The sequence below is a fragment of the Gracilinanus agilis genome, chromosome 6 (genome assembly GCF_016433145.1).
Source record: "Gracilinanus agilis isolate LMUSP501 chromosome 6, AgileGrace, whole genome shotgun sequence".
NCBI classification, from domain to species: domain Eukaryota; kingdom Metazoa; phylum Chordata; class Mammalia; order Didelphimorphia; family Didelphidae; genus Gracilinanus; species Gracilinanus agilis.
In genome coordinates this window covers 296,063,848-296,135,149 of record NC_058135.1, presented here as the reverse complement: position 1 = coordinate 296,135,149, position 71,302 = coordinate 296,063,848, and the positions used below count along the sequence as shown (strand labels likewise).

Below are 71,302 nucleotides of genomic sequence, written 5' to 3'. Positions count from 1 at the left end.
GGCAGAGAGGGACAACTTGGTAGTGCAGTGGAAACGGTGCTGACCTAGGAATCAGCAAGACCCAAGTTCAAATTCTGCCTCAGACACTGACTAGCTGTGTGACCTTGGACAAGCCGCTCAATCTCTCTCTTGGCCTCAGTTTCCCCAACTTTAAAATGGGCACAATAATAGCAGCCACCTCCCAGAGTTTTTGTGGGAATCAAATGAAGTCATCTTTTCAGTGTTCTTTGTAAAGATCAAAATGCTGTCTACCGATTAGCTGTTATCAGGAAAGGCGTCTCCAAGTGCAAAGCAAGCTATATGAGGACAAAGACTCACAACCGAGCATGTGTGCGCTCACACACACACACACACACACACACACACACGCCCCGAGGAACACGGGTCTCTTTGGCCCCTCCCCTTCACAATGATTCTCATGCCCACCACCAATAAAGTCTAGAGATGGGAAAAGGCAGCAAAAGCTCCCCTCGCAGCAGGGTAGAAGGAAGACAGATGGACGGCTGGCCAGAAGGGGCCCGAGGCGTCTAGCAGAGGCAAAGGCAGCCATTTGGGAAGAGAAGGAAGAGAAGAGGCGCACTGCGGGGCTCGGGAGGGCTGCAAGCCGACGTCTCTTCTCACCAGCAGCTTCCAGGTGTCGCGGGGCTTTCGGCCCGGTCGTGGGGCTGCACCTCCCCACTGGCGTCGGGTCCTGTCCTCTGCCTGGGAGATCCGGCTGAGAGCTCAGATGAGGGCAGCTTCTCCAGCCTCTAAATTCTCTGCCATCACATGATGCTAGGCTGGGTCGACACCGGAGCCTGCGAATTCTTAGGAAGAGGAATTCCCAAGAGGCCTCTTGGTGGGGATGTTGTTAGGATGTTTGTTCTTGAGCATATTGCCCAGAAGTATCTGACAAAAGGGCAATTATCCAGGCTGGGGGAAAACAAGACGAGCCTCCTTCCTGATGAGCTGTGAAAAGAAAAATACACCCCAGCAAGCAAGCAGTGGTCCCGTCAGGCTACGTTCCTAGAGCTACTTCATTGCACGGAGCAAGAACTTCAAATGTTTCACTGAAGTCCCAACATTCCAAGGCAAGGCCAGCCTTTTTTTTTTTTTTAAGCCCTTCACTTCTGTGTATTGGCTCCAAGGCAGAAGAGTGGTCAGGGTGGGCCATGGGGATCAAGTGACTTGCCCAGGGTCACCCAGCTGGGAAGTGTCTGAGGCCAGATTTGAACCCAGGACCTCCCGTCTCTAGGCCTGACTCTCCTTCCACTGAGCTACCCAGCTGCCCCCAGGCCAGCCTTCTTGATAGAACGGGGTTCTAGGACGACCCTGCTCCCCCAAATATCCACCTTATCTCACTGACACAGAACCTGGAATTCTAGCACCAAAAATGCACTTCTTTGGGTGCAAACGTTGCTTCTCTAGGATCTTATTTTAAAATTCAGATCAGAAGGGAAGGCTTCCTCTGATGGGTGAGAGTGCTTGGGACCCCCAAATAGTTGGCTCTTCACTGTTTTCAGGATACATAAATTCCTCAGTGAAGACCCTTCCTTGATTCTGCTCCCCTACACGGACACAGGTCACAGGCTTTCTCTGCTTTAATAAAAGGGCTTCTTGAGTTTATGTAGTTAAGAAAATTCCTCTCCTGATGGCCAGCCTCTGGCAATTGGAGAAGCATTTCTGAAATCTCGATTTTGTGCCAGGCGTTGTGAGGTGCTAGTCTACGAAGGCAGAAATGCCCTCAGAGAACTTGGCCTCCACGGAGAGAATCGGATATGCACGTGGGGAATGTATGCCAAGAGGAGACACAGAGAGGGAAGAGAGACCTTCAGGGAAGCTGAGTCTTGACTGAAGCTCCCAGAGGAGGAGACGAAGAGGCAGAAGGTGGAGAATCTCATGTCCAGGGAACCCCTTGTGGGGGAGGTTGGCTTTCCTCAATTGATCAGTTAATGGATGAGTATTTATTAGACGCCTTACTATAGATTGGGCATGGGCACCGTGTTAGGTGTTGTGGATACAAAGAACAAGGATGAAATGATCCCCGCGTTGCCTCTCCTGCCACAGGGAAAAAGCAACAGATCTTGACTGGACAGGCCTGGGGATCAGAGTCCAAGAGACAGTTAACTCCTTCCCTCTGGGAGCCATCTCATGAGCCTCCAGAAGCTTGCTGAAGGGGCTACACCTTCCTGACACAGGAAAATGGGAAAGAATTCTAGAAGGGTTGGATGGAGCTCAGTATTTTTGGGTATTTTTTCTTTTTCTTTTTTTCAGGTCCATGTAGAAATACTTTCTTTTTTTTTTTTAATTTGGAAAATTTCATTCAATTATTTAATTTAGAATATTTTTACATCGTTACAAGATTCATGTTCTTTCCCTCCCCTCCTCCCACTCCCTCCCGTAGCCAACACGCAATTCCACTGGGTTTTACATGTGTCATTGATCAAGACCTATTTCCATATTGTTGATATTTGTACTAGGGTGATCGCTTAGAGTCTACATTCCCAGTCACATCCCCATTGACCCATGTGATCAAGCAGGTGTTTTTCTTCTGTGTTTCTGCTCCCACAGTTCTTCCTCTGGATGTGGATACATTCTTTCTCATAAGTCCCTCAGGATTATCCTGGGTCACTGCATTGCTGCTAGTAGAAAAGTTACATTCGATTGTGCTACAAGGTATCCCTCTCTGTGTACAATGTTCTCCTGGTTCTGCTCCTTTCACTCTGCATCAGTTCCTGAAGGTCCTTCCAGTTCACATGGAATTCCTCCAGTTCATGTCCTTTGAGCATAATAGTTTTCCCTCACCAACAGATACCACAATTTGTTCAATCATTCCCCAATCGAGGGACACCCCCTCATTTTCCAATTTTTTTTTTTGCCATCATAAAGAGTGTGGCTATAAATATTTTTGTACAAGTCTTTTTCCTTATGATCTCTTTGGGGTATAAACCCAGCAGTATAAACCCTCTGTTTGGCCTTCAAAGCCCTTCATACCCCCACCGCCTGCCCCCACCTCCCCTCCCCAGCCTTCTTGTATCTAACTTCTGCCCACAAATTTTGAGATCCAGGGGCACTGGCCTTTTTGCTTCCTGGGGAAAGACACTTCATCTCCTAACTCTGGGCATTTTGCCTGATCATCCTCCAAGTCTAGAATTCTCTTCCTCCTCAGATCTGTCACCAGGCTCCCCTGATTCCTTCAGATCCCAACAAAGTCTTCACCTCCTACAAGAAGCCTTCTGCAGGCCCCTTTAATTTCCTGAGGTCAGCTTGAACCCATCCTGCCTCTATCCTGTTCAGATTGCACGTAGGAGTTTGTGTGTTGCCTCCTCCAGGGGAAAGAGTGTCTTTGGGCTTCTTTTGTACCCCTTGTGCTCAGCACAGGGTCTAGTACATAGTAGATACTGTATAATTGGAATTTGGGAGATGACATTTAAAAGTATATATATATATTTTTTCTATGGACACGTGTGAACTATCAAACTACATTTCCCATGGTCCAACGGGTTTCTGGTTCTTTGGGCGTGGGGACGCCTGTGTCACCACACATAGGACAGTTTAAATGGGAGGAGAATCCGAAAGGAAGTTCTCTCTCTGAGCTAGCAGGCATGGGAAGGTACAAAAGGTAAAAAGGCGGAGGCAGTTTGAATTCTTACCGGTGCGTGGTCTAATGATTTTACCAGCATGGCCATGGCTTAAATTAAAATACTAATTTCTATACTTATGTCAGTCTTTATTATTTTTAATCTTAACAACACTTAATGAATTTTTAGTGTCTGACTCTCTGTAAATGCATGGAAATGCTCATTGGTTGACTGATTAACAGGTGGTAAAACAGAGCCTTCAAAGATGTGACTACCTTTGTGCAAAGAATCTGGGAAGCTCTGGGGGAATCCCTTTTCGAGTGAGTTTAAGCCACAGAAGATGGCTCGGGCCACCAGGGTGGACTGCTTATTTGTGACTGAAGGACAGTCCTGCCCACTTTCAATTCCCCTCATACCCATTTGATGAGGTTTAACTGTTTCCATCCTCAAAGGACAGGGATTCTTCTTATGGAGGATGTTGAAGAAAAGTTAGCCTGGCTCAGTGGATAAAGAGCCAGGCCTAGGGATGGGAAGTCCTGGGTTCCAATCTGGTCTCAGACACTTCTTAGCTGGGTGACCCTGGGCAAGTCACTTGGCCCACTTGCCTAGCCCTTACCACTCTTCTGCCTTGAAACAAATACTTAGCATCAATTCTAGACAGAAAGTAATTTTCTTTTCTTTTCTTTGTTTCTTTCTTTGTTTTCTTATTTCTCTCTCCCTTCCTTTCTTTTCTCTCTCTCTCTCTTTTTTTCTTTTTTTTTTTTTTAAGAGAAGGCAGCCTGAGCTTTGAGGGCAGTTATAACCGAAAGCAAAGGTCAGCTGTGGCATGAGCCATGGTAGTTTTCCTGGTGTAAGGACTGAGAATGATAGCTCACTATTATTCAGCTTTAGGGTCTGCGGTGTGTTATGGATGTTCTCTCGGTTCATTTATTGCTGGAGATGAGGAGCCCCCACCCCCACCTCTTCTCCCCAGTGGTTGGTTTAGGGTTAGGCAGGTCTACTGCTTGGTCCATGTCCACACACACGCGTGCAAACACACACAAATCCATGTGTTGTGCTTTCAGCGTTGGATGTGCATATGTGGGGGCAGAACCGTAAATTCGAGCAGGATGCAGAGGAGTCTTTCAGGCCAGGCAGGATCCCTGCTCAAGCAGGCCCAACGAGTGTGTGCAGTCATTCAGGCCTGAGGTCCGAGGGGTCATCGGGTCCAGGGTGTGGTGTTTGAGGCGAGGGGAGATACTTCATGAAGATGCCTAAGGAGAAAGATCAGGAGTCACACGAGGGCTTCCAGGAATTGTTTGGCATCCCCAGGCAGTGACACCCCTATTTTTGTTGAACATTCTACAGCCAGCAACTTACACCATCCTGACCCATGGATGGACAGAGCCCTGGGGCTGGTCCCTGAAGAGCAGAGCCAGGTTCTGGGCCTCAGGCCCTGGGGCTGGCAGTCTCCAGGAGACCTCGTGCCCTCATCTCTCCAGACACCACTCAGATCCACGAAGTGAACCTTACAAAGGCTGGCTCCTGAGCAGGGGTGGCTGGGCCATTTCTCTGGAAAACAGAGGGTGGAGTTGGAACTAAAGGGCCAAGCAGAGAAGGGAACTGGGGAGCTAGGGGTGGGGTTTTCTTGCATTGCCAGACAGCTGCAAGTTTGGGAGGACCAGAGAAGAGACCTCGAGGGCCAGAAGGCAGCCATGAGGAGGCTGGGCCTGAGGGTTAGGATCAGCAGCAACAGCCATGATCAGTCACAATGGTGACAATGGCTCAGAGCTGCCTGGGCAGTCTTTCCCTTCCTAGCTAGCTTCCCTTACCCAGGATCTTAACTCACTGATGACAGGACCCCCTCACTGTCATTTTATCTGGGTGAATGGGAAGTAAGGATAAGAATCCGAAGGCTCACGGGCCCTTGGATTGGCCCCTTCTGGGCTCCTCAGTGCCATTTGTCAGGTGGAAGGAGGTGGGTTGTCCAGGTGACAAGAACTGGGAGACTGGCCTTCGGCCCTCTAGTTTCCTCTCTCCCTCCTACCTCTCTACAAGCCATTCGCAAGTCCTCTCAGAACTGGTCAGGTCAAGGAGACTCCCAGGAGAGTCTTTATCCCATAACCACAGCTTTTCCTCTCTTAACCCTGGCTTCTGTGTAAAGCAGTGATTCCCAAAGTGGGCGCCAGCGCCCCCTGGTGGGTGCTGCAGCGATCCAGAGAGGCGGTGATGGCCACAGGTGCATCGATCTTTCCTATTCATTGCTATTAAAATTAAAAAAAAAAATAATTTCCAGGGGGCTAAGGAATATTTTTTCTGGAAAGGGGGCGGCAGGCCAAAAAAGTCTGGGAACCCCTGGTGTAAAGGATCATGGCCTGGGGCTGACTGTGTGTAGCTGAAGAGGAGCTGGGCATCTGTTCGTATTTGGATCAGGGGTAAAGGCAGGCATTGGAGGGAGCTGTGCAGTCTTCAGCACGGACAAGCCATTGGCCAGTTGTCGGATCCTTGTGCAGTCCCAGAGCCGTGTGTGGAGGATGGACGGGGGCCGGTGGCCATGCCCTTTAAGATGGATGAAAGCCCCATTGGCTCCCCAGTGGTGGTTGGGTTTGGACTTGTCCTTCCTGTGCTGAAATGTGTGGCTCCGGCTGCTCCAGGTTCTGAGAGGGGTAGCCCACTGTTCACCGTGCGTGCTCGGCCGTATCCCCCGACCTGTCTTGTGTAGGCTCTGGCTATATAAGTCATAGAACAGCCAGAAAGCTGATTGGACTCTTCAGAGAGAACCCTGGAAGGAGTCTGAGTGGTGATGACGTGTCCACTAGACCTGTCTTCAGAGCTTCCTCTCTGTTCCTCCATGGAACTGTAAGAATATAGTTAGGGATAGCATGGATTTCTAGGCTTAGTTGAAGAAGGGAATTTTGAGAGAAGCCCTGGGAAAGGATTCTGGGTAGAAAGGAATTGTGGGTCCACAACTGGAAATAACTAAACTCCACTTCCTTCTTGGATTTTTTTTTTTAACCCTTAACTTCTGTGTATTGGCTCTTAGGTGGAAGAGTGGTAAGGGTGGGCAATGGAGGTCAAGTGACTTGCCCAGGGTCACACGGTCCTTCTTGGATTTTGACTGTGTTATTTAGAATTACTGGGGTTCTATCTAGAAGTATTAAGCCTCAAGATATGTAGATATATGACAAACTTCCTGTGGACATGTGGGGGACTTTGAAACTACATTTTCCATGATCCGATGGGTTTCCAGTTTTGAGCGTGACAACGGGAACCAACGTAGAGCATGACTTAAAATTAGGGGTGGAGCCTGGGCTCGGGCTCTTCCTACAAAGCAGCCAAAGGAGATGGAAGGTATAGACTGGCGGGGAGTTTGAAGAGATCTTAGCTAGGCACGTGGTCCAATTTTATTCTACCAACATGGGCCCAAATAAAATATTAGTTTTCCTCATAATATCAGCCTTCATCATTTTTAAAAATAACATGACCAAGCTGGAGGGAGGTTTTGTCTCTGCCTACAGTTCCCATCAAGCTGAAGGAGGACTTTTGCTCTAAGAGATTCTCCCTGGAAAGTCAGGATTTTCATGGAGAAAATCTTTGACATCCAGGTAGAGGGTTTGCTTGGAGGAAACTAATGTCCCTGAGAGCAGTCTTCACCCGGCAGTGATCCATCTACCAGAATTCCTCTTGGTTAAGGTCATTCAAAGCTTTCCACCTATAATTTTGAGTTACTTAGTACAGCAGCCCAACCCAGAGGTTTTCCCCCTTTCTTCCCAATTCATTATTGGTATTAAGTTAGATTAAGTCAGATAACACTGGGGAGGTTTCTTAGACAGCAGAGGGAGGATTCAGCAGGGCCTATAGAAGAAAATGAAGGCTCTCCTTCCCCAGGAGACTTAGAAAGTGGGGTGGAGTTAGTTCGGATAGATCGAGGGTCGCACCTACCACTTCCTTTTATTCTTTATTTTTTTTAAACCCTTGTACTTTGGTGTATTCTCATAGGTGGAAGATTGGTAAGGGTGGGCAATGGGGGTCAAGTGACTTGTCCAGGGTCACACAGCTGGGAAGTGGCTGAGGCTGGGTTTGAACCTAGGACCTCCTGTCTCTAGGCCTGGCTCTCACTCCACTGAGCTACCCAGCTGCCCCCTTTTATTCTTTTTTTAAAAATAAATTTCACTTTTCATAAATCAAGAGATTGGTGCTTCGCTGGTGGGGGGTGGGGGGGTGGTCCCTAGGTGGGCTGTAACACCTAACATCCCTCTCGGACTCTCCCATAATCTAGAACGTTGCTCTCTAATGGGTGTCTTGGGTTAGCGCAAGGGAGGGAAGGCTGGTCAGGAGTCAGAGTAACTCTGTATGGACTGGTAGGAGTGAGGGAGCTGGTTACGACACTGGGATCCATTGATGATGAAAGTGAAGCAGAGGCAAAGCATCACTGTAGTAAGCGAAGTGGACTGAAGGCATGTGAAGCCATTTACAAGGGCTGAAGAGGTTCTCCCTGATGGACTGAGAGGAGGATGTAAAAAGCAGCGAGCTCACTGGCAGGCCCCAGTCCTTGGCTGCCTCCATTAGCTCGTGGGCCCTGAGGTCCGGGATTGGCTTCTCCCTTTCTTTGTCCCCCTCCGCCCCAGGGAGGTACAGTGTCTCCGGCACGGTACATGCTTCATAGATGCTGGCTGACTGAGGAGTGTGAAGAATAGCACGACACAGGCTGCCTGCAGGGACAGGAGGACCAGCGGTCTGGTCACATGCATCCCCGATGGGTGCACCTTTCTGCTTCTGCACTCGGTGGATGGGCTTGTTTTTCTCCCTCAAGCTGTGTGTGAAGGGAGGATGTGCCTTGAGTTTATGGGCCAAGGGTCAGAGCTCCTGTTCCAGCCGCGTCATCTCTGGAAAGCCATTCTCTGGCTGGCTTATGCCTCACATGTTGGACCCTCCATTCTCTTTTTTTTTATTATTATTTTTTTATTTTTTATTTTTTAAACCCTTAACTTTTTTTTTTTTTAAACCCTTAACATCTGTGTATTGACTTATAGGTGGAAGAGTAGTAAGGGTGGGCCATGGGGGTCAAGTGACTTGCCCAGGGTCACCCAGCTGGGAAGTGTCCGAGGCCAGATTTGAACCCAGGACCTCCCGTCTCTAGGCCTGACTCTCCATCCACTGAGCTACCCAGCTGCCCCCCCTCTGTTCCCCTTGAGGACGCCCTAGATGTGAGCCAGACCTAAGATGGCAGTCATTTTCCCCAGGGGCACTGAGTTGGGGGTTTGATGAAGCAAAAGAACTTGCCATTTCCCTTTGGACCAGCCCCATTCCCAGGCCTGAGCTTTCAGAGCTGAGGGATCCCCTTGATGGGGAGAGGGAGTGCGGGGGTTCCAGCTGTGGGGGTGCAGCGCCGTGGCTGTGGTCAGCTAAGTAGAAGTGGGCGACACGCCAATGGAAGAAAAGATAACTTGAGGGGGGAACCTGGAGAGGGTGAAGGAACAGAGGAACCGAGAGAGGCTCCTGCGTGACTGGACTCTTCCAGGAAAGCAGGGATGCCCAGGGGCGGAGGTGACAGTGCGGAGGGCATTGCAGGCCTGGGAGCTAACCAGAGTCGAGGAGAAGGCTGGAAGAGTGAGACGGGCCAGGCAGGCTGGCACGGCTCTTCTGGAGAATGCGGAGAGTGGGAGCCTGGGAGGATGCTCAGGGGCCAGGGTGGCCTGGAGGGTTTCCCCTTTGATCCTAGAGATGAGAGGGAGCCACAGGGGGCCCCGCAGCCCAGGAAAGCTGTCATTGGACTCCCTCTTCAGGGGAATCACTTTGGCTCTCTTGTGGAGTGGGGAGAGAGCTGACCCGGGGAGGCCAGTCAGGAGGTTATCGCAACAGCTAAAGGAGGGGTGATGAGGGCTGGCCCAGGGCAGAGGCTGTGTGAGTGAGGGAGACGCTCAAGAGACATAATAAATAAGGACAGAAACATGAGATCCTGCCGCTGGCCTCGCTGGCCTCGCTGGCCTCGCTGACCTCGCTGGCCTCGCTGGCCTCGCTGGCCTCGGTCCTAAAGTCCAACATTGTCTCTGATCTTATCCTGGTTATTACGTGGGGCAAAGAACTGAACTTCTCAGTGCCTCAGTTTCCTTGTCTGGAAGACGAGGGGGGCTGGATTAGAGGACCTCTAAGATTCCTTCTAGCCGTCCCTGTAAGAAACGGATCCCCAGAGCTGGCCTTCTGGGCGAAGGGCCTTTGGTTTCTCAGGGCCAAACTACGGTCTTCACAGTCAGGCCTCTGAGGAGCCTCCAGCCTGCCGTGTAAAGCCGACGCTGTCCTTCCCCTGGGAAGCTGCCGGGGGCCCTGCCAGCTCTTCCAGCTGGACTCTAGCTGGAAGTTCCCCTGCACCGAATAGGAGGACAGGCCGATTCCCGAGCACCGGTTTCTGGTAAGAGGCAGAAAAGGTGTCGTTCCCTCCCTCTAAGGACCGCCATGTGTCCGGGGTGGAGGGGATCGAGAACCTGGAACCATTCGGCCTGGGACCCTGCACGGTGAGGCTCTGATAGCTTCGAGGGAGCGCTGGCAGGTGCTGCTGTTAGAACCCCGGAGCAAGATGTGTGGGCCCGGCACCAGGCCGCCTCACACATTCCTTCATTCATTCATTCATTCATTCATTCTCAGTTCAATGAGTATTAACTATATATAGTAGGGAAACAGATCACTCGTTCTTTTAAGAAAAAATCACCTTATCTTCTGTCTTAGAATCAATCCTAAGCGTTGGCTCCAAGGCAGAAGAACAGTGAGGGCCAGGCAATGGGGGTCAGGGGACTTGGCCAGGGTCACGCAGCTAGAAAGTGTCTGAGGCCGGCTTCCTATTTCTAGGCCTGGCTCTCCATTCTCGGAACACTTAGCTGCTCCTATGACTGACTCGTAAGAGCCTGGCACGGATCCAGCATCAGCACCGTTCTCAGCTCTGCGGGGGCCGTTTCCCCCCTGGACTACGGGCCTGTTTCTCAGCATGTGGAGGCGTGTTCGGTATACCTATGTAGATGCATACATGCACACACGGGTATACGTGTTGCATCGTCATGTAGCTTTCTGGGGCTACGAGCTCTCGGGGGATCCCGGATGGGGCTGCAGGCCCCCCCTCGGGGCTCCCCAACCCCACGGGACCCTTCTTCCAGGGGAGGCTGTTGGCGTCCTCTTCCCTCGGAGGGCGCAGTAAGTGCCAGCGCGGCGTGGCAGTGTACCGAGTCAGTGGTGACGGGCACACACAGGAGAAGGGCTCAATTCTCTTTAATAAATAAACAGATTAATAAATAAATAAGCTTCCCCTTGTAGGGAGCAGCCGAGCGGCCACGCCGTGACCCTGGGCCTCCCCCACCCTCTGGGGTCTTGTCCCAGGAAGGCCCCGAATGACATCAGAGCCTTGGGAGCCGGGTCGATCCAGAGGCTACAGGCAGGAGGAGGAAGCGGCCAGTTTCTGCTCTCCCTCCCGCTCTTCCCATTAGCGATGAAGTCATTCCGAAGCCCTCAGCCGGCTTCCAGAGCAAGAGAACAAGAATGACTAATAAACGTGCCTAAGAAGCTCTGCAGACACAGGCAGGGCGGCTGAGTGCAGGGAGGGAGGCGCCGGGGGCCATCTGCTGCCCGGAGCGGGCGGCGCCCCCGTTGTCAGGAGGGCCTGGCTGGGCCGCCAGAGGAGGGTGAGCAGCAAGGGCGGCTCGTGCGTGGCCCGAATGCAGAAATTCGGGAGGCTTAACGTGGAGGAGAGACCGAGAGGGCGCCCGAAGGCCGCCAGGGCAGGAGCTCCCGGGCACGTTTCAGAAGGGGGCGTCCTGAGGACCCACTTGGCAGAGCCCACCCGGCGGGAGCGAGATGCTAGAATGGCTAAGCAAAGCCGGGATCCGGGAACAACTGGGCAGGGAGAGACGGAGTCAACAGCCGCCCGGTTACGGAGGCGTCCGCGATGCCGAGCAGCCTTATTTCTGTCTCTGGTGGCTTTGCTGAAGGATAAGCAGACACGCAGCCAGTTCGTGGCCATGAGGACTGGTCGAACGGCCGGACTGGCAAGGCGGTCACTGTCAGCAGCACTGGAACTCGGACCTTGGCCGGAGGTCTCTAGGCGAGTGCCTCTACGGCACCTGGTCCTTTTGCCCGCGACGAGAGTCCCAGACAGAGTTTAATCTCTCTGGCCGGAGGTCCCCGGTTCCACCTTGGGTGGGCCGCCTCTCCTGTGGTCTCATGCCGGGAATCCCATGCCCTGGCTCGGTCACAGATCTTCCTGCCATCTGTCAGTGGCGTCAGAGGGAGGGAAATGGTGGCTGTGGAGGGGTGGGCGGAGGGGATGGAGAGCCCAGGGACGCCACCCGCTGACGGAAGTGATAACCTTAGCTGGCCCTAGGCAGGTGGAGGCCGGGCCGCCTTCCTCTGGGGCCTGAGGCCCGTCTATCCGGGAAGCTCTGGCCGCTTTCCTCAGTCCCACACGGTGTATGTCCCCTCGAGGACGGAGCCTCTGGCCTGCTCTCTTCCCTCCAAGCCTCGGCCCTTGTATTAAAAAGCTGTTGGGGGAAGAATCAGTCTGTTCTGCTTGGCCCCACCAGGCAGAATTAGGCAGCCCTGCACGGTGGCTAGAGTGCTAAAAGAGGTGGTCAGAGCTCAGACACTCCCAGTGTGACCCTGGCACACAGCAAGCACTTGCTAGCGCCTTGTTGATTGTTCACTGGCTTTCGAAGCCTCAGTTTCCTTTTTTTTTAACTCCTCACCTTCCATCTTGGAGTCAATACTGTGCATTGGCTCCAAGGCAGAAGAGTGGTCAGGGTGGGCCATGGGGGTCAAGTGACTTGCCCAGGGTCCCACGGCTGGGAAGTGTCTGAAGCCGAATTTGAACCCAGGACCTCCCATCTCTAGGCCTGGCTCTCCATCCACTGAGCTGCCCAGCTGCCCCCTCTGTTTCCTTTAAGGCTACCTTGGGTCGCTTCTGGCTCTACAGTTCTGATCCGAGAGTCAGGTTCCACCTGGATGTAAGGAAGTCCCAAGCAGCAGCCCGCAGGAGGCAGCGCCCTGTAGCCTCCTCACGTGGACGCACGGGCGGCCGGCCCTGTGGATGGGAGGCGGGAGGAGGCTCTTTGGAAGTGGGGCAGACCCGGGATGCCAGCATCCTTCTGCCGTGCCATCTCGAGTCTCTGTTCCTCCCCTCGGAACCTTTGGGCTTTGGACGGGACACGGCCGAGGCTCCATCCCTCACCGGGCATCGCTCGCCCTCCTCCTCCGGGGCCAAGATTGCTTCGTGAGCCCCAAGGCGGGCGGCCAGTTCTCTGCTCCTCAGCGAGAGGCTCCTGACCTGGAATACCCAAATCCCATGCACTGGCCGCGGCCGTCTGAGCTGTAGCCTTACTTGCCCGGGCCAGGGGCAGAGGGACTGAGGGAGAGAAACCGGCCTTCTGGATCGGAGGGCCCGTGGAGCGGGAGAGCAGACAGACTTTGGGGTCTCCACAGGTAGTTGCCAGGAACTCGCTGGGAAGGGGGGAAGTCGAGCGGGTTAGAGGGCCCCTCCGGCGTGGGCTTCAAGGGCAGCGATTGCTGCCAAGTGCTTAGTTTAACGGGTTGTCCAGGCTAGAGAGTTCAAACCCAGCTGGCTCTCCCATCCCCCTGGCCGGGCTAGGGGCGCCCCAGAACCCCCCTTTGGGCCAGAGTCTGTCTGGGGTGTCTAGTGAGCCTTCATGTGGCATTTGGGCCAAGGGTGCGTCTCTGCACTGCTAACGGTTTTCTGTGTTGTCTGCCGGCCTTTGCCCGTCGTCTGCGCCCCCCAACGCCCTGCTACCCCCAAACCGCCCTGGCCATGTGGGAGGAATAAGCCCTGCGACGTCGGGGCCCCCGGCCTGGCGAGGACAGAAGACGGGGCGTGCCGAGGGGCCGGAGGCTCACGAAAGCCTCCACGTGCTACGAGCCGGCCCAGGTCCTGGCAGAAATGCAGCGAGGCGGGACGCCGGGCCGGCCGGTCTGCCCCCCGCGGAGGAAAGGCGAGGGGAGCGGCTGGCGGGGGTGGGGAGGGGGCAGGCCCCGCGGCTAGATGTGAGCGGAGGGGAAGGGTCCGGCCTCCCCGGGGGCCGCCCGGGCCTACATGTCCACGGGGCCCGTGTCCAGCATCTCTCCCCTCTCGGCCAGCTCCTCCTCGTCCCCCAGAGCTCTCAAGAGGACGGTCTTGAGGGGCTCCCGGAAGCCGCCTGGCCGCGGGCTGCCCACGCAGAAGTAGATGGGCGGCTTGGCCGCGCTGTTCACGGCGGCCATGAGCACACTGAGGTAATAGTAATAGTCCGGGATGTGCAGCCAGTTCAGAGACAGCCGGTAGATGCCGAAGGGGAGGCCGCAGAAGAGGAAGGTGAGCACGAGGAACAGAACCAGGCTGTAGAACTTCTGGGGCCAGCGGCGCGGCGAGCCGCACTCCGTGCGGACGAGCAGGACCAGGCTGGACACGCACATGCAGGCCAAGAGGAGGCCGAGCAAGGCCACCCTGGCCAAGCCGATGTGGCCGCACAGGGTGCCCGCGTTGCCGCCCGACAGCTCCCCGCAGGTGCCGTAGGACAGGAAGTGCAGCAGGAGGCAGAGAGCCCAGAGCAGGGCGCACACGACGGCCGACGTGTGGGCCGGCCGCCGGCGCTGGTAGCAGCCGGGCCACAGGGAGGCGGCGCACTGCTCGGCGCTGACGGCCCCCAGGAGGCTCAGGCCCACCGTGTAGAAGAAGAACCTCAGCGCCAGGAGGCTGTCGTAGACGTAGTGGGGGAAGCTGAAGCGGTCCTGGAGGGTCTCGGGAATGACGATGGCCATGTGGCAGCAGAGGAAGAGAAAGTCGGCGCTGGCCAGGTCCAGGAGGTAGATGGAGAAGTTGTTCCGGTGGACGTGGCTGCTCAGGAGCCAGAGGACCAGGCCGTTCCCCACCAAGCCGCCCAGCCCCGCCAGCTCGGTCAGGGCGAGGATGAAGATGTTGAAGACGACCCCCTCCTCCTCCTCGTTCTTGTTCATGACGTACTTCATGCCCTCCGTCCGGTTCCCGTCCGCATAAGGCCAAGCCGAGAACACGGGAACCTGGTCTCCGGGGCCCGGCTCCATGCTCCGGAACCCTCCGAGGGCCGCCCGACGTCCCTGCGAACACAATGACCACACGGCGATGCCTGAGGAACTCCTTCCACGTCCCTCCCCCGCCCCAGCCTCAGACCCCCCGTGACCCCCAGAGGTACCCCGGGCTGGCCACAGGGACCAAGAAGACTCGCCTCTGGGCTGGGATTGCCTGGAATAAGCCCTCCGTCCGCCCTCGGAGGCGGCCACCAGGCACTATGTGGAGAGACTCAGCCTTCCTGGCCCTTAATGAGCACCCAGAAGCTTCCCTCAGCTCGGGCCTGCGCGGGGGCTCCGGGGACCCTCTGAGAGAGAGACAGACGCGTCACGCTTGTCTGGGCTGCGGATCACCCTGAAAATCTCCAGGCACCGGGGAGACGGGCATCGCATTTCGGGGCCACTTTGGGTGGCGGCTCTCAGAGCAAAGCTGGGCAGCCACTGTCTGGGGTGGTCAGTCGGGCAAGAGATCCCCGGCCAGGCCAGCTTTCTCTCTCCTTTTCATTTGCCTGATGAGTTTCTGCTGGTAGGTGGGGACGGCCTCCCTTTGGGGTAGGAGGACGAGGAGGCTTTGCTCGTTTGACCCTCTGCTCTGCCGTCTTCCAGGATCGCCGGCCTTCTCTGATCAGGCCGCTCCCTGGGACCTGAGGGGGAGGGTTGGCAGGCCCAGACGCCCGGGAGCTTCCTCCTCCTTTAGCCCAACTAGAGCCGCCCTCTGCCCTGCCTGACTCTTCTGAAGCTCAGAAAGGCTTCGAGTTAGCCCACGGACATCCGCTGGGGAGGGAAAGAGATTTATCCAAACAAGTAAACTGAGGAATAGCTTCTGTGCCCACCCGCCCCTCCTGCCTGCCCTCTGCCCCCGCTGCGAAAGGCGGGGAGTAATTCAAAGACTTTCTAAGTCCGCTTGCCATCCCCTCCTCTCCCCCCGGGGCCTCTGGACCCTGCTCCAGGCTCCTCTGGGCAGGCCGCGGTTCTCTGAGCCCTTTGGCCAGGCTCTCTCCCAGGGCCCTGCCAATGACTCCACAACGCCTCCTGAGGAAGCCCTGCTCGGGCTGACCACCGCAGGCCCTAAGAGAGAGCCCCCGGGCTGGCATCATGGGATCCCCGGGGGTCTGAGCTGCGGTAGAACCCAAGTGAGTTCCTGAGCGTGGACAAGAGAATCCAGAACCAGGAGAAGGTGGGCTGGGCAGGTGGCTAGAAAACAGCCGCTTGGCACATTCAGGGAGTGCCCAGCCCGAGGGAGGCGCCGCCCTTCCACCCATGAGGTGGGGCAGGATGGCAGGGGGAGGGGCCTAATGCCCCGGCACTCAGCCCTCTCCTTCCCGTGCCCATCCCCTGAAGGGAGACAAAAGAGGACCCTGGAAGGGACAGGGCAAAGGGGCCAGCCGAGGGGGAAGGAGGGGGAAGGCCAGGGAAACGGGGCAGGAAGGTGGAATCCCTATGCCCATCCGGGCCCCCAGGGCAGGGCTCCAGGGCAGGGCCCCCAGGGCAGGGCTCCAGGGCAGGGCCCCCAGGGCAGGGCTCCAGGGCAGGGCTCCGGGGCTCCCTTACCAGGCCCGAGGTCCCCTGGGCTGCACCATCAGCTCAGTAGCCCAAGCCCCAGGGATGGTGGGGAGCCCGGGGGCTGGGAGACTGGGCAGAAAGGAACAAGGAGGGGGTGTGCGTGTGTGTGATGGGGGCGCGGACAAAAACAGAGGAGAGCCGGCCTACCCCCAGGGGACCTCTTCTGTGCGCCCAGTGACTCCGGGCGGCTCCCAGCTCGGGCCTGGGCTCCATCCACCTGTAGTGGGACATCGGGAGGGAGAGCCGGGGGTCAGCCCAGGGAGGTGAGCGCACGCTGCAGCCCGGGGATGTGGGAGAGTCCCGAGCCTCCTCCGAGCCGGCCCAAGGGCCACTCCCTCCCCCCAGAGAAGGACTCCGCGGGCAGACCATCCCGCTCCCTCTCACCTTCCGCGGTGCGGAGCTTGGAACTGGCGGCGCTCACACGGGAGATCCAGCTGCGGCGCCTCCTTCCCCGCCCGGAGGATGGGATCAGGGCGGCTCCCGGACAGCCGCTCGCTGGCTCGGGGTGGAGCGGGGCGGGGGAGCGTCACGTGGTGCCAGTCCACTTGTCCGAGGCCCCGGGCCTCGGCTGCCCCTCCCGGCACTGGGTGCGGGGCGGGGCGGCATCAGCACCGCCTTTCGGAGCATCCCCGTTTCCCCGGACGGGCAAACCTCCCCGCCGGTGCATCAGTGTCGCCCCACCTTCCGGGGTCCGCGTCTCCCAAGCGCCTCGGGACACTCCTCTAGAGCCGAAATGGGGCCGAGGAAACTGAGGCACCGGCAAGTGAAATGGCCTGCCTGGGTCACGCGGCTACGACGTGTCCTCAAAGGGGGGCTCCCAGCAAGCACCTCCCAGAGCTTCCCCTCCCCCCCCCCCCCGAACCTTCAGGACTTCCCGACACATTCAGTTCCGTGCAATCCGGGGTCCCCCCAGGGCGTCCTGCTGCTCCCTTGGCTTTCTGGGGCCTGCGGGGGGCGCTGGAAGCCAGGGGATGGCCCGGGGCCCGCCGGGGTTCCCGAGGCAGCTCTCTGGTCTTTCGGGGCTCCGGTCCGAGGTTCGCGGGCCAGCTTCGGGACTCCGGCCCGGTCACTCCACGGCTGGGGCTGCGGCTTTTCCTTCTCTCCGTTGGGTTCGCTCTTGTGCCTCTGCCAGACTTCCTGGAAGTGGGCCAAGCTGGGGGTCGCCCCGGGCTGCTGCCCCGCCCCGTGCGCAAACCTACTGTGTGCGCGAAGAACCCACCAGCCCATGCTGTCACCCCGCCTCGGGGACCCCCTTTTCTGTACGGGGGGGCCCTGAGAGCCGCCCCAGCGTTTGCGGGGCTATTCAGTGGAGGAGAGTCGGAGCGCTTCCTGCGGGCTCCGGAGGGCAGAGCTCGGGCCGGGGCGGGATCGTGGCTTGGAGAAACTTGGCCCTCCGGAGAGTTTCCCAGGGCGGCCCGAGCTGCCAGGCAAGGGGTGGCTCCCTTCCCCGGGAAGCGCCTCGAGGAAACGCCGGATGGCTCCTTGGGGGCGCGGAGGACCTGCGGAGCCCCTTCCCTCTGGTGTCCGCCCGCCTCCCAGCCCCCACCCGGGGCTGCAGCCCGGAAAGCCGTCTGATGGGCTAAACTCCCGGAGCGCGGGGGGGGCGTGTCTGCTCCAGACTTCCCCCGGCTGGAAGGGGCTGATGGGAACAATTTGCTAACGTGCCCGAAGGCGGCAGAAGCAGGGAGGAAGCCGAGGACTTGGAGGGCTCTGGAAGAGACACTGAGGCTGAGAAATCCGAGCCACCCGCCCCGTTTAAGCCCGCCCCGCGGCTGCCAAACCATACCGGCAGGCCCGACTTTTTGCAGCTTTTGGATCCAAAGGCCGGAGGAACTGGCAAAGACAACCAACCACAGACGGCCATTTAGAGAAAGGGCTTCTCTGCCCGAGATTCCTTTCAGCCCTGAAGTGGTGATCTGTAACGGAGAGAGGCTGCAGACTTCCCGGCGCCATCACCGGCCCATAGAGATAGAGCCGGAAGACACCTTGGGAAGGTCTTCTATTCCCCAAACCCCATTTCCCAGAAAAAAGGAGGCTTGAGCAAAGAAGGCAAATGACTTGTCCAAGGTCAAACATGACAGTGCTAGCAATTCAAACCCAGCCCCTCAGAGTCCTCCCACAGCCCTTTCTCTGTTTTACTGCTCTTCAGCAGGAAAGGACTTTAGCGAAGCTTGGAAGAAAAAGAAGCCACGGGTCACCCTTCAGCACGAAGCCCTCAAAGGCAAAAGCTTCTTTGCTGTTGGGACTTGGGCTTGGACTCCAACTGATTAGGGGTGAATCCATAAACCGCTCATGAACATCGACATGTATGATGCTAAGCACTGTGCTGGATGCTGACAATGCCAAGGAAAAGCAGAGCTGGTCCCTGCCCGAAGGTCAGAATGGGTGGATGATTTAGACATAAAGGCTCCAGGCAGCTGGGTGGCTCAGTGATTGAGAGCCAGGCTTAGAGATGGGAGGTCCTGGGTTCAAATCTGGCCTCAGACACTTCCCAGCTGGGTGACCCTGGGCAAGTCACTTGACCCCCATGGCCCACCCTGACCACTCTTCCACCAAGGAGCCGATACACAGAAGTTGAGTTTAGAAAAAAATAGACATAAAGGAGAATAGAGGAACGTGGAATAGTTTCCGTGTCAGATGTATGGAGACGGGAGGAATTTATGACCAAATGAGCTCGAAAGCTTCGCAAGCTATACAATGAATCACTTTGTGCAAACTTAAACTAAAGTTTGTACAAACAGAACCAAAGCCATTGAGATTAGAAGAGAAACAACAAAAAGGGGGACATTTTATAGCAAATTTCCCTGCTAAAGGTCTCATTTCTCAGTAGAGAACTAAGTCAAACGTGGAAGCATACAAGTCCTTCTCCAAAGGCGAATGGTCGAAGGAGATGAAAAAGCAATTTTCAGATGAAGAAATCAAAACTATCAACATTCGCATGAAAAAGTGTTCTAAATCCCTTTTGATTAGAAAAATGCAAATTAAAGCCACTCAGAGACACGGCCTCCCATCTATCAGACTGGCCAATATGGCAGTAAAGGAAAATGATAAATGGTGGAGGGGATGTGGCAAAATTGGGACACTGGTGCATTGTTGGTGGAGTTGTGAACGGATCCAACCAATCTGGAGGGCAATTCGGAAAGCATATTCTTTGACCCAGTAACACAGCCGCTAGGTCTATACCCCAAAGAGATCAGAAAAAGGGGAAAGGACCTACCCGTACAAAAAGATTTACAGCTGTTCTTTTTGTGGTGCCAAAGAATTGGAAGCTAAAGGGATGTCCCTCCATTGGGCAGTGGCTGAGTAAATTGTACATGATTGGGATGGAATATTATTGTGCTGGAAGGAGTGCTGAACTGGAGGATTTCAGGGAGAGCTGGAAAGCCCTTCAGGGACAGATGCAGAGTGAAATAAGCAGACCCAGGAGAACACTGTATACAGTGGCAGCAATACTATACGATGACCATCTGTGAAAGACTTAGCTGCTCTCAGCAGTACAATAATCTGGAACAATTCCATAGGCCTTCTGACAAAGAATCTCCACCTCTAGAGTAAGAAGCTTTGCAGTTAGAATGCGGATCAAAGCTAACTATTTTTCACTTCAGTTTATCTGAGTTTTTATTTGGGAGTTTGGCTTCGACTGCGTGTCCTCTTTCAATAGTGAGCAATATGGAAGTAAGTTGTGCGTGACATTGTGGGAGAGTTTGCTATTACCTGGTTCTGGAGGGCACCCACTCAAAGGATTACCAGGCTCCGATGAATTTAAAAATAGAGGAATTTATTAAATGAAGGGAGGGGAGGCAAGCACAGGGGAAGTCTGCCTCTGGGACCACATGACCGGAAAGGAAGGCGGGGAGGGAGACAAACAAGGAGGACTGGGTGACATTCCCCTGGGAGATGCCTTGGTTTCTGGGCTAGAGCATAGTTATACATTGTTTGTGGCATGGGAAGCCCTGATGCTAAAGGTGGGTGAGTTGCCTAGCTCAGAGGATCCAGTGGTGTTTGAGATGCAAAGGGAAAGCGCACATCTGTGCTAATGCCCTCCTCATCGCCCTCATAAAACCAGGGGAAATGCATCTCCCACAGAAGGAAATGCATCTCTCGGAGGATCCTTTGTTTATGCAGTTGACTCTTTGGTTGCACCAGGGCCAGCTTTCTTCTGCTACTTGCATTCCTGGGGCCCAGGATCAAGGAATTCTTCACTTACTTTTTCTGACCTGAGATTCCCCTAGAAACTTGGGTCCTGCACCCCCATTCCAATAATACATGTATAGCCCAGATTAAATTGCTTACCGTCTCTGGGAGAGGGGAGGGAAGGGTGGAGGGGGGACAATTTGGAGCTTATCATTTTGGGAGACGTATGTTGAAAATTGTTATTATATTATTATATTATAATTGGGAAATTATAATTATATTATATATTATATATAATTATATTACATATGTTATATACATATAATTGGGAAATTATAACTGGGAAAATAAAATATTAAAAAAAAATTTAAAATACAGTTAAAGAAAAATAAAAAATAGTCCCTGCCCTCCAGGAGTTTACAGTCTAAGGCAGTGATTCCCAAAGTGGGCGCTACTGCCCCCTGGTGGGTGCTGCAGCGATCCAGGGAGTTGGTGATGACCACAGGTGCATTTGGGGGCAGTAAGGGGGCAGTGATCCTATGTGACAGGGGGCACTAAGTCATATTTTTTCTGGAAAGGGGGCGGTAGGCCAAAAAATTTGGGAACCACTGGTCTAAGGGGAGATCCAGCATACAGCTAAATAAATGTATACAGAATACATACAAAATAAATACAAGGTAATTTTTTTTTTCTGGGATGTGGATGGGAGAGGAGAGGTACTAATTGCTGGAGAAGGGATCAGGAAAGGCTTCTTGTGGAAGGCATCACTGGAGGGGAGTTTTAAGGGAAATGAACCCCTTATATGTATTATAGGAGAAAAAAATCTACATTTTGGGTTCACGTGGTAGGATGTCCCAGGATAACCAAGGAATTTGGGACAGTGAAATTCTCCTTTGAGTAACTGATATCACGTTGGCTCCCCTTTGACTTCTATTGGAAAGGTGTCAAACAGTCTTCCCTTAGCACTTTTATTCCATGAGTCAGGTTTAGTCAGGTGAAGTTAATATTAACCGAAGACAGACGTTCAGTTAGCCAAAAGTTGCAAGGGAGGTGACGCAGAGGATTGAATAATAAAAACCAATGAAAGGAAATCAAAAATAAAAAATTCCCATTAAATAAGAAGTGGAGGTGAGGAGGAAGTGCATTCTAGGCATGGAGAACAGTGAGTGAGAAGGCATGGAGGTGGGACATGGAATATCCTCTATATTTTTTTTAATTTTTATATAATTTTAAACCCTTACCTTCCATCTTGGCATCAATACTGTGTATTGGCGCCAAGGCAGAAGAGTGGGAAGGGCCAGGCAATGGGGGTCAAGTGACTTGCCCAGGATCACACAGCTGGGAAGTGTCTGAGGTCAGATTTGAACCTAGGACCTCCCATCTCTAGGCCTGGCTCTCCATCCACTGAGCCACCCAGCTGCTCCCAGAACATCCTATATATGAGGAACTTTAAGGATGGGAGAAATTCAAATGAAGTCTATTTTGTAATTGCTTCTCTATTGTATTGATTTAATGCCATAATTGATTCTGTGTTTTCTTTTTCTTTAAACCTTTGCTTTCAGTCTTAGAATGTGTATTGGCTCCCAGGCAGAAGATCAGGAAGGGCTAGACAGTGGGGATTAACTGACTTCCCCAGGGCCACATCTAGGAAGTGTCTGAGGCCAGATTTGAACCCTCCTGGCTCTAGCCCTGGCTCTCAATCCACTGGCTCAGCTAGCTACATTCTTAAGTCCCCTTTTTATGTCCTTTAGTAAATTCAGGAATTTAGCTTTCCCCTCTGAGCTGGGTTAAGGGTCAGCCTGAGCATTCGTGGTTTTAAGGAGAAGGAAAGGCTCATCTCCATCGATCCCATCGTCTCTTGAGCATATGCCAAGAAATCAGGGGCTATATTGAAACCCTAAAGCTGGCTCTAATGGACACCTTGTCTCTGAACTGTCCTTACACCATTAAGGAAAGCTGTTATCTCACCGACAACCCTTTTGGGTGCCAAGGAGTCTGCTGACTGATCCACGAGCAAAGGTTACAGATGCCCTAAACCAGTCATCAACGGAGCCCTCAATGACAGAAGAGGTGGCCACTAACCTCCTGTGGGCACTACCCTAAATTCCTAAACACTGTCCTAGCCTAAATGTTCCTGCCCTCACCATGATGTCTGCCCTCCCTCCGGTCACGTTGCTCCTTCCAATCCTGCCCCCGCTCATCGTTGACTCTGGCCTAGCTCAAGTAGCCATTCAGCCAATTTGCCGATAATTTTGTGCTTTATTAGTCATTCGATAGCTTGGAATTCTGTACCTCGGGCTACTTTCATTCACTTCCACCTTTACAAGCGCCAGCTCGATAGGCTACACGGAGGGGACAGAAGAGTGATGAGGCCCGAGGCTGGTAGGAATAATCTACAAGCCAGCAGAGTCAAGTCAGGTTTCCCAGGCCACGCTGTAGGGAGGAGGGCATGGCTAGACTACAGCCCACCTGAAAAACAGTCTTGTGGTTTTAGGGGACTCCAAGATGGACATACATCAATAACGTGTGTTGATGCACTCAGGACTAAGAAGGGGATCGCCCCACAATGTCTTCCCTTGGCAAACCTCCCTGGAATACTGTTTGTTTTTCATTTTTTAAACCCTTAACTTCTGTGTATTGGCTCCTTAGTGGAAGAGTGGTGAGGGTGGGCCATGAGGGTCAAGTGACTTGCCCAGGGTCACACAGCTGGGAAGTGTCTGAGGCCAGATTTGAACCCAGGACCTCCCGTCTCTAGGCCTGACTCTATCCACTGAGCTACCCAGCTGCCTCCAGGAATATACATTTAGAGAGATTTAGGTTGGGGGCAAGGGGAAATGCCCCTGAGTCAAAGAGCTTGAGAACCTCTTGTTGGAGGTGCCACAGAGGGGATGCCCGGCATTCTGTGACACTGAAGAAACAAGCAAGAACTGTGGGGCCCTTCACTTTCCACATCTCCCAGGGTTCCATGCAGCGAGAAAGGTGTGATGGGACGGAGGACATGGTCTGCCGGAGCCTTCCCAGCCTTCCCATTCTGTTCGGTCTTTCTCATCTGTCTGGACAGAATTCTCTGGGCCGGGTCTAGAGGAGGAAGCCGGTCTGGGAGACAATTTGTTGTTTGGGGGGCGGTCCGGGTCGCCCCTTCATGACCCCATTGGCAGAGATGCTAGCGTGGTTTGTCACTTTCTTCTGCAGCTCATTTTACACGCTAGGAGACTGAGGCAAGCAGGATTGAGTGACTTGGCCAGGGCCACACAGCGATAAGTGTCTAAGGCTGGATGTGCACCGAAGAAGACGAGTCTTCCTCTCTCTGGCCTGGGTGCTGTCTCTCCTGTGCCAGCATTGCCCCGCCTGTGAGGCAGCAGGCGCTGCTGCTCTCGGGCACCTTTTGGGGCAGTCATCGGACGGTGGCGCTTTCCCCAAACGGAGCGTCTTTCTGTCTTCTTCAGCTGCACGGTGGATGGAGCCTGACAAACCCCGAAAGGGAGGCTTTCTCCAGGGCTAGACTCGAATTCAGGCCCGAGGCGTTCCTTAGGGCGTCTCCACTTCCTTCCCCCGAGGTGTCTGAGGCCAGGGTGGGGTACAAAGCTCAGACCGGCAGGGCCGGAGTCTGGAAGACCTCCTCGAATCCCGCACCTGCCACAGACTAGCCCAATGTGGGCAAAGCACCGCATCCCTCTCGGCCTACTGCCGTCTGCTCTGGAACCTCCCTGGCGAGGATCGGGGGACCCCTGGAGGAGATCCCCGCGGATTGCGAAGGGCAGTACAGCAAGGCTGCGATGAGCCTCCGTCAACACCAGGGGGCGTCCGAGCTCCTTGTTTCTCTATCGGGTTCTCCCTGGCCTGGCCGGGGATCCAGCGTGGGGCGCGCCTCCATCCTCCGCTAAAGCTCCCGGCTCGGTGGGCCCCGTCTAGGCGGTCGGGTCGCCAGTGTTTCTCCGAAGGCCACGTACAAGCCATAATGAATGAAAGCTTTTATTCGGTGTAGACCCGGGGCGAAGCGCATTGAAAGAAGCCTTTCTGGGCTCAGTTACGGAGAAACGAATTCTGACCGGGGGCTCCGGCCGAGGCAGGATTCCGCCTCCCCCCCCAACCCCCTCCTCCGAGCAGTCCCGAGGCTGACCTCTCCGGAAGGAGCCCGGGGGGAAGATCTCAGCCCTGCCGCGCCTGGGACTGCGGCGGCCCCTTCCGGGGCTTCGCTCGGACACTCGCTCCGCCAATAAAATGGGTTCGTCCTTCCCAGCCATCCTCATAGCGACCTTCCGTCACTGTATCCCCTCGGAGGAGGAAGCTGCCAGGCAGTGGGGAATGGCTGAGCTCGGTGGATGGAAAGTCAGGCCTAGAGACGGGAGGTCCTGGGTTCAAATCTAGCCTCAGACACTTCCCAGCTGGGTGACCCTGGACAAGTCACTTGACCCCCATGGCCCACCCAGGAGCCACTCTTCCACGTAGGAGCCAATACACAGAAGTGAAGGGTTTAAAAAAAAAATCTATTTCCATGTTGTTCCCATTTGTAGTAGAGGATCCTTTAACAGCAAAACCCTAATCCCATCCCCATTGGCACTCTTTTCTTTAAATGAAAATGTTCATTATCTCTTCCCTCCCCACCTCAGATGCTCCCATCTTTGTCCCTTCCCTACTGCTGTAGAAAGCAACTTCACCTTCCCAGGCTCTGCAGCTCACAATCCCACAATCCCTCTGGATTCCTCCGCCCCCCCCCCCCAATATCCAATCTGTGCACAAGACCTGCCTATATCCTCTTCGCAGCATCTCTTGACTATTCCTCCTTCTCTGCCCTGCTGTTGCTACCACTCTCGTGCAGGCCCGCATCATTTCCCACCTGGTCCACCGCAAGAGCCTTCTGGCAGGTCTGCCGGCCTCCAGCCGCCCCCCCTTCCTTCCCTTCCCCCCCCCCCCCATTCCAGTCCATTTTCCATTCAGCCACTAAAACGATTTCCTAAAATGGAGGTGTGGTGGTGCCCTCTCCCTGCTATAAACTCTGGGGGCTTCCTCTGGCCTCTCCTGCCCAGCCAGGCTCCTTCTGTCTTACTCAGCACAAGCCCTTCAATCCAGTTATTCAGGCTTCCTGGCTGGTCCAGGAGGAAGACTTTGACCTCTCAGCTTCAGGCATTTCCCTCTCAAATGAAAATTTGGAATCCTGTCAAACAGGAAGTTGTTCACCCAGGAAGCATGGTCTGAGCATCGACTGTGCCCAGAGCCTTATGATGACTCCTACCTATTGCTGATGCTCTTAAGCAAAGTCATATTCCTAAGCCCCTTAGTAGAGGGCATGGCTCGCATGGCTCGCATTCAGCCATTTCAGTTGGGTCTGACTCTTCATGACCACATTTAGGATTTTGGGGCAAACATTCCTGAGTGGTTTGCCATTTCCTTCTGCAGCTCATTTTACAAATGAAGAAACTGAGGCAAACAGGGTTTAGTGATTTGCTCAGGATTTCATAGCTATTAACTATATGAGGCTTGATTTGAACCCGGGTCCTCTTGCCTCTAGGTTTGGTGCTTTATCCTTTGCATTATCTACCCACTTGGTTCATAGGAGGCTTTATATAACTAAATGCTTATTCCCTTCCTTGTATCCTAACTTTGGGGCAAAGTCTCATATTCTTTAATATGAGCCTATATAAGCCCCCTTGGGGCTTGCTATATCTATCAGTGTATCGGTCACATCACCCACTAGGGGAGGAGCTGAGGGAAGAGCCAGTTAATATTAGCGATTCACTGTGAGATGACCAAGGAAAGCCGAGTGCCATGGACACCCCATGACACTTCCTGCCTTAGGGACTGGCTGATTCTAGTGATCTTCCCCATCACATAAGCAATGACGAGGAGCTGAGGCTACCTACTCACCATTCTGTATGTGGAAGCCACAACCTCTTAGAAGAGAGTGAGATCACTGTCACCAGAAGATTCAAATGTTACAGAGAAGACTGTGGTTCTGTGCGTGCGTGCGTGCGTGCGTGTGTGTGTGTGTGTGTGTGTGTGCACACTCAAGTGTCCATGTCTGTTATATGTTGTGTTTATAGGTGTGTGCTGTGCATTTGTGTTGCGGGTGTGAGAGAGATGGTGTGGTCCCTTCCCCTGCTTTGGTCTCTTAGAGTGCTGCCTGGCACTTAACACCCCTACGATAATACTTTCCTCCATACAGAAGTGAGTCATACAGAGCGAAAGAGAGACTGGAATTGAGTCACCGACACAGAGAAACCTGGAGTCTGAGACCTGGAGAAACAACCTGAAAACAAGAGAAGATGCTGAACCGCAGCCTTGGCCTTTGGAGGCAGAGAGGTACAGGCATCCCTTCCACAGAGAAGGTTAAGGGTGTTGCACCCTCCCATTTCCCAGGGTGCCAGAAGATCCCCATAACGTTTTTTGGTCCTCCGTTTCCAAGAAAGAGTCTGGATTTTTACCTTTTACCTTTTATGGGGTGTTTAGAGCCCCTTATTGTAACCTGTAGGTGACTGTTCACATTTCCTGCATTTTTGTGTCATCTGCTGGCTTTAGCCTTTTTGAAAACTTGAATTTATATGAGGGGGAAGGGAAAGGAGCAGCAGGTGGGAATAAAGGGGCAGAAGAAGTAGGCGAGCTGGAGGCTCCTTGGCAGAGGGAAGGGAAGGAGACCTCGGGGCTGAGAAGAAGACAAGATTGGGAAAGGGCCCATGGAACCTTTAGGAGGAGTCTGAGCCCTGACTCTATCCCTTCATTTGCAGCGATTTACATGGAGAGGGCAGAGAGCCACCCGGCCTGAGAGGGTATCTTTCCTCTTCCTCTCCTCACTGAAGGGTCAGTGGCATTTGCTGAAATGGCCCTTCTCTGGACTTGTGACACATGGGTGTCTGGGCCTCCCTCTCCAAGTAAATTCTGGCGCTTCTGTGAATTTAATATAAACTGTACCCCGTATTTCTTTTGAAAACCCACTTTGGTTGGTATCAGGCCCACCCTTTGACTGGGTGCACACGGTTACTGGCGGGAGTGATAATGACTTACAAGTCATGATCATGTGAGACACTTGGCCTGGGCTTCTTGACAGGCCATTCTGATGGAGGAGAGTCCCCCTCTAAGGCCCCTGGTCACCGAGGCTCCTCTGGGTGGCCTTCTGGTCCCTGTAGCCTCTTACAGGAATCAGTCTGAGATCAAGTGCATTATAAAATAGATTCACACCCCTAGGAGCCATGTAGTAACTCCCTCCTGCCTGAGATGGCAGCACACACACAGAAGCCTACTCTAACAATACCCATCCTTGAAGTCAGAGCTGGGGGATTCTCCTGCGATGACATTCTTTAATCTGGTTACATGCACAAACTTTTGCCTGGGACTAAATTCTTACTAGAAGTCACAATATTACATATTTTTAATTCTAAAAAGCATACTCCAAGCATCAAGTAGGCTCTTAACAATTGATTTTCTGGTTAGCTAGTTTCTTGGGAAGTCCGACATCTCAAGGGCTGGCCTTTGACCCAGCCTGAGGTCAAGTCTGTCCAAACAGAGAGAGCCAGAAGGAGAAGAGAAGGGCCTGAGGAAGTGAGAAGGCCTTCTTTGGGCTTCTGGGGCTCTTGGGCCCGACACTCTTCCTAGAATGACTGCTAAGCCAGATGAGTTAGGTGTGGCCAGGTGATTTTGTGACTCTCTCTCTTCTGCTCCAGCTGATGAGGAAATTCAGGCTGAAGTCCAGACAGCTACCCAGCGTCCAGTTCCCTCCCTGCCCCAGACTGTGGGCAGCAAGGTTAGTCTCCTCTCCTCAGCCTGAGGACCAGCTCCCTCCCTGTTCCACATAGGCTGCCGAAGGCCAGATGTAGAATATAAAATGCATGTGCCCTCAATGCTGGGGGCCCAGGGTGGGAGAAATGATCTCCCTTTGGGTCCATGTGTAATAAAAATCTTTCCTTTCTCATTCTGAGTGCTGTTTCCTGTGCCTGCCTGGTAATTTTTTTCTATAACACAACTTTTACTAGTAAATAATTTTAAATGATGATCCAGTCTCCAGAGAATTTTAATCATAACAATATGACAACTACAAATTGGGAGACTCAACCTTTCTTGCCTTATTTTTCTCAGCTTGTCCTTGTTACAGAAGAGTGACTTACAGTAGAGCAGATTTTTTTTTTTTACTGAGTTCCAGGTTCCTGAGAAGCTGAACTCATCAAGGAGAAGCTTTGGGGAAGATAACTTTTTTATGTATATTTCCCAGCTATTTTTCTATCTTTTTGGTGAGTGAATGTTACAATTGAGAGAGCAATCCCAGTCCAAAATCCTCCAAGCCCCAGATTCAGGCTGAAAATCTCCCAGACAGGAAGTTCAGGACCCTGTATAATCCTTTTACCATGTCACTTCCTGTCCCTTCCTCCACTTTATAGGAGCCAATTGCAGTCTTTAAATTTGCTTAGCATTGCCCAGAGGGTGGTTGGTGGTCTCTGGGTTTTCAACCACTTTTTTTTTTTTTTTTAAACCCTTGTACTTCGGTGTATTGTCTCATAGGTGGAAGATTGGTAAGGGTGGGCAATGGGGGTCAAGTGACTTGCCCAGGGTCACACAGCTGGGAAGTGTCTGAGGCCGGGTTTGAACCTAGGACCTCCTGTCTCTAGGCCTGGCTCTCACTCCACTGAGCTACCCAGCTGCCCCTTTTTCAACCACTTTTAATAAGTGGCTTGTGGACCTCCCCCACTTAGTGTTAAGTAGGGGTGTTTTCAATTTTTTTTTTTTTTAAACCCTTAACTTCTGTGTATTGACTTTATAGGTGGAAGATTGGTAAGGGTAGGCAATGGGGGTCAAGTGACTTGCCCAGGGTCACACAGCTGGGAAGTGGCTGAGGCCGGATTTGAACCTAGGACCTCCCGTCTCTAGGCCTGGCTCTCAATCCACTGAGCTACCCAGCTGCCCCCATGTTTTCAATTTTTGTTGATTAATTTAAAAATAGGCAAGGGGAGAGTTAGTCCTATCTTCACAGGACCTTGGAGTCTGAGGATGAGGTCTACTCCTTTTCACACCCTGATGTTTTGATGACAATTATTCCAGTCTGTTCAACTCCCCCTAGAAAAGAGCTTCATGTGAACCTTAAGGTTGGGAACACTTATGATTGTCTCCTGGACACTGGAGCATCCAGATCAGTGTTAGTGTGCAAATCTGATTCTGAATGCAATTCCATTGGTTCTTTAAATGTGGTAGGAGTGTCCGGGAAGCCTCAAAATGTTAGTATGCTTTCTCCTAGCATTGTGTCCATGGGCCCTTTATTGGTAGAACATTCATCCCCCCTAATGCTTGATTCACCTACAAATGTATTAGGGAGAGATCACGTATGTAAACTAAGAGCCATAATATCACATTCTCTAGATGGCTCTTTGTTCCCTGAGGACTCTAACTTTGTTCCCTGTCCTTCTTGGTGTAATTCAAGAGATAACAGCCCCTTCCTTTGAAATTCCAGCGGATATCCACCTTTGTGGGGGTGGTGAAAGGCTGTGCCAAAGCGGGAGAGCTGTCTAGGGTGGGGGAGGATCAGGGAAGTGACTTTTGCAGAGTTCTGAGGTTGGCCTTTTCTGATTCAGCCTATAAGATATTGGACTCTAAGATATCCCTATTTGGCTCGAACTCCAGCTTGCTATCCCCATGATGGAAGAGAAATCTGATCAGACTTTGATCCTCTTTTTTTTTTTTTTGGCTTGGAAACGTTCTTTAGTCATGGCAGATGGTAGGTAACTGCAATATTGTGGCAACTAACAACTAACCTTCATGCTCGTGGGATATAATCTACCTCCACTAGACCTTGGCTATGTGTCAGGAGCTTGTTATGATTTTAATCTATGTCTCTCTCTCTACACATATTTATTTTCTCCCCTCTTGGTTTTGGGAAGGGAGAGCCACATGTTATTGAATGCATTCTTAAGTCAATAATCTTGTCATTCATCCTTTACCAAGTCAATTGTCTGCTGTCAATGACTATTCACTATATCAGAACATTATTTTGTGTCAGGTTCTGTTAAGATTAGATCTCTGTCTTCCTGAGATGGGTGATTGTGAAGTTATCCTAAGATCTTCTAAAAGCAATTTTAAGGAAAGATATTGCCAATAACCTGGACTAGGGAAGCAGATCTCCTGCTGTGATTCATGATTCCGGATGGACTAAAGAGATGGCAGCAATAGAAGATGTCTCCAGAAATTAAAAAAAACAAACCCTACATCATGAGACTCTCATTTGGATATGATGAACTGAACTGTGGCGGGTTGGGCCCTCCATCTGCTGTTGTTCTTCCCAAGCACCGTTATTTTTTCTTGGTTGTAAAAGCCTCGTGCCAAAAAAGGAGAATGCCTCCTGGTGGTTCCTTGTCAATGTGCCTGTCGATCATTTTTTAAATATGTTAAGAAACACCCCAAATGGAGTTAGACCTCCATGAAATGTATGACAATCCTGAAACATATAGACATTTGATATGGGATGATTCTTTTTTTTTATTTATTTAAATTAATTTAAGTTTAATTTAAAACCCTCACCTTCTGTCTTGGAGTCAATACTGTGTATTAGCTCCAAGGCAGAAGAGCGGTAAGGGCTAGGCAATGGGGGTTAAGTGACTCGCCCAGGGTCACACAGCTGGGACGTGTCTGAGGCCAGATTTGAACCCAGGACCTCTCATCTCTAGGCCTGGCTCTCCATCCACTGAACTACTCAGCTACCCCCTGGGATGGTTCTTTGAGGAGATGAGCACAGTTCATCTCTTAGAGAATCACAGGGGGGATTGAGGGAATTAAATAGAAATCGGACCCCTTATTCCTTTGAAAATCCATTGCTCCCCCCTTTGCCTGGGGAGCACATTGTGCTCTGGGAGCATGCCAGCGGCCTCATGGCTTCCTGGCATCCTGGAAGAAGCTGGCCCCTGGTCCCATGGCACTCTTGGCATCTGGAAGACTAGCCCTTGACCTGGAAGGAGATCCAGAGAGATCCAGAAGGGGTGCCCCCATGCCTTTATAAGGGAGGGGACTGAGGAAGTGAAGTCTTTTTTGGGCTTTTTGGCTCCTTGGAGACAAGCTCTGCAAACTCACACTGGTTAGGTGTGGCCAGCTGACTTTGGGATTCTCTCTTACTCCAACTCCTACTAATGAACTATAGAATACATGAAGAATGCAATATAAACTATAACACACTATAATTATAATAATGAAATAGAATGAAACACTATAAGACCATAACATATAACCAATAGAATATAAAATTCTATAATATAGACTAAATAATATAAATAATTATCAATTAATAGACAGTCTCCAAGGAATTTCTATCAGAACGGTCAGCATTAGGCCTGCCGTCAGAAAGGTCTGAGTTCAAATCCAGTTTCAGGGACCGCCTAGCTTTGGGGGCCACGGGCAGTGCCTGAACCGTTACCTGCCTCAGTTTCCTGAACTGTAAGATGGGCCCGATGAGCGCATGTGCCCCCCTCTCCGCCCCCGGGGATACCGTGAGGGTTCCGGGAGATCTGTGCAGAGTTCTTCGAAGAGATGCTCGCTCCTGGCTGGGCGTTCGGGGCCTGGGCACCAAGCCAAGGGCAGGGCAGGAGGTGGAGGCCCGGCTCTGCCCCAGGAGGGCGCCGCCCCTGCGGCCGGGTTCAGAAGGACGTCTCCCAGGTGGTGGTGTGGGAGGCGTCCCTCTCGTCGCCCTCCAGGTCCTGCTCGTCGGTCAGGGCCCTCTGGAGCACCCGCCGGAGCGGCTCCCTCCCCCTCCTGCCCCTGCGGCGGCGGCGGTTCAGGGCGAAGTAGAGGACGGGGTTGGCGCTGCAGTTCAAGTTGGCCAGGAGCGTGGGCAGCCAGAGGGGAACGAGGACGTCTATGCCGAAGGTCTCCAGGAAATGCTCGATGTCGGGGGCCAGGCCGAAGAGCAGGAACACGAGGGCCATGATGAGGGCCAGGCGGTAGAGCCTGGGCGGCCGCCGCCGGCGCCGGCCGCTGCACTGGACCTTCAGCACGATGGCGAGGCTGGCCAGGAAGAGCAGGGCGGTGAAGAGGAAGAAGTGGACCATCTGGCCGATGATGATGGGGTTGCAGAAATGGCTGTCCTGGTCGCTGAGGCAGAACAGAAAGTGCCCCCCCAGCAGCAGGCAGGCCAGAACCCAGAGGCCGCCGCACACCACCGTCGACGTGTGCTGGGGCCGCCGGCGCCGGTAGCCGCGCGGGCAGAGCGCCGAGAGGCAGAGCTCGGCGCAGGTGGCCGCCCGCAGGCTCAGGGCGGCGGAGTAGGCCATTTCGGTGATGTCGTTCACGCCCATCCAGGCGGGGGAGCGCTCGAAGTAGTCTAGCAGGTCCCCCAAGCAGAGCACCGAGTGGCCGCACAGGAAGAGGGCTTCGGCCGCGGCCAGGTTGAGCACGTAGACGGAGACGGGGTTCCTGCGGATGAGGAAGCCCAGCAGCCACAGGACCAGGAGGTTCCCCAGCAGGCCGAGCAGCGCGACGAGCAGAACGACGCCCCCCAGCCACTTGTACAGCGTGAAGCCTTCGGCGGGGCTGCTGCGGTCCGGGACGGAGAACTCGGCCATGCCCGGCGGCTCCTCCGAGGCTGCCAGAGCGACCCTCCGCGCGGGCGCCGCCAGGGGGCGCCCCAGGGCCCGGCACGAAGGGCGGAGGAAGCTCGACCGCTACGGGCCGCGGCGCGCCTCTCAATCGCTCGCGAGGGCCTTTAGACGGCGTTCAGGCCAGTGCCGGGCCCGTTGGCTCTCTTTGACCCAACGTGGAGTTCTCTGGGGCGAGACACCGGCGAGCCGGGCCATTTCCTTCTCCAGGTCGCTTGACAGAGGAGGAAACGGAGGCGGACGGGGCCCACCGTAAGGGGCTGAGGGCTCGCCTGAAGCCGTGCGGGTGAGGCTTTCGGACACCAGGCCCAGCCCGCGATCTGCTGGGAAAACCAGCCCCCACTTCCTCCCCGCCCCGCTCAGGCCCCCCAGACTGGCTCCGCCCGCCTTTGACCAAACGGAGGCCTTCCGGAGAGCCGACCGTGAATTAATAACCCGCCGCGGTTACCGGGAGGCAAGGCTCGAGCGCCAGCCCAGAGAAAGGCTGAAAAAAGCAGCCTGGCGAGGAGGCAAGAATGGGGGAGGGGGGGCGGGGGCGGCTCTCTTGCTGTTTGGGCCCCTCCATGACCCCTTTTGGGGTTTTCCTGGCAAAGTTGCTAGAGGGCTTTGCCATTTTCTACATGGACCACCGATGAGGCAGAAAGGATCCAATGACTTGGGTAGGATCACACTGAGGAGGCTGGACTTGAACTCGCAAAGGTGAGTCTTCTTCACTCCCAGCCCAGCCCAGGCCTGCCCTCTAGCTACTGCGCCACCTTGCTGTCCCAGCTATATGCTCAGCATCTACCTAGTAGGCACTTCATAAATGTCTGCTTCCTTCTCCCCTTTCCTTCTTTCTCCTGTCATGGCCTGAGAGTGGGGAATAGAAATGAGCCTCCAGCAGATGCTTCTCCTTTCTGAAAGTCTGACCAGGCTTCAAACCATTCTCCATTGCCCCCTCCCGTCTGCTCTTCCTTTAGACTGTGGAAGACTACATGGGGTTTGGGGATCCTTCTGTAACTCGTGTGGACAGCCCTATAGGACAGGCTAAATCGTTTGATTCAATACGACAGACTTTTATTGATTTGTTCATGAAGGTAGGCAAGCCTGCGATTATTTGTCCATTTACTCCTTCATTCATAAATCGATCCACTTTGTTCATACTTAAACATTTCTATCCATAATTTTTTTCTTTTAGATAACTTTTGTTGTTCAATATGGCGCCCCCCCAAATTAAATTTTTTAAACTTTATTTAAAGTATTTTTCCACAGTTCCATGATTCATGTTTTTTTTCCCTTCCTTCTTCCCTCTCCCCTCCCGGAGCCAACAAGCCATTCCACTGGGTTATCCATGTGTTATCGCTCAATACCTATTTCCATATTATTCATTTTGGTAATAGAGTGATCTTTTAAAAACCGAAAACCCCAAATCCTATACCATATAAACAAGTGGTAAAGCCTGCTTTTCTTCTTCGATTCTGCTCCCACAGTTCTTTCTCTAGATGTGGAGCTTCTTTCTCCAAAGCCCCTCAGGGTTGTTCTGGATCATCGCATTGCTATTAGTAGCAAAGTCAATTACCTTTGATCACCCCACAACGTCTCACTTTCTGTGTACAACATTCTCCTGGTTCTGCCCATTTTGTTCCGCATCAGTTCATGGAGGTCGTTCCAATTCACATGGAGTTCCTCCAGTTCATCATTCCTTTCAGCACAATAGTATTCCGTCCTCATCAGACACCACAATGTGTTCAGCCATTCCCTCATCGATGGACACCACCTCATTTTTCAGGGATTTTTTGCCACCACAAAGTGTGACTATGAATATTTTTGTACAAACATTTCCCCTTATTATCTTTTTGGGTATTGCTGGATCAAAGAGCAGGCACAGAATTAATTTTTTTAATGAATGAATGAAGGAGAAAGAGGAAAAAATGCTTTTATACAACTATAATGTGAACCAACTCCCAGTGTATGCACACTATTCCATACTCAGTCATCCATGTTTGAAAAGGAGAGGAAATGACATAATCTTTTGATTTTTTTTTTCCTGTGCCAAATTGCAACAAACATTTGCTTAATACTTCCTGTTTGGAGATGCTGGTCCCAGAATAACTATCACCGCCTGGCTTGGTGCTAGGAATATAAAGACAAAGAACCTATTCCTGCCCTGAAGTAGCTGGTAGTCTACAGAGGGGATATGGAGAGGGAAGGAGCATATGGCACCAGGGGCTCACCGTAGGACAAACCAGGTCACCGACCAGCCCAGAACGTGACACGGCAGGCGTCAGGATTGTTTGTTTTTTCCCCTATTCCTTCAGGTCCCTTTTATTGACAAATGATGTGCCTTTGGAACTGATGAGCAAGGCAGAAATGGGGCATTTCTCCAGTCTGAGAAGAGAAGAAAAGTCAAGGAGTCATGATGGCCATTCATTCCGAGCCAGAGGTTTGGGAGGACAGAGTGGGGACAAGAATGTTGACATCCTCGGTCAATAGGGATCACTGAGGTATTCAAAGCAAAACTCCCTCTCATTTCTAGGGATCATGTTGATTTTTTTTACATGTGATTAGGAAATATTTAGTGAAATAAGTAAATAAATAATCATAAAAAATTCTTAAATGAAACTGCCCAAGTCTCTTAGAACCAGAGGACAAAGTAGTGGTAGTGATCAACTCTATCATCATTTTATTTTATTTTTTTAAACCCTTAACTTCTGTGCATTGGCTCCTTGGTGGAAGAGTGGTAAGGGTGGGCAATGGGGGTCAAGTGACTTGCCCAGGGTCACCCAGCTGGGAAGTGTCTGAGGCCAGATTTGAACCCAAGACCTCCCATCTCTAGGCCTGACTTTCAATCCACTGAGCTACCCAGCTGCCCTGTGATCACCTCTAGATAGAAACCTCCAAATAAAAATTCCAGGACCGTTATGGAGCTTCTAGGTCAAAGGGGAAAACAACCCTGAAAATGCCAAAGATGGAAGAATCCAAGTATTGAGAAGCCACAGTTGGGATGACACATGATTTAGCAGCCACCCCTACAAGGAGTGGAGAACTGGAAATACAAAATGCTGAGAAGCAAAGGGCAGAGGCTTACAGTCTTAAGTAATTTACCCAGCAAAACTGAGTATAATCCTGCAAGGGGAAAAAGAGATTTTTAATGAAATAGAGGACTTCCATACTAGGCCCCGACAGTGAAGGGGCGGCGAGAAAAATAGAGTTCCAGGCCTCCCGAGAACCAGCTCGAGCAAACAAGAGTGAAAGATTCACACACACACACACACACACACAGATGGACAGGCAGGAGTTCCAATGATAGATTGATAGGCCCGAGCAGAACAAGGAGTCTGCCACAAGTTCAAATTATATTGAGAATCCATTCCTATATATATATATATATAAAAGTTTTCTCTAACAAATAAAAAGAACATGACCGCATCGTTGACCAATCATAAGCTCTTAAGCATTACGTCATTCTTAGGGGTGTAACTTTCTCACAGAAAATTGTTTATGAAAAGACTTTAACCAAAACATTTGTAAGGCATTTACACAAACTCCAGCAACTGAGGAATATTGACAGTAACTTGAGGAGGGTGCACAGGAATTAGGGCAAAAGAGAGTCTGGCTCATTTGGCCATGACATTACAGAAGCTTCTTTGGTCAGTAAAACAATGACCAACTCAAGGATTATTATGAAGGGAGCTTTCGGGAGGTGTCTTGTTTTGGCTATAGCTAGACAGTACTTTTTGAGCTACTATTCTGAGATTCTGGCCCTGCCAAAGAAATCTTCAAGCAAGCTCATAAACATGTCTTTAAGGCAGCTTTTCCTCAGTGGATCCAATTTGTCTTTAGGTTTATTCATATATCCTCACACTTCCAAGCAATTCTGATTAAAAAATAGACCTGGGCTCTTTAGAAACTCTGGAGTTCAAACATGGGAGTCAAGAGAAAAAAGTTAATAGGGATGAGTAATAAAGGACCAAACCAGGAAGAGTTGCTTAATTCTATTGCAGAGATGACAGATGTGTCTCCTCTGAATCCTAACATCATCAGTAGACATGGAGTGACTCGAATAAGACAAAGACTGAAGAAAACGGGGAGGTGTTGCTTAGAGAAGAAGAAACTCAGGGAAGATGAAATGACTATTTCTGGGGATTGGAAAGGTTGAAATGGGGATTCTTAGGGCATGATTAGAGGGTCATCTGTCAAGTATCTTAAAGAGGGGATTCTTTTTCAGACATTGATTGGAACAGAGAGGCACTAAAGCCATTTCCCCCAGGTGGAATCATATTGTATTGTTTTATCTTTGCCTTCACAGTCCAGGGAGGTTAACTGTGGGGTTGCCCAATGTGTAGCAGTTTAAGAAAGCCTCTGTGGGAAGATTCTGCCATTTTTCTTTTCCAGGATGGCATGGGCCCTAAAGAGATCATTCTCTGATTTTTCTCTTTCCTACCTCTCTCATCAGCCTTTGCTTGATTTTCTAGCCTGTCTCAGACAGACAGAATCCCAGAAGTAGGACAGAGGGGTCAGTGTGGCCGTGGGCTCACTCCAAGCTCAGCCTCTTTGAACACTGTTAAGGATTAAAGAAAGGATTTGGAGTCTTTCCTGGACACAAGATGAGGGCCTTTAAGGTCTCCTTAAGCATTGCTTCATTTTCTGAATCTCCCCATTCTTCTGCCTGCCTGCTCATTTCTTCCCCTAAACCCTGTCTGAAGATCACATGTGAGAACCCAATAAGAACCGGGTGTAGAGAAGAACAGACAATATCACAACATACCTCCCACATCCACTAAGTAGAGCAGGAGAACGAGCCAAATCAATGTCTGAGGGTCCCGTTCATGGGAGCCTAGCTCTCCTCAACTTTTGCCCCCAATTTTTAGGTTTTAAAGATGGTTCTAGAACCTGTTGTTCTCCTTAGAATGTTGACTGTTGCCCACCTTTGTGTTGCCCAACATTTTAAAGTGTGAGATATGTCTTGAAGCTTTTAATAAAAATTATAAAGATCCTAGGTGAAGCAGATGTCCCTGTACCCTTCATTGGTCGCTTCTTACCATGTCGATGACAAAGGATTGATGACAATTTTTTTGTGCCTGAGAATTCAGGTTTGAAATCATCTAACGACAGTATCAACCATACTGCTCTTCTTAAGAATGATTTGTTAAAATAGAAAGGAACCCTGTTATGCTCACACTCAGCCTCTTCAAGGACCACACACACCCCTTCCCATATATGTGCTACTATTTACTTATTCTCTCCTTTGACTTGCCTCTTCTTACCCGGCAAGTCCAGCGAGGTCTTCCTCACTCATCAGGGCATTCAACATCCATGGGACATGGAAGCAGGCGTTTATAGGATCCTGGCTGGGAAGCCCATGAGGGAGAAAATGTCTTTCATTTCAGGCACTTCCCAATCTGAGATCTAAGGCTTTGATGTTCTCAGTCTATTCAGAAATATCTGAAGCACTTGAAAGGGTTTCTCTGCTCGCTCCATGACTTATAGTGCTCACTATTGCCAGTTAGAGAAAGCCTCAACTCTTTATGTTCAAATGGCATTTCCAAGCTCAGTCAATTTACATTGCTTCATAAAGGAGAGCTCAAAATAGGTCACCTCTTAATGTGAGTAGAAGTCTTTCTAAAGTGAGAATGAGTGGTAAGCGGGAGATGGAGGATGGTCTTTTAATGATGGCAACATAGGATTTGGAACCGTGGGATGGGATTGGTATGATGTAGTGGAAGCATGTTAATAATCGAGGAATTGGTTCAGTTATTTGTGAGGTAATTTATTTTTTCAAACTTCCTTTTCCTCCCTCCATAATTCTGTTGTTTTTTAAGGGTTTAAAAAATCTTTCTTTAGAGGCAAATACTGTAAAGTGACTTTTCCAGGGTCACACTGCTAGTAAATGGCTGAGACCAGATTTAAATTCAGATCTTTCAGATTCCAGACTCAGCCCTCTATCCCCTGCACCATGTAGTTGCTCTTGTGAGGTACTTAAAAAAAAAGGATTTTCCTCCCTCATCTGCTTCCCAACCAGGCTCTTATTTTAAATGTCTACCTTTTCCCTATGGATATTGAGTACATTGGTGGGAAAGAATGACCTAGGTTTTCATATAAATGGTAGCCCATTTCATTTTGGGGGAACCTTATTTTATTCCTCTTCTCCCCATTACACATAAAAACAGTTTCCAACATTTTAAAAAGAATTTTGAGTCTTGAATTTTGAATTCCCCCTTTCCTCCTCCCTACCCACCATGGTAAGCAATCTGATATTAATTCCACGTGTGATCATGTAAAACATTTTCCCATATTAATCCTTTTGTGGAAGAAAGCTTGAACAAAACAAAAAAAAATTAAGAAAGTGAAAAATATCTGTTTTGGTTTTCATCTAGACTCCATTAATTCTGTCCCTGGAAGCAGATGGCATTTTTATCATGGAATTGTTTTGGATCATCATATTGCTGAGAATAGCTAAGTTATTGACAATTTCTCATGGCACGGTATTGCTTTCTCTGTGTACAATGTTCTCTGGGTTCTACTTACTTCATTCTGCTTCAGTTCATATATATCTTTCCAGGCTTTTCCCAAGTTCTTTCTACTCATCGTTTCCTATAGCACTATGGTATTTTCTCACAATCATATACTATAACTCAGTTATTTCTTAATTGATGGGCATCCTCTCACTTTCTAATTTTTTACCTCCCCCCTGCCCAATAGAGCTGCTCTAAATATCCCTGCACATATAGGTCCTGCCCCTTCCTTTCTTAAAAATATTTTTGGGACACTAGCCTAGCAATGGTATTGCTGGGTAAAAGGGCATGCATTATTTCATAGTCCTTTGGATATAGGTTCAAATTGCTCTTCAGAATGGTTAATTCAGTTCACAGTTCCCCTGATGGCACATTAATGTCTCAATTTTCCCACATTCCTTCCAAGTTTTATAATTTTCCTTTCCTGTCATAATAGCCAAATCTCTCTCTCTCTCTCACTTTCTCTCTCTCTCTCTCTCTCTCTCTCTCTCTCTCTCTCTCTCTCTCTACCTCAGAGTTGTTTCAGTTTGCATTTCTCCAATTAATAATGATTTCGAGCATTCTTTCACATAACAATAGTTTTAATTACTTTGAGAACTTCTCATTTATATCCTTTGATCATTAATCAATTGGAGAATGATTTGCATTCTTATACATTCAAGTTATTTCTTTACATATTTAAAAATGAGGTTTTCATTAAAGAAATTTATTATAAAATTTTTTCACCATTATGATTACTATGTATTACTTTATATCTTATTTCATCCCTTGTTTATCCTTTCCTCTCTCCTTTCATTCTGTCCATCCTCAAAAATGTTTAGCTTCTGAGCACCACATGTCCCAATTTGTCCTTTTTTCTGTCAGCCCCACTCCTTCCCTTATCCTCTTCTCCTCCTACTTTCATGTAGGGTAAAATAAATTTCTATACCCACTTGATTGTGTATGTTCTTCTCTCTTTAAGCCAGTTCTGATGAGAATAAGATTCAAGTGTTATCCTCCTGATATCCCCCTCCCCTTTAATGTCTCTTTTATTATAAGTTAATCCATTCTATTTCTTCTTTCTCCCACCTTCCAATGCATCTTAATTTAATTTTTTTAAAACCTTAACTTCTGTGTATTGGCTCCTAGGTGGAAGAGTGGTAAGGGTGGGCAATGGGGGTCAAGTGACTTGCCCAGGGTCACACAGCTGGGGAGTGTCTGAGGCCAGCTTTGAACCTAGGACCTCCCGTCCATTTAATTTTTTTTAGATATCATCCCATTATATTCAACTCACACCTTTGCCTTCTAAGTATTTCCCTTCTAACTGCTCTAATAATGATAAAGTTCTTAGGAATTACACATATCATCTTCCCAAGGAGGGATGAATTTTAACCTAACTGAATGTCTTTTGATTTTTTTCCCTTTTTACCATTTTATTATTCTCTTGAGTCTTGAATTGAAAGTCAAAATTTCCATTTAGCTCTGATCTTTTCATCAGGAATGTCTGAAAGTCCTCTATTTCATTGAATACCCATTTTTTCCCTGAATGATTATGCCCAGTTTTGCTGGGTAAGTCATTCTTGGTTGAAATCCTAGCTCCTTTGTCATCTGGAATATCATATTCCAGGCCCTAAAATTCTTTAATGGGGAAGCTACTAAATCTTCTATTATCCTGACTGTGACTCCACGATATTTGAATTGTTTCTTTCTGGCTGCTTTAAATATTTTCTCCTTGACCCGGGAGTTCTAGAATTTGGTTATAATATTCCTGGAGTTATCCTTTTGGGATCTCTTTCCAGAGGTGTTCAGTGGACTTTCCATTCCTCTTTTATCCTTTGATTCTAGACTATCAGGGCAGTTTTCCTTGATACTTTCTTGAAAGATGATGTCTAAGCTCTTTTTTTGATTATGCTTTCAGGTAGTCTAATACTTCTTAGATTATCTCTCTTGGATTTATTTTCCAGGTCAGTTGTTTTTCCAATGAGATAGTTTACATTTTCTTCTATTTTTTCATTCTTTTGTCTTTATTTGATTGTTTCTTGATGTCTTATGAAGTCATTAGCTTTGACTTGCTCAATTCTAATTTTTAGACATGATTTTCTTCACTAAGCACTTGTACCTCCTTTTCCATTTGGCTAATTACAGAACCAGGAGAACACTGTATACAGTAACAGCAATATTTGTTGAACAATTGTCAATGACTTAGCTACTCTTAGCAATACAGACAATTTCAAAGGACTCCGTGATGAAAAATGCCATCTACTCCCAGAAAAAGAACTGATGGAGTGTGAATACAGACTGATACAAACTTTATTTCACTTTCTCCATTTTTTGATTGAATGACTAATTTTTCTATAAAATGACTAATATAGGAAAATATTTTACATTATTGCACATGTGTATCAGATTGCATGCCATCTCTAGGAGAGGGGAAGAGAGGGAGAGAATTTTGCTCACCTAAGGAAATATTTGCTTAAAAAATTACAAGGTTGCTTATGAACTACCACCATCTTATCTTAAAGTTGTATATCTTCATGTTCATATGTCAGCAGTCTTAAAAAAAGTTTTTCTTTCCTTTTTTTAACCTTCAAATAAATAAATAAATGTATTATTATTGTTGTTGTTATTATTATTATTAATTTTTGCTGCTGGTCTCCTCTCCCCCCCACCCCCCACCTCAGCCACAGATGCTGCTGGGGTGGGGCTCAGAGAGAGCCTGGCCAGTCCAGAGGGACCTTCAGGAGCTGGAGGAAGAAATGGTGTTTTTCTCAGGTTGAAAGGGGCAGTTACTGATGATGTGGCAGAAGCAGATATAATTTCTACATCAGAATTTAAGCATTCTGGAGAACCGCTAGCAACAGGAGATGAAGGAGGTAGAGACGTCATCTTCCAACAGGAGCAGGAGGACAAAATCCAAACACACAGCAGAGGAGAATATGATGTTTACGGCACCTTCCGGAGCCACGAACCTGAGTTTGACCACTTGAAAAGTTTAGAATTTGTAGAAAAGATCACCAAGATGAAGTGGTGTCCTCAGAAAAATGCTGCTCAATTTTTATCATCTACCAATGATAAAACCACAATGTTAAGGCAAATATCTGAAAGAGACCAAAGAACTTGAAGGAAGAAGATGGTCGGCCTGGAGATCCTACAACAGTTACTACAGGACGAGTGCCAGTGTTCAGCCCCATGGTTCTGATGGTCGAGGCGAGACCAAGGAGAATATTTGCCACCGCGCAGCCGTATCACATCAAATCCATCTCTGTCAGAAGTGATTATGAAAGTTATCTATCTACAGATGATTTGCCAATTAATCTTTGGCACCTTGAGATTATGGCCAGAAGTTTGAATATTGTGGATATCAAACCTACCAATGTGGAAGTGCTGACTGAAGTCATCTTGGCAGCAGATTTTCATCCCAACAGTTTGTGGAAAGAAGCAGTAAAGGGACAATTGGACCGTGCGACACGAGGGCGTCTGTACTCTGCACTGGGCATTTGAAATTGTTTGAAGAACCTGAAGATCCCAGTAACAGATCCTTTTTCTCCGAAAGATCTTTTGGATGAATACGTAGAAGACGGAATCTCAGCAATAAAGCAACATCAGTAAACTCTAAAAAGAAAATAATTTCATGTTTCTATTTCAGAAAACTGGAATTGTAATTTCAGAAGGGCACCCACAACGCTTAGTCTAATCCACACATAGAAAAAAACCACTCCAATATATTTCCACCAAGTGGATAACTGAGATTAGACTAAAGCTAAGAAATGAGGGGGAATCTACTATGTTCCAGAGTAGAAGAGAGTAGAAACATTGTTGGCAAGTGTTTCCTGATAGCAAGCCACAATTTTATTTTAGTAAATTCTAACCATTCCTCTTTGTGTTCTACCTTTTGGAGTCAAGAAGTCCAAGACTGATCCATCTTCCAATTGTCAGCCTTTTAAATACTGAAGTGCTGCCCTTTTGTACACTACGATGGTAATGCTTTATAATGGTAATAGAATTTTTGTGAACAATCTTGAAAGACATGTAATTATTACTAAAAAAAGAGTTGATATGGATTGAGAATCATTCATCTCCTCCGAGGTCCATGCCAACTCTTGCTCTACAGTACTAGCCTTGTCATTAATGATTACTCCCCCCCTCCCCTCCCCCATGAGATGAGGGAGGCCCAAGAGAGAGCTGTGGGATTTATAGGGCATAAAAGGGATGTCTGAATTGTGTGAAAGTGTCACCAAACCCTTTGCAAACTCTTAAATTTTTATAATTTTAAAAAGATAGACAGCGTTGTTAAACAGATTCCTGAAATGCGTAAGGGAAGAGAGGAACCAGATATAAATTTTGTCTACACGTTCTGCTGAAGACTGATATCTGTAAAATGACCCCCTCCATTCAGATTATTCAGCTTTTTACCATGAGCTGAGAGTGACTCTTTCACCCATCCTGCTAAACTAATTGGTCTTGTCCTCTACATGCACAGAGAGAAGGAAGGACAGTTGAAATAGAGGATACAAAGAAGTTAATGTAAAGGGAACTAATGCTGAGCTAAGAGAGTGGGGAAGGGAAGAGAAGAAGCACTTCTTCATTTCTCCATGATTCCCTTAGAATTGTCTCCCCAAATCCTGGGAACCCACACCTTGATTACTCTACTCACCACAATCCCAAAGAGTAACAAAGAAACCTCCGGGATAGAAGGGATAAACCCATCCTGAAGAAAAGTCAGACCTGGGGAGACTGACCTGGAAGTGTGGCTCTTCTGTCTGGATGTAGGGCTGTCCGTAAGCTTATTTGATGTGAGGGGCAGCTGGGTAGCTCAGTGGAGTGAGAGTCAGGCCTAGAGACGGGAGGTCCTAGGTTCAAACCCGGCCTCAGCCACTTCCCAGCTGTGTGACCCTGGGCAAGTCACTTGACCCCCATTGCCCACCCTTACCAATCTTCCACCTATGAGACAATACACCGAAGTACAAGGGTTAAAAAAAAAAAAAAAGAGTATTTGATGTGAAATGAAGTGCAAGTATTAAGAGCTTGGAAAAGTTGCTGTGGCTTTTGGTATAGTAAAACTGACCAGTTGGAGCTCAGAATTAGTGAAAAGTGTCCTCTCAGGGGAATTATCTCCGTACCTCTCCATGTCTCTTATGTCTCATGGCTCCATGAGAATGTGCATGGGGATCCGTTAGTGGTAGGGATAAACTATTTCAAGCAGTGAGCTCACATATCCCAAACCAGGGAAAGAGGAATAGATTCTAAGACCTTTCCATTCTCAATATCTAAAGGAATTAGAGAAATTTTTTAAAAATGAAGAACTGAAGTTATTCAGTTCATATCTGGAGATTTAAAAGGGACATGAAGCAGTGAAGTCATAGCGATATGAGGTTCTGTGGAACTAACTGGATAGGATCTGTTTCTAAAAAGAAGATTAAACTGGAATTAGAGTGGACTGTCCAGCAATGAAATTGACTTCTGTCTCTCTTTTCAGAATGATCCAAAGTTCATTTAGGAAAATCAGAGGGATTCTTTTTTTATGTTATTGGGCATTTGATCATATTTTATTTTATTAAATATTTTTATTGCCATCTTTGTCTTTTTTTTTTTTTTTGTATTTTAAACCCTTAACTTCTGTGTATTGACTGATAGGTGGAAGAGTGGTAAGGGTAGGCAATGGGGGTCAAGTGACTTGCCCAGGGTCACACAGCTGGGAAGTGTCTGAGGCCGGATTTGAACCTAGGACCTCCCGTCTCTAGGCCTGGCTCTCAATCCACTGAGCTACCCAGCTGCCCCCTCCATCTTTGTCTTTTATATCATTTTTTCCTAGATACACTCCCCTTCCCTACAATATAAATAATAGCTTAAAGAGACTCACTCAGTAGTCTTCTTTTTAAATAAAAATCAGTTAAAAAGCCTTTCCCCCTCCTTTCTGTTCTGATCGGATACAATTGGGAAAGAAAAAAACAAAAGAAAAGAAAAACAACTCTTGTAACAAATAGATTTGCTCTAGCAAAAGTAATTTCCTTATTGACTACATCCAAAAAATGTCTTTGAGTCCATCATCTCTCTGTTAGAATGTAGGTAGTCTTTGTCATCGCTGGACTCCTCCAGAGTTTTGCCTATCCGAGTTAGAGTTCTTACATCTTTCAAAGTTATCTTTAAGCGTTGCTAGTGTATAATTTTTTCTCTTTGTTCTGTTCACTTCTCTTTGAATCAGTTCTTATAAACTTTCCAAAATTTTACTGAAATGGTTCCCTTCATTATTTCTGGGAGACATTTTGGAAGGGATTATGGAGGGGAGTAGGACTGAGTACCCACATCTCACTGGAAAACCCAGACTGCTAACATTGACCACAATCTCTAGGAGTGAGAAGGGGTGACTCCCCAATTTCCCCCATGGCAGATGGCATAGATCTGATGTGAAGAAATGGGGCCCAGCTAGATAAATTGATCTGGAGATGCCTTTGTGTTCTCTGTTCTGGAAATCCTGAGGAAACTGAAAACAGATAAGTTTTATCAAGAGGCTCCAGTGGAACATCATTGTCTAATCAGACCCGGGGGATTGTTGAACACGCCCTCCGCTCTTGGGGAAGCTTTCTGTTGATCTACTCATTCCGGGAAGCAAGGCCACTACCAGGACTGTTCTGCAAAGATCAAAGGAGGGAGGAAAGGATCCATATTGATGGTATTGATGATAACTTTTCTTAGAGAATAATATTATTATTCTCTAAAATATTGATGATAGCTTTTCTTAGAGAATCAAAGAAATGGAAGCTAAGGAGGTGCCCAGTAATCAGGGAAATGGCTCAGCTAATTGTGACATAAAAATGTAAGAGAATAAAATAGTGCCATAAGAAATGAGGAAAGGAATGGTTTCAGTGAAAGCTGGGGAAATACTTATGAACTAATGCAGGGAGAAGTTAAATAGAGCAGTATTGGGGAATGTGGGGATCAGAAGCTGTAAACTTTTAGAATGGATAAAATGAAAGGAGAGTGAAAAGGATAAATGGAGGGGATAGGCTAGAGAGTAAGGCGCAGTGATTACAATGGTAAAAACATTTATGTCTCTTTAATAAAGGCCTCATTTGTCAAATACATAAGAGTAATGAGTCAAAAAATATAAGAATACAAGGCACCCCCTCCCAGTCAATAAAAAGTCAAAGAACATGAACGGGCAGTTCTGAGACAAAGTAATTAAAGCTTTCTGTTATCATGCAAAAATGCTTTAAAATCACTAAGGAAATGCAAATTAAAACAACTCAGGTCTCACCACACACTAATCAGATTGACTATTACAAAAGGAAAAGAAAATGACAAAAGTTAGAAAGCATATGGGAAAGTTGAGATACTAATGCATTGTTGGGGGTGTTGTGAACTGATTCAACCATTCTGGAGAGCAATTCAAACCTAGGTCCAAAAGGCTGTTAGACTCAGCAACACCATTACTAGGTTTGTATTTCTGAAATCATCCTGCTTCCTCTTTTGATTGCACAATAGTATTTCATTAAAATCAAATATCACTGCTTGTGTAGCCATTCCTCAATTTATGTGCAACCCCTCAATTTCCAATTGAGGAATGAAAAGAAAAATAAATAGAAATAAATGCACAGAAATTTTAAAAAATGGAAGGACCTAATTATTTAAAACAATTTTGTTTGTGGGAACAAGAAATTGGAAAGTGAAGGGATACCATTTAATAAAGAATTATTGAATAACATTTGGTATATCCTTGTATGGAATACTATTGTGCTACAAGAAATGATGAGCAGGAGGAACTCGGAAAAAAACCAGAAAGACTTACATGAACTGAAGCAGAGTGAAGTAAGCAGAACCAGAAGAACATTGTACATGGTGATAGCAATACTTTTCTATGAACAACTGTGAATCATTTAGCTATTCTCAACAATAGGATGATCCAAAACAATTCCAAAGGACTCTTAGTAAAACATGTCATCTGCTTCCAGGGAAAGAAGTGGTGGAATTTGAATCCAGATCAAAGCAAACTTTTTTTCACTTTTTCTTAAATTTTTAGTTGAGTTTCCTTCCACCAATGGATTAATATGGAAAAAAAAAAAGTTTCACATGATTGGACATGTAAAATCTATATCAGATTGTTTACCAAATCAGTAGGAGGGAAGGGAGGGGAGAGAATTTGAGGCTCAGAATTCTTTTCAAAATATTGGAAATTGTTCTTTACATATAATTAAGGAAAATTTAATTTAGTTTAAAAAATAAAGAGGACCAATTATGTCATGGGGTGGTGATGCCTTGACTTGTTTGCAGTTTGAAGTGAAGATTAGATTTAAGGGTATTTCAGTTTCACAAAGTAGTCAGTCTCTGTATAAAACCTTTTAAATTTAATATAATCAAAATTATTCCTTTTACATCTTGTAATCTTCTCTATCTCTTGTTTGATCATAAATTCTTCCCTTCTCCATTCCCCCCTCCCTTATATTACTCCCCTTTCCACCAGCACACTTCTTATTCCCCCCTATCTCTCTACAGGCTCTTTTAATCACCCCCTACCCCAACTTCTCCCTCCCTTATATGACTCCCCTTCTCACCACTCCCTTTCTTATTCCCCTTCTATTTCTCTATAGGATGAGGCTGGATTCTTTACCCCAATGAATCTGGCTGTTCTTCCCTCTTTGAGCCAATTCCAATGAGAGTGCAGTTTAAGTATTACCTGTCACCACTCTCATCCTCCCTTCCACTGTAGTTCCCCCTCCCCCTCCCCCCTCTTTTTATATGATATTATTTACTCCATTTTACTTCTCTTCCCATTTCACGTCCTCTTTTTCTCCCCTAGATTTTTTATATCATCTTAAACAGCTTAATATCACACCCTCTGAATATGTATACGTCTAACTACTGCGATAATGCCAGAAATATATATTGATCCATTACTAATGACTTAACTCTTAGTGACAAGGCAAGGAGGCTCATAATGAAAAGAGAACAGTCTCTGCACATGGAGGGACATGTTGACATCCGAGCCTCGGCTCTTTTGTTTCTGAAGAGAATATCCAGGTTAATTGTATGCCCTCCCACTCCAAACACCAGCTCCTCTCCCTCCCTCTTACAGCACTTCCCCTCTGCTCTGTCCAGAAAGTGATTCTTTATATATAACCCCAAATGCTGACGTTTCATGTCCTTTCTTACTTTCTGTTTTCACTCTGCATGATCTAGTTCAAATCCGATGAGGCCATTATTTAAAGAATGAATTTCTTCCATTTTTGATTCTCCTTTTCCATTTGTTCCCTTCTGTTTTCTTTTTTTTTTTTTTTTTTAACCCTTCTGTGTATTGGCTCCTGGGTGGAAGAGTGGTCAGGGTGGGCCATGGGGGTCAAGTGACTTGCCCAGGGTCACCCAGCTGGGAAGTGTCTGAGGCCGGATTTGAACCCAGGACCTCCCATCTCTAGGCCTGGCTCTCCATCCACTGAGCTACCCAGCTGCCCCCCTTCTGTTTTTCATGGAACTCTTTTCTTCCTTGGATTTTTTTGGCCTCTTTTTTCAGTTGACCAATTTTGATTTTAAAACCATTTTCTTCTTGCATTACTTTCACTTCTTTTCCCCATTAGGACCTCATCGTGAAAGACAGATTGGAATAGAGACAAAGAAACATTGACATTCAGAGAAACTGAGACCTAGAGAAACAGACCGAGACTAAGAGAGGGTACTGAGTCCTAACCTTGACTTGGAGAGGCAGAGAAATATTTAGCTCAGCTTCCTGGAGTGGGAAGTGAGGAGGGAAGGGAGCAGGAGTGGGGGAGGGAAGGAGACCTGAGGGAATGTTGTGGCTCAAGCCTGAGGGAAGACAAAGTGGGGGAGCCTGACCCACGGAACCCTGATCCGATCCCCTCCATTACACGGGGCAGGGAGACCCGGGGCCTTGGAGGATGATTTTCCTCTTCCTCTGCTTTTCCAGACAGGGTCAGCGACATTTGTTGGAAAGACTCTCCCTCTCCCAGGAAGTCCTGGAGTCTCCAGGGAGGCAGGGGCTTCTGAGGGCAGGGAGCCTTGATTGGTCCTGGAGTCAGGAAGGCCTGTCCAAATCCAGTTTCAAATGCCAGCTTTGGGACCCTGCGGAATCCCCTGGACCCCCAGCTTGCCTCAGTTTTATGAACCATAAAGTGGGGATCCTGAGATCCTCCCAGAGATGATGAGGATTAAGCGCGATACCTGTAAAGTCCTCAGCAAAGAGCCGGGCATATAGCAGGCAGTTAATAAACGCTTGTTCGTCATCTTTCCCACCCCGAGAACCCCTCGGGGGGAATGAATGGGGAGAGATCTCGGCTCTTTCCCCAGGAAGGTGAGAGGAGGGCGGTAGTTCCTGGGCTCCTTGCACGGGCTCCCTCGTCTGAGCATCGTGTTCTTATCTTCGGGTGGCAGGTCCAGAGCGTCGGGGTGGGAGGCGTCCTTTGCGCCCCCCCCCCACTTCCTGCTCCTCCCCGGGGCCCTCTGGAGGACCACCCTGAGGGACTCCCTCAGGAAGAAGTAAATGAAAGGCTTTGCGCTGCTGCTGTCCACACTGGCCCGGAGCCGATCGTGCAGTAAGAATGGAGTTCCCGGCCCCCAGGGGCCCTCCGAAGAGCAGGAACGCGCGGACCAGGAGCAGGAGCAGGCGGGAAGCCTGGGCTGCGGCCGGCTCTGTGAGCCACCCGGGATCCTCGGCCGCAGGGTCGGGCTGGAGCCGCCCGGGACTGGGAGGAGGCCGATCTGGCTCCACCCAAACGAAAAATCGACCCCCCCTCTCTCCCCCCGAAGAGGCCGGTCCCAGGCCCTGGGACGCCGCGCAACAGCGACGCGCGCTGGGGTCGGTGACTCGGTACCAGCGCTCGGGAGGACGAGTGCGGGCTGGAGCGATTTAGCTGGTCCCAGACAGACCCTCTGCAAGCTCCAAAAGTTTCCCGTAGGTGGAAGCCGAGGTGGCCGCCGGGGAAGGTGGAGGATGTGGCGGGAGAAGCCGGGAGCCCCAGGACGATGCGGTTCCCCAGCAGCCCAGCGGGGCCGAGGACAGAGTGAGCACGTGGGTCCAGAGCCAGGTTCCTGCGGCGCGGGCTCCAAACTCCAATTTGTACTGGGCAGCGCCGTGATGCCAAGAACAGACTCCCTCTGCCCGGGGGCGGGGGGGAGGCGCGCGGCTCCTGTCAGCCGCCGCGGGGCCACCGAGGCGTGGAAGGGGCCAGACTTTCCCAGAGGTTTATTGGGGTTTCCGTCTGCAGGAGTCGCTCCCTCTCTTTAGGGCGCAGCCGGGCGGCGCGGCATGGCCCAGCAGGCCGCGGACCGAGTAACGGACGAGTTCAAAGCCAGCTGTGTGACTGGAGCTGCTGCTTGACATCCGTTTGCCTCAGGTTCCTCACCTGTAAAATGGGATCCGTGAGGGCACCTCCCCGGGGTGGGAGGCTTCGAGGAGGATCAAATGAAGTCATAGCATGAAGCACTGAACGCAGTGTGCCCTTCAGTCATTTCTCAGCGATTTCTGACTCTCTGCGACCTCCTTTAGTTTTCTTGGGAAGACGGTGGAGTATTTTTCCATTTCACAGATGAGGAAATAGGGTGAAGTGACTTGCCCAGGGTCACACGGAATCTCACTGTAAGTGTTTGAGGCCAGATTTGAACTCATGCAGATGAATCTTCCTGACTCCAGGCCCAGCCCTCTATCTAGGAGGCAGCCCAGCTACCCTCCCTGCCCAATCCACTTACTTAATCCTCCAAAACTTCCTTCACCTGGGTAGCCCCCTCTCTATGAGCCTTTAATTAAGCGAAAGTGTTTGTGGGAATGAATTGTTTGTATATCGATAGGAAACCGGAAACAGGATTGCTGAGAAGGTTTGTAGAGAAAGTTTACCAGCAGAAGCCTGCGGGTGCTTGAATGCTCTTAAGAAGACAACAATGGAATGGACAGAAGAATTGTTTGTTCTTATAGTTTGGTCCTTTCTGTCCCGACGGACTCTTCCTGACTCCGCTTGGGGCCTTCGTGGCAAAGATTCTGAAGGGGTTCTCCACTTCCTACTCCACTTCATTTTACACATGAGGAAGTGAGGAGGGAAGGGTTAAATGACTTTCCCAAAGTCTCCCACTTGGTAAGTGTCTGAGGCAGGATTTGAACTCGCAAAGATGAATCTTCCTCACTTGGGCCCCAGGTCCCTGTTCTCTAGCTGGCTGCCCCAGCTGTGTACCCGGCCCTTAATAAATGCCTTCTTCATTTCCCCTCTCATGGGACAACAGTAGAATATTGAAATGGAGAGAGGAAGTGCCAAGAGCACCAGGTGCTCACCTCATGCCAAAGCAGGTCATTGGCCAGTATAGAGCATGACTAAGTACAAGTATCGGAATTCTGGTTTTCCATATCCTTCAGCTCCTCTTTATTGACAAATGACGTGGTTTCCCCTAGAGTGTTGTCCATCCGTCCCATTATGGTTTCAGCTGAATTTTTAACGTGCGCTCTGCCTTGCCAAAGTTGTAGTAAAAGTGATTCCATTCCTGGCTGAAAGAGATGCCCCTCCTGCCCTTCCTTCGATATTTCCTGCCAAGATGGTGTCAAATACTTAATAAGGATTTTATTTTTGCTTCTGGAATTCAGGCTTGAAGTCACCTAAGAGTTGTATCCATCATGCTACGCTTCATATAAAAAGGGAGACTTTAAGGAACGACCCACTAAATAGAAATGAACCCTGTTTTGCTCTCGCCCACCCTCTTCAAGGACGGCCCATCTTCACACACATGTGTGACTCTCCACCTCTTCTCCCTTTCGACTTGCTTCTTCTTACCTGCCCTCAGCCTGGCAGGTATATCTGGGTTACCCTCACCCACCCATGCGTTCAATATCTATGGAAAATGCAGGCAAGCGTTTATAGGATCTTGTCTGGAAAGCCTGTGAGGAAGAAAATGCCTTTTGTTCGAGGCACTTCCCAGTTTGGGACCTCAGGTTTGGATGTACTTGGTCTATTGGGGATCATCTAAATTAGAGAAATGAAAATTAAAAGAACTCTGAGGAATACCTATCTGATTGGTCATTATGACAGTAAAGGAAAGTGATAAATGTTGGAGGGGATGTGGCACAATTGGGACACTAATGCATTGCTGGTGGAGTTGCGAACTGATCCAAACATTTGAAGGTGTTTCTCATAACTTATAGTCCTCACTATTGTCAATTACACAAATTTCTTTATATTCAAAGAGCATTTACAAGCTTATTCAATTTACATTGATTAAGGAAGTTTACCATATGGTGCCTCTTCATGTGACTAGTCTTTTTCTACAGGAATCTTATTTTTTTTAATGATGTGTAATAACACATTTCCACATATGTTTTCCACGTTCCAAATTGTCTACTTTCCTCTCTTCCTTCCCTCCTCCCAAAGCTAGCAAGCGATTCAATATGGGTTATACCTGTATTATCATGCAAAATCTATTTCCAGATTGTTCATTTTTGTAAGAGAATAATAATAAAAAACCAAAATCCCCAAACAAAAACCCAAGTAAACTTAAGTAAAAAAATCACATGCTTTGATCTGCAATCTGATTCTAACAGTTCTTTCTCTGGAGGGACATAGCATTGTTTGCCATAAGTTCCTCAGAATTTTCTGGGATCATTGTATTACTGAGCGAAGCTTAATCTATCAGAGTTGATCTTCCTAAGAGATTATTGTTACTTTTTACAATGTTCTCCCGGTTCTGCTTATTTCACTCTGCCTCAGTTCATGGAGGTCTTTCTAGCTCATTCTGCAATGATCTTCTTTGTCTTTTCTTACAGCACAATAGTATTCCATCCCCAGCATATACCACAATTTGTTCAGCCATTCCCCAATTGATGGGCATCCTCTCAGTTTCCAATTCATTGCCACCACAAAAAGAGCAGCTATTAGTATTTTTGAAAAAGTCAGTTCTTCTCCCTGATCCTCTTTTTTAATCTCTTTAGCATAGAGACCTACTAGTGGTATTATGGATCAAAGGGTATGTATTGTTTTTAAGCCTTTAGTGCATAGTTCCAAATTGCTTTCCTGAATGTTTGGATCAGTTCACAACTCTACCAGCAATGCATTAGTGTCCCAATTGTGCCACATCCCCTCCAATATTTATCACTTTCCTTTACTGTCATAATGACCAATCAGATAGGTATTCCTCAGAGTTCTTTTAATTTTCATTTCTCTAATCAAGAGGAATTTAGAACATTTTTATGTCATTATTGATAACCTTGATTTCTTCATCTGAAAACTGCTTATTCATATCCTTTGACCATTTGTCAAATGGGGAATGACTTGCATTCTTACAAATTTTACTTAGTTCTCTATATATTCGAGACACGAGATCTTTATCAGAGAAATTTCTTATAAATTTCCCCCCACCCCAGTTTGTTGTTTCCCTTCTAGTCTTGCTTACATTGGTTTTGTTTGTAAAAAAATTAGATATTGTTAAAATTTTTTATTTTACATCTTGTCATGTTCTCTATCTCTTGTTTGTATATAAATTCTTCCCTTCTCCATTGAGAGGACAGGTAAACATTCTATGTTCCCTTAATTTATTTATAACATAACCCTTTGTGTTTAAATCATTTATCCATTTTGACCTTATAAAGTGTAAGGTATTTTTTTTAAACCCTTAACTTCTGTGTATTGGCTCCTAGGTGGAAGAGTGGTCAGGGTGGGCCATGGGGGTCAAGTGACTTGCCCAGGGTCACACCGCTGGGAAGTGTCTGAGGCCAGATTTGAACCCAGGACCTCCTGTCTCTAGGCCTGACTCTCAATCCACTGAGCTACCCAGCTGCCCCTAAAGTGTAAGGTATTGGTCTCTACTGTATTATGTAGCTGAGAGAAGGTGGGAATAGCAGCGTTAGAGAGATGGCATCTGTGAGGTAATTCTCTCCTCTCATTGATGAAGCCACTAATACTAGGGAGACTTGATGGGGCTCTCCTGGAAAGATGGGGAGTCCTAGGAAAGGCGTGCGGGTCCTCAAGGGTTAGAGGGAAGGCTTCCACACAAGATTAGGTATGTGATGACCCAGTTCCTTGATGGTCTGAATCAGGGTTCTGACAAGCCTCCCCCACGACCAGCCATGGGCACCACGGTGGGGTCTGGCTCAAAGATGGTTTCAGCCAGACAAAGCTGTGGTCCTCCCTTCCCTTTCTGAATCTCAAATAATCCTTAATGCTATCTGACTTTCAAAGTATTTACTGAAGGTATCAGGGTGATAGAATAGGGTGGTGGTCAGAGGGAGTCAGTTGCCCTAATGTCTAACCCTTTGAGGTCCTTCCCCTTGGGGAGACAATTCAGTCTCAAAACCCAAAGCTTTTCCTGCCCTTCCCTCCATTTCTATGTCTAATCTACCAGCTATGACTATATTTCGGTTGTATAGATCTCTCTGTAAAGCAAGGTCAGGAAGAGGGAGTTGTAGGGATCTGCTCCCAGATGGAGTCCAGGAAATCCCAAAAGGACAGGTTGGCACAGTCTTGGGCCTGTGAATGTGTCCGCTGACCAAGAACAGGGTGTCAGATCTTCTATTTCTGGTTGAGGAAACTCTCAGGTTCACTGTGGGTTTGCTCAAAGCTCGCTCCTGCTTCCACTCTTCCACAAGCCCCTCCCACCGAAGACCCAATTCCTAGGAATCCTTCCCCTTCTTGTCTCACGCACCTGCTTGCAACATTCCATGACCCCCCTCCCAAGATTCTTCCCTTTGCCTCCATCCTTACAATACCTAATTTTTGACATAGGGTTTTCTAGTTTTCCCAGCAGTTTTTCTCAAATAGTGAATTCTTATTCCATAATCTGAGATCTTTGGATTTATCTGACACTAGATCGCTCAGGTCATTTACCCATAATCTGTTCCATTGATCCCCCACTCTATTTCTTAGCCAGTAGCAGATTAATTTGATGATTACTGCTTTATAGTATAGCTCATCATGTGGTACTGTTAGTCAAGCATCCTTCACATTCTTTCATCAACTCCTTTGATATTATTGATCTTTTGTTCTCCAGATGAATTTTGTAATTATTTTTCTAGCTCTATAAGATAGGTTTTTGGTAGTTTGATAGGTATGTCACTGAATAAGTAAATCAATTTAGCTAGGATTGTCATTTTTATTATATTAGCTCAGCCCACCCATGAGCAATGAATGTTTTTCCAGTTATTTAGATCCAACTTTATTTGTGTGAAAAGTGTTTTTAAATTGTGTTCATAAATTCCTGTGTTTATCTTGGCAAATAGATTCTCAAGATTTTATATCATCTAGAGAGATTTTAAATAGAATTTCTCTTTCTAACTCTTACTGCTGGACTTTGTTGGAAATATATAGAAATGCTGATGATTTATGTGGGTTTATTTTGTATCCTGCAACTTTACGAAAGTTACTAATTATTTCCACTAGATTTGTAGTTGATTCTCTAGGATTCTTTAGGTAGACCATCATATCATCTGCAAAGAGTGATAGTTTAGTTTTCTCATTGCCTACTTTAACTTCTTCAATTTCTTCTCATTGCTAAAGCTAACATTCGTTGTACAATATTAAATAAGAGTGGTGATGATGGGAACTCCCTGCTTCACCCCCAATATAATAATTGGTAAGGCTTTTAATTTATCCTAATTGCAGATGATACTTGCTGACTGGTTTAGATAGATATTATTTATTACTTTAAAGACCCATTTGTTCCTATGCTTTCTAGTGTTTTTTTTTTTTTAAACCCTTATCTTCCATCTTAGAATCAATACTGTGTATTGGTTCTAAGGCAGAAGAGTGGTAAGGGCTAGGCAATGGGGGTCAAGTGACTTGCCCAGGGTCACACAGCTAGGAAGTATCTGAGATTTGTACCTAAGACCTCCCATCTCTGGGTCTGGCTCTCAATCCACTGAGCCACCCAGATGCCCCGTCTCGTGTTTTTTAATAGGAATGGGTCTTGTGTTTTCTCTAAGGCTTTTTCTGTATCTATTGAAATAATCATGCAATTTTTATTAGTTTGATTATTGATATGGTCAGGTACGCTGATAGTTTGCCCAATATTAAATCAGCTTTGCATTTTTAGTATAAATCCCACCTGGCCATAGTGAATTATCCTTGTGATATATTGCTGTAGTCTCTTTGCTTGTATTTTATTTAAGATTTTTGCATCAATGTCCATTAAGGAAAGTGGTCTGTAAATTTCTTTCTCTGTTTTTGGTCTTCCTAGCTTAGATATCAGCATCATATCTGTGTCATAAAAAGAATTTGATAGGATTCTTACTTTGCTTATTTTGCCAATGAGTTTATATAGTATTGGGATTGATTGTTCTTTAAATGTTTTATAGAATTCACTTATGAATCCATCTGTCTCTGAGTATTTTTTCTTAGGGAGTTCCTTGATTTCTTGTACAGTTTCTTATTCTGAGATGGGTGTACTTAAGTATTCGATTTCCTCTTTTGTTAATCTAGGCAATTTAAATTTTTGTAAATATTCATCCATTTAACTTAGATTGTGGGATTTATTGTCATATAGTTGGGCAAAATAGCTACTAGTGATTGTTTTAATTTCCTCTTCATTGGAGGAGAATTCATTCTTTTCATTTTTGATGCTGGTAATTTGATTTTCTATTTTCCTTTTTAAATCAAATTAATCAATGCTCTATCCATTTTAGTTGATTTTTCATAAAACCAATTCCTCGTCTTATTTATTAGTTCAATTAGTTCAATTATTAGTTCTCTTACTTTTATTTTTAAAATTTCTTCTTTGACTTTTAGGATTTCCAATTAAATTTTTAATTGAAGATTTAAAATCTTTTTATAGTTTTTTAAATGTTGCATGCCCAATTCATTGATCTGTTTTTTCTCTAATTTATTGATATAAGCATTCGGACAAATAAATGATCCCGTAAGTCGGTGATGTGTAACCTTTTGAGCTTGATATGTCAAAATTCACCAAAAAACTGAGCATAACTCGGGTGGTGTGTCACTTCGAGAAAAAAATATAATTTTGCGATATTTATAGTTTAAATAACAAAAATGTATAATTGTATTATATAACTGTATTTAATAAACCAAAACAGGTAAATTAAAATAGGTAGAATTGTCATCTATAGTGCACAGTGTCTACACTACACTATAGCAAATGTTTCATCCTTGGCATGCGGCCCCAGACTTCTCTATAGGCAGCTGCATGTTGCCGTGTGTCATGGAAAATGCCTACACGTGTCAGTGCTGACACACATGTCACAGGTTTGCTGTCACTGACCTAAGTAATACTTTGTCTATGTCTCCTAAATTTTAATACATTGTTTCTTCATTGTCACTATCTTTAATGAAATCACTGATTGTTTCTATAATTTGTTCTTTCACCCATCCCTTTTGAAGAATTAGATTATTTAGGTTCCAACTAACTTTTATTTTGTGTTTCCATGAACCCTTATTGATTATAATTTTTATTGCATCATAATCTGGAAAGGATCTGTTCTTCTGCATTTGATTGTGATGTTTTTATGCCCTTATACATGGTCTGTTTTTTGTATGTATCATGTACTGCTGGAGAGAATGTATATTTCTTTTAATCTCCTTTCAGTTTTCTCTGAAGACCTATTAAATCTAACTCAATTTTTTTCACTTTCTTTATTTGTTTCTTGTTTATTTTTTGGTTAGATTTATTTACTTCTGAGAGAGAATGGTTTGTGTTTCCCCACCAGTATAGTTTTATTGTCTATTTCCTCCTTAAGCTTAGTTAGTCTCTCCTTTAAAAATTTGGAGGTGCATATATATGAAGATTTGATATTGTTTCATCGTCTATAGTGCCTTTTATCAAGATGTAATAACCTTCTTTATCTCTTTTAATTAGATCTATTTTTGCTTTAACTTTGTCTGAGATTGTGATTATCACTCCTGCTTTTTTAAAAAAATCTCAATTGAAGCCCAATAGTTTCTGTCTAGTCCCTTATCTTTACTCTGTGTGTGTCTACCTGTTTCAGATATATTTCTTGTAAACAACATATCAGAGGATTCTGGTTTTCAATTCACTCTGCTATGTCATTCCATTCTATGGGCGAATCCATCCCATGTACATTCACGGTTATGATTACCATTCATATATTCCCCTCCATCCTGTTTTCTCCTTTTCATCCTGCACTTTTTTCTTTCCCCCTGCCTCTCCATAGAAGTGTTTTTGTTTTAGTCACCTCCCACTCAATTTACCCTTCCTTATTATATTACTCCCCTCCTCACCATCAGCTTTCTTATTTACCTACTTCTCTATAGGGTAAAATTGGTACTGATATCCCAATGAGTCTTGTTGTTATTCCCTCTCTGAGCCAGTTCTGATCAGAGTAAGGTTTAAGCATTGCCCATCACCATCTTCATCCTCCCCTTTCCTTTAAAAGAGTTTTTATGCCACTTTACCTGATATATTCATGTCGAGGCATCATTTCAAGGTTTGGGTGGATTCTCAGAGGGATTCCAGCTTTTTGTGTTTCTCTGCCATCTTGGCTCTGTCCCATTATTGTATTTGATACTACTCTTTTGGAAAGTCAGTTTTGCAAACCTCATCAGACTGGTGATTCATGGACTCTATGGAGAAGAGCAATTAGTTCTTCATTCATCTACATTCTTTATTGGTTGGCCAGTAAAATAGCTTTTATCAAACAATTAATTAAGCCTATGATGGTGGCATGAGTGTCAGTAGGGGCACTCAGAACCCTCTCTGTGGGCATGCATGCCATCGCCCCAGCACAGAGTTTGCCAGAATTTGTTACTAGAAAGTCAGAGGAATGCAGGGCAGGACTGCTTCCTTCCCCTCATCTGAGGACATTTCTCACATCATCCACATCTCTAAAAGGTTCACCATCACTGTCCTAGTCCCATAATAATGCCTGTGATCAATTATAGGGATACAAAGAAATACACACACACACACACACACACAATATCAAATGATACATATATCCATATATCAAGTCTTTCCCTGGAGATGGACAGCATCTTCCTTCATAGCACCTCTATAGTTGATTTGAATATTCATGTAACAAAATACCTTAGTTATTCACAATTACTCTTTGGACAATATTGTTGTTATTGTATCTAATGTTCTCTTGGTTCTACTTGTTTCACTCTTTATTACATCCTATAATTCTTTCCATATTTTTCTAAAATTGCCACCTCATCATTTCTTTCTTTTTTTTAAACCCCTTACAGTCTTTCTTTAAATGAATATTGTATTTTGGTTCCAAGGAAGAAGAATAAGGGCACAACAATGGGTGTTAAGTGACTTGTCCAAAGTCATAAAGCTAGGAAGCACCTAAGGTAATATTTGAATCCAGGACCTCTCATCTCTAGGCCTGGCTCTCTTTACTGAGCAACCTGCCTGTCCCCTACTTGCCATTTCTTACCTCACAATAGTATTTTATCACAGACACATGTGATAACTTCTTCAGCAATTCCACAGTTGATGAGCAACCCCTAAATTTCTAATTCTTTACCACAAAAGAACTGCTGTAAACATGTTAGAAGATAGAGGTTATTTTCCTTTTTCCCTGATCACCTTAGAAAGCAGACTTAATATGATCTTGTTGAGTCAAAGGGTAGGCACAATTTTGAGCATAACTCCAAATTGGTCTCCAAATGGTTGGATCAATTCACAGTTTGACCAACAGTGTATTAGTATCCCAATCTGTCCACATCCCATCAACATTTGTCATTTCCTCCTTCTTTCATTTTAGTCTCTCTGCTAGCTATAAATTGGTATCTCAGAATGTCTTACTTTACATTTCTCTAATCAATTATGCCTTAGAGCATTTTCTATGAGTATAGTTTGGGTATCTTTTCCCCAAAATTACCTGTTCATATTCTTTGATAATTTATCCATTGGTAATTGCTCCCTTGCTTCCTTATCTAGATGGTCACCAAGCCCAGTTATAAAATCAGGAAAATATCAGTTGGAAAAAGAAAATCAGGCTCAATCTTGCCTGAATTAAAATACCAAGAGTAAGGCAGTAGAGAAAGACAAATATAGAAATGGTTATGAAGTAAAAATATATGTGAAAAGAATGTCACCATCAAAAGATCCTTGAGAGAACATGTACAAGTTAGGGGTCTCAGAAATAATGCAATCACAGTAAACACTAAAAAGAAAATCATTTCATTACTTTAGTTGAGAAAACTGGAATCAGATTTTCAGAGAAGGCATCAAAAGCACTTAATCTAACCCACACATATAGAAAAATCCCCTCTATCACATTTCCAGGAATGGACAACTGGTATTTGCTTGAAGATAGGAAATGAAGGGCAATCAGCTATATTCCAGTGGAGGCATTCCACTGGGTCAGGGACATTGTTAAACAGTATTTCCTGAGAGCAAACAACAATTTTACTTCAGCAAATTATGACCATTCCTTTTTGGATTACCTTCTGGGTCTGGAAGATAAAAACCAATCCTTCTAAGTACTGCAGTACAGCCTTTTTGAACTATTCAAAAGTAATGCCTTTTAAGAACAATATAATTTCTATCAATAATCTTGAAAGATACACCTCGAACTCCTACTTTATGATCCTATGATGCTAGGCTTGTCATGAATGATTGATCCTCCATTTCTCCATCCATGAAATGAGGAAGGCCAAAGAGATGCTTGTAGGATTTGCAGGATACAAAAGAGATTTTTTGATTGTGTGAAAGCATTATTGAGCTTTTTGTTAACTCTGCATCTTTCTAATTCTCAAAAGAGAGTTTGAATGGTTAGCAAAAAACTGATTCCTAGAATAAATAAAAGGGAGATAAATCAGATACCTAGTTTGTCTACACATTCTGCTTTGTTATTTGTAAAATGACTTCAATCATTTCAGATTGTTCAGCTTTTCAGTATGAGCTGAGAGTAATTCTTTTGCTATCACATTCTTCAAAATGAATTTGTCTTGTCCTATTGTACTACATTAGAGGGAAGGAAGGGACAACTGAAATAGAGGACACAAAGAAGGCACTGTTAATGCAAATGACGCTGAGATAAAGGAATGAAAAAGGCAAGAGAAGAAGCATATATTCCTCTCTCCACTATTCTCTCAAAATTGTCCCCCAAAATCCTGGGATTCCAAACTTTGTCATTTACCAGAATCCCCAAAGGTGACAAGGTAGCCCTGCTCCTCTTCTCTACACCATTTCCTCCAGAAGGACAGAAGGAACTGGTCTACCCTGAAGAGAATGCATGTTCCTGGGGAGACTTACCTGGAGATGTTGCTCTTTTTGGGTGGACCTGGGGCTGTGAGAGTCTCTGAATGGACATTTAGGGTAGAGCAAGTGATATCAGCATCTTAGATAAGTTCTTGTAGTTTCTGATACAGTAGAACTGTCCAGTCAGAGCACAGAAGTATTGAAAAGTGTCTCCTCAGGGGAATTATCTTGGCATCTCTCATGACTGCCTATATTCCTCTTCCTCTGATACCTTGTGATTTGCCCACTTCTGCCCCATACGGCCATATTGCATAACATTTTAAAGTTTCAGATAAGATTTTAAATAATTCCAGGTCCGTGTAATGATAAAGATTTCTCTCTCAGCCCCCCTGCTTCAGGTGAGATCCTGACTTGGAAGGAAGGCTTGGATCAGATGAGGGAAGACACTACTAAGTACCTAGATGATGGCAGGTAGCATGAGTCTCACATTTCCGAGGCCCCCTTAGTTTCCTAAACCTCATTGTGGCATACACCCATTCTTTTTGGTTCCTTCCCCCATCTGATTCCTCTGACCCTTGTGTAAATGGAATTAGCTCAAACCTATTCATAGTTAAAACTCTAGCATGACATAGTTAAAACTCTAGATGACAGAGATAATGTCATCCCCACCCCCCTTAGTAGGGAAGGGAGATGAGTTACCCACATGTGACAATAAGTAACAAATCAAGAACAAGGGACTACCCTTTGGGCAGTCCAAAACCAGTATGAGGCTGCCATTTGTCCACTTGAACTAGAGGTGGACCCCCAGGAAGTGACAAAAGACACTATGTCTTCAAGTATGATAGTAACTTCCTGTTGAGGCAGTTTGCGCTTTGAACTTGGTGCTGAAGGATCTCAGCTGAGATCTCAGGCAGCTTCCCCTCTGAATTGTCATGTGGGTAAGTTAGGCTGACTTCCTTGGGCTTACCTTGGCGTTTCCAGAATCTCTGCCTCAAGGAGGCTTCTTTGTCTCTCTAATTGCTAAGGCCTTGTGACCAGCAGCCTAGTTTAATAAGCCTTTTAACCCTCTCTTGGTCGGGGCCTCTGCCGGTCCGGCTAGCCTCTCCCTCTCTCTATTTCCCTACCTCCTACCTTCCCAAATTTGTAAATAAACTACCATAAAACCCATCCTGACTTGGGTCTATTTTAATTATGGAATCAATCTGAATTATTGATTCCTGGCGACCACACCTTAAAATATATATCTATATAATATCTAATTTCTAAATATTACACCCTCATCCCAGTAGGTGTTCCTGGAAAATAGTGATCCCTAGTTATCATATCCCTTTTCTCAGTGTATTGTTGATGTGTGTTTGCATGTGTTTTATGTGTATGTTTGTGCTTATGGCTCCATGAAAACATGTATGTGGATCCATCAGTGGCAGGGGTCATATATTTCAAGCAGTTTTCTCACCTCTCCCAAATCAGGGAAAAAGGAATAGACTCATTCAGCTAATAAGTGCCTGAGTCCTCTTCACTCCAAACCTTGCACTCTCTCCACTCTACCAATTAGTGTAATGCAAGGTGGCTAACAGAAACTTTTTGCTTCTGTAATTTCAAACGGTCACAGAAAGTCAGTTAGAGGTCTTAGAATCTTCAGAAAGTCAGTTAGAGCTTGAAGCTCTAAATAGAGGTGAAGTTCCAACTGACGGAGCTTTTGCCTTCTGGCTTTCGCTTTGGCTGGAGGCTTTTGCTTTTTGAGTTTTGGCTTAGCCTGTTGGCTTCAGTCTTTCGGCTTTGCTTTGGCCTTTTGGGTTCAGCATTGGCCTGTGCTCATTTTGTCTTGGGGAAATTTGAACCTAGCTGATTTCTCTAGACCTCTCCCTGATCTCTATTATATCCCTCCCCTTCCCCTGAATTTCCCTTTGGGCCCTGGGAGGAAGGGACGGCTTGGTGATTGAACATTGTAGGTTTTAGTTTTGTGTAGGCAAGTAGGGCATCTTCAAATAAGTCACCCTTAGTTTAATGATTTGATAATTACTTTATTTTAGGGCAGTCAAATCTTCCTGACTGGGAGAGCAGGCTCAGTCTAAACCTCTCCTGCAACCCATCCCCCACCATCATCCCTCTCCCTAGTAGCAGTTAGAAAAACCTGAACCTTTTTCCCTCTGATTAACCTGACATTAATAAATCCCCTTGTTACCTACTCAAAGCCTCTGGTGAATCATTGTATCGAAGATTAAGGCAAGGGCTAAAGAGGGAAGGAATCATTTTCTTTTTATTTCTTGAGGGAACTGGAGGCAACCATCTTGGCAGGAAGTCCTTACCCGAGACTTCCTGCAGCCATCAGTTTCACTGGTAAGGATGAGCCCTTTCGACTCCTGCCTCAAGGGACTTTAGAAACTAACAAGAGAAAAACCCAGCCTTGATCAAAATATTTCTTACTAGCCTAATTCCTTCCTCTGTATCCTCTGTCTCAAGCCTCAGTGAATATACATGTTTGAGCTGCCCTTCTATATACTCCATTTCCCTTATTTCCTATATACCTTTCCTTACCTTCATTCCTCCTCCAATCACATTATAATCGCCTATTTCCCTCCTCACTACCCAAATTGCCTGAGACCTGCTCAAAGATTACCCACTTTTTGATAACATTAGCTATCTTTGTTTTTATTCATATGAGAAAATACATTACATCACTTGTTTAGAGGAATGCAAATTAAAGCAACCTTGAAATCCCACCTCCAATTGTTAACATGGTATTTAAAGGAAAATGACAAATGTTGGAATGGATATAGGAAAACTGGGAAACTATTGCGTTGTTGGTAGAGTTGTGGACTGATCCAACCATTTTGGAGAGCAGTATGGAACTATGGTCAAAGGGCTATATATCTGTGCATACCCTTTGACTCAGTAATATCACTACTAGCTCTATATCCTAAAGCAGTGATGGGCAAACTTTTAAAGAGGGGGCCAAAGAAAAGGAAATGCTCATCTGTCAGTCTGTTTCTAAGGCAACTCTTTCAAAGTTTCATTGTATTGTATCCTACTCATTGTATTAATCATATTAGGAATAATGTCCCACAGTGGGGATAGAACATTTCAGGGGGCCACATCTGGCCTGCAGGCCATAATTTTCCCATCACTGTCCTAAAGAGATGAAGAAGAGGAAACTCGGGGTGGTGGATAGAAAGAAACAAAAAAAATTGTGAACAAAGAAAGACTGAAAAGGGAGTTTTGGAAAGAAAGGGACACTAGTGTATTGTTGGTGAAGCTGCAAATTGGTACAAATATTCTGAAAAATCATGAGGAATTATGCAAATAAAATTTCTGAAATGTTCATACCCTTTAACTCACAAATTCTGCTTCTAGGCTCATAACCCAGGAAAGTTGTTGACAAAAAAAAGATTCAATATGTATTTTAATATCCTTAGAAGCATTTTTCATGCCAATAAAAAACTGGAAGTAAATTCAAACTCCCCATTAATTATGGAATGGCTAAATAAATTATGGTACATGAATGCCATGGAATATTACTGTTCTTTAATAAATGATGAACATGATAAGTACAGAGTAAAAAAACAGAAAGTGGAGAATAAACCCAGAAGGCTAATAGGAGAACTCAAGTAGATAGATGTAGTTTCCACTTAGAGAACTCCCTAAATACCCAGCTTTGGTCTCCGGGTATTCTAGCCCCTTTTTAGTGAGAGTAAAGCAGAATCGCTTTCTCTCACTGAGTCAGTAACACAAAACACTTTGGAGACAATGTTATATAAAATCAGTATCTCTATTTATTCAAAGAGGGAGTACAAACTGAGGATCAGAACAAGATCCCTGACTCTAAGGGCTCTAGCTATCCAACTACCCACCACAAGTCTACAGCCCTCGCAAGAGGGAGTCTTCTGGTCTTCAAGCTAACGTACCTGCTCCCTTTTTTTAACTAGGTGTTCCCCAGAAAGAGCTGACTAAGCTTCCTATCTATGACCCTCAGTAGTTGGTTTGGTTGAGTTCAAAAGCTGTCTCCAAAACCCGTTATGATTGCTCTCAAAATGGCTAAATCCTCAAAGCCAACCTGACAGGATTTTAGACAATACCTTCTGGAAAGTTGATAAAAAACAACACAGTAGGTATAGTCAAATCCTTTGATAGATGTTCTCCAGTCAAACAGAGAACCTCCAAAGATGATTTTAGGGTTTTTCCTTCTCCATAGACAGGCTGAGGCAGCCAAGCTCCAGCAAGCTATCTTTTTCCCACTATAAGAGAAACAGATAAGGCCTTATATGAACTAATGCAAAGAGAAGTAGAAATAAGAAAATTACATATATATGATGATTGCAACAATGTAAATTAAAAGAAAAACAATGACAAAACAATTGAAATGTTTTGTAATTATTAAGGAAAATCTTGGCTCCAAAGATGAGTTATAAGACATTTGCCTCAATTCCTTTACAGAATTTGGGGTTTGCAGATATAGAATATTGCATATAATATCAGATTCTTTTGATGTGCTGATTGGTTTTTCTGATTTTTTCTTCTTCCTCTCCTTCTTTTAAAAAAAATTGTGTTAAGAGATGGCTCTTTGGAAAGGGGAAGGGAAGAAAATGTAAGGAAAAATCTGGGTAACATAAAAGAAAATATGTTAGGGTAGAATAATGATTCCTTTCCCAACCTTCTCCCCCTTGCCTTGCCTCATCAATCTTCATGGAGGAAAAATTAAATGATTTTTAAAGAAGAGTAAAAATAATGATCAATTTCTGATGTCTAAAACTCAATATGGATGTCTTTTCCTATTTATAATGTGAACTACCTAAGGAAGATACAGTGTCTTAAAGTTGAGTTTATGATTGTTTTAGAAGTTTATTGTTTGACTTGGGTGTTTGGAATGAAGTCTGATGAAAACAATAATGTCAACTAATTTTTTCATATAATTAGTTTCACTCTGCTCCATGACAACAGAATATGCTCCTAAATCCAACTGACAACTTAAGAATTTGAATAGTTAGCCTCAGATGCTGAGAGTGGTGTGAAGATGGAATTAACTCTCCCCTGTCCATTTTTAGATTTAATCACCAGAAGCGTATACACCCCACTTATCTTTAAGTATGGGGAGGTATGTGACCCACGTGTGTGATAGTGGTGACAAATCAGAATCAACTGACGGCCCCCTGGGCAGTCCTAAGCAAAACTTTAGCTGTAATTGGTCCACATAAAGTGGAAGAAAGGCACAGGAACTGATGAAAGGAAGGGTCTTGAAGGAACTCCAGCTTTGGGACTTCAGACTGCTCTTGGATTTTTCCCTTAGAACTACCATGTGGGTGAGTGAAAAAGGATGAATTCTTTCCTGGCTTTTTCTGGAGGTAATAGCCTCTGGAGAGGCCTCTTGTCTTGGAGGAGGCCTCGTGGTTGGAACCGTTGTTTAATTTACCTCTGGTTTCCCTTTTGCTGAGGCCTCTCTCTCTGATTTCCTTACTTTCATTCTTTCTCCTTTTGTAAATAAACTACCATAAAAAGTCATTCTGACTTGAGTAATAATTTCTGGTAACCACATTCCTCATAAATTTAGTCCATTTTTTTACCCCTTACAGTGGATAAGATAATATATATAGGGGGGAAGAAATCATCACTGTTGTTGAAACAACAGCTCCAAGCACATGTGCAGCTGACAGTGAGTCGTGCTAACTTCACATAAACTTACAAACGATGAATCATAGGTCTATCAAGTTAGAGCTATAATGGATCTCAGCAGACATCTAGTTCAACTCTATATCCCTACAGATATGGAAAATTAATCCCAGAGAAGTTACATGACTTGTCCAGTGCCACAAAGGGAATAAATGGGAGAGGCAGGATTCAAATCTAGATTCTCTCAATACAAATTCAACTCTTGTTCCACTGTGCCCCCAGTGTGTTATAGTTGAAAGAGAACTGAACCAGGATTTAGAAAGCTAGAGTTTGAGTCTTGGCTCTCTCTACCACTTTTTAGCCATTTTATATATGTGTCCAACTCTCTATGAGCTCCTTTGGGGCTTTCTTGGCAAAGAAGCTGGAATAGTTTGTCATTCCCTTCTTTAGCTCATTTTACAGATGATGAAACTGAGGCAAATAGGGTTAAGAGACATGCCCTGAGTCATACAGCTAGTGTCTGAGGTCAAATTTGGACTCAGGAGGAAGAGTCTTGATGATTCTAATGTCAGCATTCTATCCACTGTGCCAACTACTTTCCTAAATTTCAGTTTCTTCATTTGTAAAATTGGAAGAAAACATTCACTACCTACAGATGGTATATCAATTCAGGATATTATTGTTATGAGAATTAATTAGTGACCTTAGCAAAAACTCTTGCAGTAAGGATAGAGAACATATACCAGTGGGTCACAGGATTGGATGGTGAATCATTGGAGACTAATCATTCATTTAATAAGGCTCCTATTCCAATATTACTAGATATGCCCATATTTTGGTTTCTTATATACAAAATGGAGGGAATATGTTAACTTTATTAAAGTTTTTAAAAAAAAGATTCTCAACCTGAGGTCCATGGCCCTCCACGGGAAGGTGGTAGAGAGACTTCAGAGAATTTAATAACTTGCCTGGGTGGAGAAATTATATTTCTATTTTCAGTGACTTATAACTGAAATTTAGGAGTGGGTTTTAGACTTCATCAGACTATAAGAGACCAGATTTGTTTTTCTTGGCCCCAGAGAGCAGAACCATGTACTACATGGTTCTAATGGACAGATTTAGATTTAATGTAAAGAAAAATATTTAAATGACAGTTATCCAGAGGAGGCTTCCCCAGGGCATAATGCTTTTCTCATCTCTGGAGGTCTTCAAGTAAATCCCGGATACCTACTTGTCAGTTATATTGTATAAGGGTTTCTTACATAGGTATATATTGGACTGGGCAAACTCTGAGGTTGGAGAAAAGAAGAAGGAGAAGGAGGATGCAGAGGAAGAAGAGAAGAGGAGGAGAAAAAGAAGAGAGGGATAAAGAAGAGAAAAAGCAATGGGAGAGGAAGAAAGGTGGAAGAAGTAAGGGGAGAAAGACAAGAAGAAGGGGAAGATGGTTTGGGGAAAAGGAGGTGGTAGTAAATAATAGCATTGTACCTTTTAGCATTCCCATAGAGACTGACAAACTCATCACAAATGTCTGCACATGCCTGGTGTATATGTGGAAGAGATAGCCAGCTTGCAAATACTTAGCTACTTTTGAGTGTTTTCTACAGAAGTTGCCAAATGAATCACATCTAGAGAGGATGGGATTATAATCTTCTTCTTAGAGATGAGTAGGGATCCAAGATTCTAGAACATCAGCCATATAAACTGATTTTATCATACACGAGGGAAATTTTATCTCTTTGTCGCCCTGATTTTTTTATAGTCATAAAATAAATAAGGTCAGAAGAAGAATGGGTCATCAAATTCTCTATGGCCTGTGAAGATGGAAAGTGCAATATGGTGGATTCAATATCTCGTCATCCTTCATCCTCTAGAATTAAAAGTCACTCAGTTTCCAACCTGGAAAGACCTTCAAGAACTAGATGTGTGAAAAAACAAACTAGGTGTGTATCAAAAAAAAGGAAAGCACCTACTTATACATGAATATTTATAGTAGCTCTTGTAATGCAGGGTTGCAGCAATAGCTTTTTGCTTTTGCAAATTCAACTGTAACAGCCCTGGCAGTTAGAAGTTTAGAATGTTCGCAGAAAAGCAGTTGGAGCCTGATACTATAGTCTTTTTGTGGTGGCAAAGAATTGGAAATTGAAGGGATGCTCATCAATTGGAAAAGGGCTGAACAAATTGTGGTATATGATGTTGAGAGATGTAAGAAATGATAAACTGGATGATTTCAGAAAAAGCTGAAAATATCTATATGAACTAAAGCAGAATGAAATAAGTAGAACCAGGAGAACATTGTACATAGTAACAGCAGGATTGTACATTGACCAACTAGCTACTCTCAGCAATACAATGATCCAGGACAATTCTCTAGGATTTACGACATCTATCCTGCTTTCCACCTCCAAAAAAAGAACTATTGGAGTTGGAATGCAGATCAAAGCATATTACTTTCATTTTAGTTTATTTGTGTTTTTATTTTGGGGTTTTGGTTTCATATGAATATTCTCTTACTAAAATGAACAATATGGAAATGGATAATACGTGGATGACTTAGATCAAATTCCTTAACATCTCCAGAAGTGGGGAGCAATGGGAAAGAGGGACACATCTGGGATCTTATAACTTCAGAAAGCATATGTAGAAAGTTGTTATGATATCTAATTTGGAAAATGAAATATCTTTTTAAAAAAACTAGATTTATAGCATGCAAGGGTATTTAGGCACTAGAATGCTATCAGGATCAGATGACTTGATGAAATCATAGAATATTGGGATTTTTTATTTAAACCCTCACCTTCTCTCTTGGAGTCAATACTGTGTATTGGCTCCAAGGCAGAAGAGTGGTAAGGGTAGGCATTGGGGGTCAAGTGACTTGCCCAGGGTCACACAGCTGGGAAGTGTCTGAGGCCGAATTTGAACCCAGGACCTCCCATCTCTAGGCCTGGCTCTCCATCCACTGAGCTACCCAGCTGTCCCAAATCTTAGGATTTAAATCTTGAAGGGACTTTAGAAACCATTTAGCCCTACCTCTTCATTTTACAGATGAGGAAGCTGAAAATCAGAGAAGTTAAATGACTTAGAGGCCACATTGGGTAGGATTACCAAAGCACCTCAAGTTCAAAGGAAATTATGACAGATCCTTAGTAAACCCAGAAAAGAAGAGCTTTGACTGACCTGGCTACTATCACTACCATCAATGTCCACTCTGCTGGGGTGTATGACCTAAACTTTCTTGAGATCTGTTCTTTCTGCTAAAAAGAAGAGTGCCAGAAAAATGATTAACTTCCTCACTGAAAAGTTCATGTTTCTGAAGATAGAAGAAGAGATATGGGGCACTCAAATTCTGGAGCTACTGCTTATGAATTTGGGGGAACTGGTAGTTGAAACCAAAATAATCATAGTCTTAAGAAGAAAAGATGGGCATTTTAGAGTTTTTAATAAATTCATCTAATCTTAGAGCTGTGGCAGTAAATTTGTGACTTGCCCAAGTTAAAATGGTTAGGAAATGAATAGAAAGGAAACAAACACTATCCATCCTCCATACTCACACACAGAGGCCTTGCCTGCCAGATTTTCTTTTTCTCCATTTCTTCAGGAGCTTATGGTTTCAGGTAATAATACTGTTCAGGGAGTTACTACAAATAAAGTGTAATGAGAGGCTATTTTCTGGTTCACAGTTTTATAGTCCTTTTGGGCATAGTCCTAGATTGCCCTCTAGGATGCCTGGATCTATCCACAACTCCACCAACAATGAATTAGGGCCTCAATTGTGCCACATCCCCTCCAACATTTATCACTTTCCTTTACTGTCATATTGGCCAATCTGATAGGTATGAGTTGGTAGCTCAACGTTGTTTTATTTTGCATTTCTCTGAGAATGATTTAGAACATTATCAATTATTGATAGCTTTGATTTCTTCATCTGAAAACTGCTTGTTCACATCCCTTGACTATTTGTCAATTGGGCAATGGCTTGTATTCTTATAAAATTGACTTTGTTCTCTATAGAGAAATTAGACCTTTATCAGAGACTTATAAAATTTTGCCCTCAGGTCGTTGTTTCACTTCTAATTTTGGTTATATTAAAAGTTTTGTTTATCTAAAAGCTTTTTAACTTAACATAATCAAAATTATTCATTCAATATCTTATAATGGTTTCTGTCTCTTATTTGGTCATAAATCCTTCCCTTCTCCAAAGATCTGCCCGGTAATCTATTCTGTGTTCTTCTCCATTTCCTTATCTATAAAATGAAGGGATTCGACT

The 71,302-nt window shown here is 46.3% G+C and overlaps 2 protein-coding genes and 1 pseudogene across 2 annotated transcripts; 1 reads left to right on the top strand and 2 right to left on the bottom strand.

Annotated features, from left to right (window-relative positions):
- Window positions 1–13,619: 13,619 nt before the first annotated feature.
- LOC123253068 (mas-related G-protein coupled receptor member E-like) lies at window positions 13,620–14,609 on the bottom strand. Its single transcript, XM_044682350.1, has one exon. It carries the CDS (start codon window positions 14,607–14,609, stop codon window positions 13,620–13,622), a length of 990 nt encoding a protein of 329 aa, XP_044538285.1.
- A 17,300-nt stretch (window positions 14,610–31,909) lies between these two features.
- LOC123252843 (mas-related G-protein coupled receptor member X2-like) lies at window positions 31,910–32,833 on the bottom strand. The gene has a single exon (XM_044682078.1). It carries the CDS (start codon window positions 32,831–32,833, stop codon window positions 31,910–31,912), a length of 924 nt encoding a protein of 307 aa, XP_044538013.1.
- On the top strand, window positions 32,832–42,905 carry LOC123252842 (annotated as a pseudogene).
- Window positions 42,906–71,302: the final 28,397 nt, after the last annotated feature.

Excerpts from the sequence above, each read along its gene's own strand:
- LOC123253068 (XM_044682350.1), bottom strand. The coding sequence starts at position 14,609 with ATGGAGCCGGGCCCCGGAGACCAGGTTCCCGTGTTCTCGGCTTGGCCT.
- LOC123252843 (XM_044682078.1), bottom strand. The coding sequence starts at position 32,833 with ATGGCCGAGTTCTCCGTCCCGGACCGCAGCAGCCCCGCCGAAGGCTTC.